The sequence below is a fragment of the Cenococcum geophilum genome (genome assembly GCF_001692895.1).
Source record: "Cenococcum geophilum 1.58 unplaced genomic scaffold K441scaffold_75, whole genome shotgun sequence".
In the NCBI taxonomy this organism is placed as follows: Eukaryota; Fungi; Ascomycota; class Dothideomycetes; order Gloniales; family Gloniaceae; genus Cenococcum; species Cenococcum geophilum.
The window spans coordinates 342,524-414,612 of NW_027137633.1; positions in this window are offsets into that span (position 1 = coordinate 342,524).

Below are 72,089 nucleotides of genomic sequence, written 5' to 3' on the forward strand. Positions count from 1 at the left end.
TAGTGTTCCCTATCCCTTTTACTTTGCTAGGCCTATTAGTAGTAATACTTAAAAGCCTAGTAGCTACTAGAAATTCCTTCTCTTTTACTTTAAATATGGCTACTAAATATTTTAATAAAGCATATTGCTTACCTAGTGCTCTTAATAGCAAGTTTTTTTCTATAGATTAATAACTGTTAGAGTTCTTATAGATACTAATATAATATTTTTTTTATAGAACTTAATAATAACTTACTTAATAATATCTTACCTAATAATATCTCGCTTAATAGGGAGTTAGGTCTTAATAAGGTTAATAATAGCGACTTTAATAGGGACTTAGATAATAAGGATGGCCTATATAATAGAAGAATATCTATAAATAATAAATAAGACCTTAAAAATGTTAGCTTTAGGGATAATAAGTAGGTAGATATAATATCTAAATTATATTCCTAGAAGGTTAATTATATAAAGGGCGAGTATAAGCTTAAAGGTATAGACCCTTTTAAAGTATAAGGATAGAGAGCTAAGAAATTATAGTATAGGATCTAATTAAGATAATAAACTCTTCCTATTTTAATGGGGGTCAAGTAATTAAGATACAATAGCTGCTCTATATAATTAACTATAGAAGTAGAAAGGCCGGATTAAAGGCCGTAGTAGTAGGCAATAAATACTACCCTACCTTTTTCCTTAATCTATTGATAATTATTAGTTAACTACTTAAACCTATTACGCAGTTAAGCGACTAGCTTTTTAATAACGTTACTATAACTTTTAAGAACTAGCGGGCCTTATATAGTAGTAAGTATATATATAGTCTACTATTTAACCTATAGTACTATACCTTTTAACTGGCTATAGCAGTAATAAGGGAGGTATAGTATATTATAATATATCTAACTATATCTATAATAACTAATTTGCCTTCCTTAAGGCAGGAGCGTCCAAAGCGCCTTAAGAAGTTATCTTAGTCTAGTATATTATAGCTTTACTATACTTATTTTCTTACTAAATATATTAAGCGGGTCTTCCTAATTAGTAAGCTTCTTAAAGAGGGGGTTAAGCCTTTATAGACGCTTAATGGACTATATTTAGCGAATATTACGTTTAATAAATAGACCGCTTTCTAAAATAGGTTTATAGAGGAATAGAATAGTTTCGTATAAGAATACTTATACAATAATTTTTAGATAGAGAACTAGCTAGTATTTTACGCTTATAACTACGGCACGAATATAGAGATTAAATTAAATAAGTAGCTTTAATCCCTACCTAAAGAAACCCGTCTTTACTAAAACAATAAAGAGTCTAAGTTAGAGGAGGAGGATACTAGTATATTAGAGGATGGCACTTAGTTAATATCTAGCCGTAGCAATAAAAGAGAAGTGTTAGAAGAGATTAATTACTAAAGCTTATATACTAAGAACCTCTATAAGCTTTAAACCGAATTAAAACGGAAGTATATACTAAATAATATTAGTAGTATATTATATGCTTTAGCGGTTAATATTAGCTATACGGATGTAAATTCCCCTAACCCTAATAATAAGCTTAAATACTATCTCTTAGCTAACCGGAATAAGGTCTTAGGAGAGTTTTAGGGGCCGCGGGACTTTATGTTCTATCCGTTAGCCTTCTACCTAGTATATAGTAACTTCTTATTACCTCGGCTACCTTCCTTTTTAATAGATAACATTTTTATAGTTATAAAAGATAATATAAGCTACTAAAACAACGGCGCTAATACGCTTAGCTGTAGGTATTTCTAGGTATACTCTAATATTAAGCGTTGCATCCGTTACGGACCGGATAATCTTTTTACTACTAAGGGTATTGTAATAGGGGCGCTTGCCCTTCCTAAAACTAAAGCTAATACCTCCACTTATATAAGAGCAAAATATTAATAGCTTTTACGGCGCCTATAAGGGCAGCTTATACTAGAGGACCCTAATTTATCTAAGCTATTTATATATAAGCGATAGCGTATTAAATAGGCAATTATAGGAGGCGGATTTAACTTTTAAATAGAGTAAGTACTAACCTTCTAAGTGTCTAGGCTAATAGATAGTCGCCGTAATTTTTTAACGGTCCTTAATCTAATCTTTTAGCTAATCCATTTCTACCTTAAGGAGTCTTATCGCTATATATATTTGCTCTAGTCCTTCCTACCCTTAGTCTTCCCTAGTATACTTAGGTCTTTCGCTAGAATATTTAGGCTTGCGATTAATAAAATATATACTAGGTTTAAGGCTAGGGGCTTAAAAGGGCTAGGCGTTGCTTTAGTAGAAGGCGTATCTGTACTTAACCGCTTAGGGAGTTACTACTTTACTAGGTTCCCTAAATCCCTTATAGGTTTAGTCCTCGGCCCTCTAGGAATAATAGACGGTATATAGTAAGAAGCGTAGCTATATATTAACCCTTAAATATTAGACCTCTAAGATACTAGAGGCAGCCTTTACCTTACTCGGTGGCCGTAAGGTAAAAATAACTAACTATTGCTTATACACGTGGCTTCTATCGCCTTTTACTATAGTCTAAAGGTTATAGCAAGTTATTATAGTAACGTCTAGTTTAAAGAGCTTAGTGGTATATTAATTAGAGAACTAAATAGAGCGGCTAAATTCTTAAAAGACTTATTCTACGATTTATAAATACTGTAAACGGTCGTATTTGTTAATTATTAGTTTAATTATGCGCTAAGATATAGTAGTTAGGGTAAGGACTATAGCAGTAAGATAAAAGAGGAACTATAGCTGCTAGAGTATTAATAGATATTAATACGGCGATAGTTATAATTTAACTATCTATTTTCCTAGGCGTATATTAATAATCCGCAAGCTATTAAACCTAGTAGCTAACGTTTAGTATAGGGAATATAAACCTCTTACCTTATACTTTGTACTAAAAAACGTCCCGTCCTTAACCTTTATATTAACTAAGGTCCGCTAGGACTTCTCTCTTGAGCTCTATAATAGCTACGTTAAAAATAATAAGCTAGTAACTAAATTATTCTCCTTGCTATATACTATATAGGTCTTAGTACTTTATATAGCTATTAGGTATATAGTAAAAGGGTTAATAAATAAGGAATAGTAAATTAGAGTATTATTAGTGGCTATACTCTTAAACCGAATTAAATGCGTTCCTAGGATATATTAATCTAGGCTTAGCTATTAGAGGGTTATTAAGCTAGTCGACTATACGCTACTAGTGCTAGCGCTTATAGTAAGATCTGGCAGCCTAAAACGGGCAGCTATTAAGGCTAAAGATAGGATAAAGTAGCCGATAAAGAGGAGAAGGATTAACTTTAGCTGTGCTATCCCCTTTACTAATATCCCCAAGTTAGTTAAGGATGGTTTTAAGTAGTAAGAAAGGAATTTTTAAAATAGGGATTAGATAGTATTGGAGCACTATTAAGCTGCTCGGCTCTGCCTAGCGGGATATCTTAGCGACCTACTTTACAACGTAATGCTAATGCTGGCATTAACGCTTGCCTTATCCTCCGTAACACCTATAGTAGTACTAATAATATAGTATATTAGTATAGGGACCAGAAAAGACCCGGTATTATTTATAGCAAACTTAGTAACTAAAATACTATAGTTTCTTCGGCCCTAAGCATTTCTATAGAAAGTAGATGCTAGGTTAGTCCTATAAGTCCTAGAAATAATAAAGAAGATAGGTATATCTTAAGATAACCTATAGATAGAAGGGGCTAATAAACGTATAGAGTATAAAGGAGTAAATAACTGGTTACTGCGAAATATAGAATAGGTTAAAGTGGTAAATAGAAACTAAGACACCCCTTAAAATAGTAATATCGCTCTTTATAGTAGTGATAAATTACTATAAACTTATAAAGAGCTCCTATCTCTATAGAAAGATATAGTAGGATTTATTTATAAGGTATTCCGTAGTTATAATAGTGTTTAGGTAGATTAATATTTATAAATTATTATAGATAGAATATAAGTGACGGCCACGTCGCCTACTATATCCTGCTATATTCCGCCTACTACTATATTAGTAGCCCTCTTAAGATTATTTATTTATATTAGCTAACAATCTTCTTATAGAAGCTCCGCGTTTATATACTAATATCGTCCCATACTCGCCTCTATAGTCTAGGTATATTAATAAAAGATCTAACTGCCTTAAGTAAGGATATAAGCATCTGCGTAATAAGAGCTAGGTTAGTAGTATTCTAGGTCTTAATAATAAGTTCCTAATATGGTTAGTAGAATATAGTAGAATATTTAGTTTACCTAATTTCCTAATACGGCTGGCAGAATATAGTAGAAGGTTAAGTCTACCTAATTTCCTAATACGGTTGGCAGAATATAGTAGAAGATTTAGCCTACCCGATTTCCTAATACGTTTAGTAGAATATAGTAGAAAATTTAATTACTAAATTTTTTACTTAATATAGTTGGCAGAAGATAGTAGAAGATTTAGTTTACCTAATTTCCTAATACGGCCGGTAGAATATAGTAGAAGATTAAGTCTACTAGATTCCCTAATACTGTTAGCAGAATATAGCAGAAGATTAAGTCTATACGATTTTCTAATATAGTTGGCAGAATATAGTAAGAGATTAAGTCTACCCGATTTTCTAATACGGTTAGTAGAATATAGTAGAAGATTAAGTTTATATAATTTCCTAATACGGTTAGTAGAATATAGTAGGAGATTAAGTCTACCTAATTTCCTAATATAGTTAGTAGAATATAGCAGTAAACTGTCCGTCTTCGCATTTACTAGTAAACTTATTTATAACCTAGTTAAGTTATATAGTTTTCCTTTTATTTACCTAACTACTACTTCTAGCAATACTATAGATGGCAAGCTACCGTCTTTTAAAATTCTAACTTACTTCTATATAACCATTTTTAAATAGGTTATAAGCTCGTATCTATTATCTTATTACTTCTACCATCTTTAATATTACCCTTATTATTAAATAACTAATAATTATCTACTCTAGTATTAAGAAAGTTGCTTTTTATCGCGTTATCTATAGTAACGCTATAATAGGTTCGCTTATATAAACAACAAACTCTATACCCTCGCCTACTTCTAAATTAACGTCACTTTAGCCAGCCGTTCTATATATATAGTATATAGTTAGATATAATAAAATCCTATACCTTTCTAATATTCTTGTATTAGATAGCGCTAAAGAAATATTACGCTAGAACTATAAAGGACCGTAATACCGGATAGGATAGATAGTGTTAAAAAACCGTTGCCTATAACAATACTTTCTATTATAACCACCAAAACCAATTAATTAGCACTTTAAATCCTTACGTCGCCACGGAATATATACTACTAGTATCGCCGCTCCCTATATTACTGATAACGCCGCTTACTTCTGCCAATATAAGCCTATAAAAGATTAATACCTCTTATAACTCTACTCTATATAAAGCTAATCTAAAGAGCACCTTAGATAGTAACCTCCCTAATTAATATAAAGTCTTTTATACTAATCTTAAAGAGCTTACCCTTATAAAGATAGATTATAGAAAGAAAATTAATTCTCTCTTTAAAGAAATAGAAGGAGTAGTAGATATATAGAGAAACTTAGAGGAGATAAAATAATTATTACTTACTTTAGAGGCGTGGCAGAACTAGCTTAAAGAGATACGTAGCTCCTATAAATCTAATAAACCGATATAGTTATAGAGAAATTTTTACGAAATACTTACGGAAGCGTAATTAATACTCTCTAAGAATACTACCGCTAAGCCCTAGCGTTTCTAAGACCTCCTTTAAGAAAATATTAACTTTAAAGCTCCTTATAATAAACAAGAGAAGCGTAGAGCCCTTAGGCTAGATATTATTATTATAAGACCGGAATATCTAGCTTTAAGTCCTCCCCTATATAGACAATTTCACTATATTATAGAATATAAACGAGGGAAAGGAGCTTTATATAATAACGTAGCGATCTAGGATTTACTAATTCGAAGCCTATAAATATTTAACGACAATTTTTTCCGATAGTGCTTATATTCTATCTTTATAGCTAGAATAAAACTACGCCTTTTTTAGCTCTATTAAGGGGGTATAGTATATTTTACTAAAGACGTAGATATCTAAGACCATCCTAATATATTCTTAAAGTTTGTTGCTTAGCTATTATTTATATTACTAAAATAGCTAGGTTATAGGGAGCGTTTAGATAGCATTAATAGGATATAAGTTTAGTATAAGTAGGATAAGCTATCTAGACGCCCTAATGCGGAAGTTCTTAATTTATAAGGGATAACGGTATAGAATATTTAAGAACTAGAACCGGAACCTATAGAGCTTAATAAAAATTTCACTTAACTTAACTTAAATAACAAAACCCCTAGGATATTAAAGATATAATAGGTATATAAGACGCGAAAGACTACTAAAGCAGATTTCTTACGCGAAATTTCCAATATATATGGCGTACTAAAACTCTTTACCGAGTATATAGGTACCTTAACAAAGGACTTTAGCAGCCCCGACTTAGAAATTATATAAATTCCCCTAAGGTTAGCGTATAGACACCTAATATACCCTTCTAGTAGCACTTATAAACCTTTAGGAAGCGGCTCTAATAGTATTAGCGACAGAGCTACTACCTAAACCTCTATCTCTAAAAAATTACGCACCTTTCCTAGTATAGACAATAGCCTTTCCCGCTAACAGCGCTAGATTCTAATTTTATACTATAGTGCCTTAATTAATAATATAAGCGACCTAATAATACCTAGCAAGCCCTTTACTATAGTTAACCGTATCTATACCCTCTAATCTATTATTTATACTATCTACAACCTCTTCTGCTATAAGAGACGGATTATCTACTATAACCTTCTAGCGACTAATATTTATATCGCTCTACCTCCTATATCTAATTCCAAGCGTCTAATAAATTCTAAGGATTTAGCGGATAATAAGTAGCTAGTAGGTAACCTTATTAACTTTAATATAGCGAGCTACTAGGACGCCAAAAGTACTAGCTTAAAGGCATATACCGGCACGCCTATATATATGGTAGTGTAAATACTTATCTTAGAAATACTACTAGTATACTATCTACCCTAGTATAATATCGAGAGTATATTCTAGGTGCTGCTTATTAGCAAAGCTAAGCGGGTAGGTAAGAGCCTCTTTAAGTACTTAGCTAGGACAAGCTTAAAAATATTAGGAGCCTTAAAGACTAACTTACTTATAACTAAGTGGTTAAAGTTAATATAGGAAAGCTATATGTAGGGCCCTATTAGTAAGCTATTATACTAGATATAGGGGTTTCTATTTAACTATTATTGGGAACCAATACGGGAGTAGGATAGTTATATTATGTTAGATGTAGCGTATAAGGCGGAGAGGTTTAAAATATAAGGGTGGGAGGATTTAGAGTAGGGTGTAGATAATATTGCAAATGCTTTAAAGGAAGGCGTAAAGAGGATTAATACTTAGTTTAAGGAGTATATTAATAAGCTTCGAGCCGAATAAACCACTCTAGTAATAGTATAGCCCCTATAAATATATAGATATTATAATAAGCTTATATAAATGCCTCTAAGATAAAGCTTATAGATTGCTACTATATAAAGATACTAAGCTAAGAAAAAGGAAAAGGGGTTACTAGGACTAATATAAACAAATATAAAGAGCTAACTGCTAAGGTACTAGCGGTAGGCGAGCTAATTGTAGGGTGTAGCAGAATATAGCAGTAGTATAGCAGAATTTGGCAGGTAAATACCCCGGTACCGTTACACCCTATTCCTAATACAGTTGGTAGAATATAGTAGAAATTTTAATTACTAAATTTTTTACTTAATATAGCTAGTAGAAGATAGTAGAAGATTTAGTCTACCTAATGCGGCTAGTAGAATATAGTAGTAAACTATCCATCTTTATATTTACTAGTAGACTTATTTATTAGCTAGTTAAGCTATATAGTTTTCTTTCTTTTTACCTAACTACTTCTTCTAGCAATACTATAGATAGCGAGCTACTATCTCTTAAAATTCTAACTTACTTCTATATAACTATTTCCAAATAGGTTATAAGCTCGCATCTATTATCTTATTACTTCTACCCTTATTATTAAGCTACGAGGTAGTAATACGTATTACTTTAGCCGTGGTGGATAATAAGTAAATAGCCGCGACAATTTCACTTTACCTAAGCTTCTTTAACCTACTCTTATAAATAACCTTCTAGTTTATAATCTAGTATAATTAAGAAATTTATATATAGAGTTAATTTGGTAATTAATATTAAGTATAGAGCAAACGAATTAGACGAATTATGCTATTATATACCTTTACTTTAGGCTTTACCTAGGTAACTAATAATAAAAATATTATTATTAAAAATGCGCTTACTATTTGCAGAACTGCCCTAGCTTTAGGTATATCCTTACCTAAGCTAAATAGCTTTTACAATATTAAATTCTAAGACGAGACTTTAGCTATAAAAAAGTGGTTAGTTACTTATAAGGGTAACTTTAGTTAACTAAATAAACTACAAGTTAATATAACTTAGAAATTAATAATCTACCTTATTTATAAACCCGACTATATCTTAACCGCGTAAATAAATGCCGGTCTACTATTTGTAATGCCGTAGAGAGTTACTATAAACCTTCCACCTGTATACTATAATACTGCAATTGCGATTATTAGGACTATAAACGAAGATCTAAAACTACTGGATACTAAATATAACTACCCTACTCTAGCCGACTGCTACTTAGCTAGGTAATTACTTTATAACTAGTTTAACGTTTTTAAACTACTTAATATATTCTACTTTTATTTTACCTACCTAATTAGAAATAAATAGGCTAAGTTACTAGCTAGCAACTTATAGGTTCTTTAATGGTCGAATAAACTAGATAGAACTTATAGAAACTTAAATACGAGGATTAAAAAAGGGGGTTGGCTTATATATAAGTTATAAGTAGTATTAGCAATATAGATAGCGGGGAGCTATATAGTCCTACTATTAGCTGTTAGGGTTCTTAGAGATATAATCTCTTTAGTTACTAGCTATCTTTTATCTATACTTCTATATTAGACAGTAGTATCTATTAGTCTTAGTAATATAAATATACTACCCTAGGTACTAATTAGTACTACGTCCGTATACTAAGACGTTATAGGTATATATTTAAATAATAGACGGGTTCTAAGGATAGATAAACTTATATACTACTATCTAATTAAGTTTATATAAGAGTATGCGTTTATTATAGATCCTTGCTTCCTACTTATAGCTATAACCGCTCGCTTATATAGGATGAAGTTATATTAGTTACTAGTTAGTATTTAAGATAACCGCATTTAAAACTCTTCTATAGACGCGCTAATATACTAGCGGTATCTATTATAGGGTATATAGCTACTTAGAGTTCTAGTTAGGGGCGGTAACTTTAGCAGTTAGCTAACGTTAGGTTGCCTTTACTTAATTAATTACGTAATATAGATTAATAATAGCTATTTACGTTATCTTCTTTAAGTAATAGTACTACTACTACTACCACTACTGCTACTGCTACTGCTACTACTACTGCTGTATCTTCTGCTCCTGCTCCTACTACCGCTACTACTCCTACTACTGCTACTCCTGCTTCTACTCTACTACTACTACTACTACTACCGCTACCGCTGCTACTATACCTGCGCCCGGCTGCCATTACTCCTCTACACCCCCCCCTATGTAGGGCTGCGCTACCTCTATATAGGACTTCGGTCCTAGTAAATAAGCGTACTAGTAAGTATTAGTACTATAAAGAGAACCGTAAGAATATACTAACCTATAAATAGCTGCTGCTGCTACTACTACTGCTACTACTGCCACTGCCGCCGCGACTCTCCCCGCTCCTACTACCGCCGCTACTACTACTGCAGCCGCTGCTCTTACTATGCTTGGTTCGGCCGGCTTTACGGCCATTAATTAAGCCACCGCCCTCCCTCCCGCCATAGAATCCCCCGTCTACCGCTCGCCGCCGGCGCCAAAGCCGGCGCCACTAATACCGTTATAATACGGGCGCTATATCCCCTACCGCGCGTCTAGGGTTTATCTCTATGGTGGGCCGCTAGCTTAGGTAGAGCTCCTAGGGTCTACCTAGGGATTCGCCTTAGGGTTAGGGCCCTAAATACGGAGGTGGCCCTAGCGCAGAGCTGGGGTATAGTAGCCTTACGGCCGTGTCCGTCGTACGTATAGGGCGGCGGCCTATTTACGGAGTGTATGCTAGTCGCGGGCTAGCTACGCGGTAGTTATACTAACTACTATTACGGTAGTAAAGGGGCGCGCTGCTCCTTCTAGCCCTATAAGTTAGTAAGCTAAACTATAAAAAGTATAACTAATAGAGATAATAGCGTCTACTACCGCCGCAGCCTCCGCCGTAGAGACTACTCTAGTAGTCCGTAGTGCTAGTACCCGCTCCCACGCCGCTATCGCTAATAAAGCAGAAAAGATTAAAGGTAAGAACGACTTACTAGGAAGCTATTATTTGGGCTATACCTCCTAAACTTAATAGTGCGTATAAACTCCTTAACGTAGTGCGGTAAACATTATATTTTTAACCAATGCCTGTACGCGCTAAAGCTATAAATATATATTCGTACTTATATCCGCTAGCTCGATTACTAGCTCTAAGGAATGTAGTAGAGCGTACTATAGGCGTTTTTAAGAATTGTTTTTAGTACTTTAAGGTTAGTAGACGTAGTCTCCCTTTAAGTACGCAGGTAAATATAGTATACGCTTTAACTATAGCGTATAACTTTATAAATATAAATAATCCGGATAATCTAGGTTACTTTCTAGAAGTGTAGGATAAGGTTATAGATAAGGAAGACGTAAGGCTTATAGAGGTAGAAAGCGATATAGCTATAAACTAAAGATATAATAAGATTACGGAGCTTATATAGTAGAGTTACTACGTTTAATAGAGTTAAGAGCTAACTCTAACTTAAAGGCTTTATCTACTTCCTCCTAGTCCTCGTTCTTATATTTCTTATCTATTAAGCTTAACGCCTATAAGACTACCTTTAGGAAGGTTTAGGAAGGTAGGCAGTATATTACAAAACTTCTTAGTAATAGGATTGGCTTTAAAGTAGGCCTTTATAACTTCCTTACTAGTAATAGGTATACCTTTATCTTTATCCTACCCCTACTAGAGAGGCTATAGAGCTCCTTCTATAGCTTCTAATCCTTCTTATAGTTATTATACTTACTTTTAATTTACTTAATAGTAATAGGGTACTAGGTAATAGCAAGCGTACAATTAAGGGTAATTTTCTAGCCGTTAGCTTTATAAGAGATATCTACACCTCCTCTATCTTGTCTATCTATCTTATATATATATCCCTATGCCCTACAGGCGTTACGGGCGTTACTATAACTCTACTACGGCTTATATAGGAGGAGGTAAAGATATAGGAAACGTTAATTATAGAGAGGGCGTTAGCTAAGGAGGAGGCTCTATTACTATACTAAAGTAGGAGTCGCAATAGAGGCCTAGTAGTAGAGGGGGGTTTATTCGGATCGCTTACTAACGTTAATTATATATTATGCGAAGTTAAATCTAGAGCCTTATCTAAGCCTTACTAAATAATTGACTTAATTATATAGTAATAGCCGCTACTAATTATAAAACGGGCGACACTAAAAGGCGTACGGACTAAATGGATTGGAGGTAATTTATAACCGAATACGGTTGGCAGAATATAGTAGAATATTTAGTCTACCTAATTTCCTAGCACGGCTAGTAGAATATAGTAGAGGATTTAGTCTACCTAATTTCCTAATACGGCTAGCAGAATATAGTAGAAGACTTAGTCTACCTAACGCGGTTAGCAGAATATAGTAGAAGATTTAGTCTACCCGTTTCCTAATATAGCTAGTAGAACTTAGTCTACCTAATACAACTGGCAGAATATAGTAGAAGTTTTAGTTTACCTAATTTCCTAATATAGCTAGTAGAATATAATAGAAGACTTAGTCTACCTAACGCAGTTAGCAGAATATAGCAGAAGATTTAGTCTACCCGTTTCCTAATACGGCTGGTAGAACTTAGTCTACCTAATATAACCGGCAGAAGAGTAGAAGTTTTAGTCTACCCGATTTTCTAATACGGTTAGTAGAATATAGCCGAAGATTTAGTCTACCCGATTTCCTTATACGGTTGGCAAAATATATAAATTGCCATATATACTTAATCTTTACAATCTTTAAGAACAATAACCCCTTTAAGGTGCCCAACGATTACCCGGCGGCCGTACTACGACTAACCTCCGGCATTTATAGCGTATATCCTTACTTTATATAATAGCGTTAAGTAGGGCCGTAGGCTTAAACAGATTTGGTTATAACTTCTTATATATTAGTGGTATACGTTGTCCTATCCTATTAGTTCTACGGGGTAGTATAAAATATTATTTATAGAGTGTCTGACTAGCCTCTTTTAGCTATAATCTTATAGAGGGCGAGTTAACTACTTAAAGAGTGCCTGCCGAAGGTCCTTCCGAAACTACTTATATATATTATAATAACTATTAGAGGAGCGGTAGGAGGAGAGTAGTGTTAAATTAAGGTTATAAGGCTAAAACTCTATATATTGCTTATCTTCTATATAGGTGGTTAAAGAGATTTTAAGGAACTTCGACTGCATAGTTAAAGTTGTCTAATTAGTTAGATTCCTACTAAAAGGTTTCTCCTATAAGTTTTATTACGTAATATTGTTATAGGCTTATTTTCTAATAAGTAGGAAGTAATTAATAATATTAATATTAATAATAAAGTGCTATAAAGGCTTCTAAGTCTTTATATAGGCCCGCTAAGTATTATAATAGGATTGTTATTTAGGCTCCGCTTAAATAGGAAACCCCCTTAACGCTTATAGAATTGTTTCTATCTTTAATATAAGAGATTTGCGTAATAGTCTAGGTCCAACTAACGGTCCTACTCCCCTAGCTAGGAATTTAAATAGCGCTAGTTACTATATAACTTACTAGTATCCGGACCGGCAACGATAGTCCTTAGGTCTATTATGCGTGGGTATAGTTTTATAGTTTAAATGCGTTTATAAAGGTCGAAATTGGCAGATCTTTAACGACGGCGTTTTTGAACACCTGGCGCGTTTATTTAATAGAGCTAGTAGTAAGAGTAGGATACTACTGGGGGGTAATAATAGATACCTGCCCTAATCGCGATATATAATGTTAGTAGGAAAAGTAATTAAGGAGTAAGGCGGATTTCTTACTATTATTAACTGTACTTCTAAAGGACGACTTAGACGTCTTTCTAAGTAAATTCTATTACCTTTAAGTTCTTTAAGGTAGATCCGTATAATATGCCTTACGGTAGTTAAGCCGTATAGTAGAGCTTAAGGTAAGAGAGTCTCTTATTAATCTATTCCGTAGGAATCTTTTTCCTACCTCCTCCGGCGTTAATTAAGATATCGCCTTTAGAGTTACTTAATTCTTCGCGCTTTATTTTAGTTGTTTAGGTTATTAAGCTAAATGACGTAACGCCTAGGAGGGTAGAGAGGCTTATTTATATCTAAGTCGCGCTAAGTAGTAGATTAAGTATAACTGCCTGTATATTTAAAAAGCCTTCCTCCTTAGTAAATATAGTATTAGGATCTACTGGGCCCTTTTTATTACCTTTGGCGTGCTATAGCCGGTTAAGAACGTAGCCCTTATTAGCTAACACCCAAATCTTAAAGCCTTTAGGTGTTGGCTTTAATAAAATATTAATAATTTGGGGGTGCGTCTTATAAAGCGTTAGATTGTCTTATTAGCTATAAGGTAAGTTCTAAGGGTATAGAGCTTATAATAGCTTAATCGGAGGTGTTTAGAAAGGACGTCAACTCTATTAAATATAGTTCGTAGAGTAGAATCTTTCTACTTGCGGGTAAACTAAGCCTCTTCCTCTAAAGGATAAAGCTCTATATATTTATTTATCCACTCCGGAAGCTTTTCTATAATCTTATTAGTAAAGAATAGCCTAAATATAGCTAAGGGGTCCTATAGATTGAGGTTTAGAGGAAGATTTAGGGTACTATAGTTGTTAAAATTCGCGATATGCAAAAGGCTTAAAGGAGGGCCTGTGGGGGGGGGGGGGGTTCTTTTACCTTCTAAGTTAGTAGAATTAAATATTAAGTTAGTGGAATAAAGTCTATATTATTAGAAGTACGATTAGAAGGCATAGTTAATTAATGTATAATATTTAAATCTATGTAGGTAATACGCGTACTTTTAGTGTTTTAGTGTTCTACGCACGGTCGAATAATTAGACACTACTTAGTCTATATTCTACCTAGCTATACTACGACTTTTTCTATAGATCTCCCCCTTAACCGCTTATTTTATGCCTATTATTATTATACTAGGTCTATTTCTAAATACCCCTTTAATTCTAATAGCCTCCGCCTTACTATATATATATACTACTAGTATAAGCGGAAGGAGAAGAGGCAGGCCTAACGGCAGTCTCCGTAGTAGCCTCTGCAGCAGGCTCTATAGTAGCCTTATTAGCAGCCTCCTTAGTACGCAGCTCCTATAAAGTAATAGATATAGTGCTGTTAGTTAGAATTAATTAGTAGAAAAGCGGTTAGTAAGGAAAGAAGGTATATTAAAGAAGCTATTAGTCCAAGTTATTAAAGACTCTAGGCTATAGGCCAATCTATATAACTATAGAAGGCCTATACTTTCTTAACCTATACCTAATCTAGATATTAAATCTAGGGGGCCAAATTATACTACTATAGTATATAATAGAATAGGGTAGTAGGTAATAGAAATAGGGTAGTAGGTACCAAAGATAAATCTAATTTTAGTTAATAGCTCTCCTAGGCCTATTAGTAATAGACTATATTTATAATGTTAAAGTAGCACTATATAAATCTTTAAGCTAGTAGACGGTCTTCTCCTTCCGTATATAAGAGTCCTAGTGGCTATATATATTAGCGGATCTATAGGTAAGATACTACGGACCTATAGGGTTAACGAACCAAGATATAAGCCTAAGCGATCTCGTAGATCTCGTAATTGTTATAATCTCTATTACTCTTCTGTCTCTTAGGCTTCCTCTTCTCTTACGCTAATAGCTCTACTATTTCCTCCTCTAAGAGAGGCTTAACTACCTTTATAATAAACTTGCGCATTTTAAGCTTATTAATAATTATCTTCTTAGTCTAGACGGTAGACGAAACGAGCCTATCTATAGTAACTTTGCGTGTTTAGCCGATACGGTAGATACGCTTTATACCTTAGAGCTCCTAGGTTAGAACATGCTATAGCTCGAATATTATTAACCGTTATGCGTAGTAGAGAGTTAGACTAGTGCTAAGGACGCTAATAGTACTAACGAGGATATCTAGATGGTACTGTTCCTTATAGACTAACCTACCCTTATTATCTATTATCTAAACCTCCTAAAACCTATATATAATCGCCTATTAATACTTTAGTAGACTATAAGAGCTATAGAGCGCTACCTTTAGATGCTTATTATTGCGATATAGCCACTTCTATATAATTAATATATTTATAGGAAACGCGGTTAGGATAATAAGCTTCTCTTTCTTAGGGGGGTTGCCTTCCTTATTAAAACCATCCTCAAATGCTTTAATCTGCATCTTATATATATCCTTAATTACACTATTAATATATTTAAGTTTTATACTAGAGTTACGGAGGCGTTAGATATTATTCTTAATCAGTAAGTCCTAGGAAGCCTTATTAAACTACCTACTATATTTTAGTTTATCTAGGTTCTAACTATTAGGGAAGTGCCCTTTATCTTTAAGTCGGCTAAGGTTAGGAAATAAGTATACCGATTAGGCCTAGTATTAGAGTTATTTAAATATATACTTAGGCCATACTAGTTCCGGGCCTCTACTATAATTGTTCTCCTATTAAGCTTTTGCTTTGGCGAATCCTAAATATAGCTTTATTTATATATTGTCGAGATAATTATTAAGGTACTCTTAGTTAACTACGGATATCGGCGGTTTAATACGCTTATTTTATATTATACTTAGTAGTAGTACTAGTGTCTTTCCGTCTAGACCGTGCGAATCTGCTATGCGGCGGATTATAATATAGTATAACTATGCCTTAAACCTAGCGATAGCGTTATCTAGATCCCGCTTATCCTAACTATTAAGATCTATATCTTAATTGGACTTAGCGGCTCTTAGTGTCTTCCTCTAAAGAATATTAAATTATTCCTATATAGCCTTAAGGCTATTGACAGAACTGAGCTTATAGGCTTTATATACGTCTTTAGTTAGTCCTGCTTGGTCTAATTTACCCTACTATATTTTAAGGAGGCGGATATAGGAGATTATATCTCTAGGCCCGCTTTTAAACGATATGCCTAATATTAGCTATATCTAGGGGTTGCTATATATCTTGTTTTTTATAATAGAAGAGTAGAAATAGCTTGCTTTACTTTTATAGAGATATAACTTATTAATAAATAGGAATAACTAGCTATAGTAGATACCTGGTATTAGTTTAGGCTTTTAGACTATTTAGTTATTCTTTCCTTTAACTAAAGTATAACGTACTTATATAACCCTACTAAAGACTTAGGATTTGAATAAACTGGGTGTTATTAGTATAATTATCCATGTTTAACTAGGGAGAGGTCTATTAGTATATTTATCCGTTTAGAGCTTCGCGAGGTTTTCTGGACGTAACGGTCTTATAATACTGGGTGTGGCGCTATGTCCGATTATAAGTTCTATAGGATTTTTAGCCTTTAGGTTAAAAGTTTTTATAAACTTGTCGCGCTAATTATCTAGTACTATTAGGGGTACGATAATTAGATTTGGTCTAGATTAATATCTAAACTCTATAGTAGGACTTCTAGGTTTATATAAGTAAGTAAACAACTATTTTAATGCGGATGGATATATCCTAGTTCCTCTAAGAGGGAGATATAAATGGTTTCCTGCGGTATAAGCTGCGGCTACATCTTAATAGTTAAGTTCTAGTATAGAATTGGTCTAGTAGAGTATAAATGATTTAAATGTCTTTCTAAGGCCCTACTTATCTCTAATAATACCGCTATAGAAGTATTTATACTGGCTAAGGCACTAGGTAACTAATAGGGCCTAGTAAATATATATGGTGCGAAGCAGACCTAGTAGTTTAATTGGTAAAGCGAGGTCTTTTTTATTGCGCTTAAAGAATTTATTTATAAGGCGCCAATTATCCTCCGTTAAGTGCTCTATCTCTATATATTTATCCTTAAGTATATTAAAAGCCGCTTCTAGTTCCCCTAAGTAATCTTGCTCTATATTAATATTAAGATCCTAGTTAACTATACTAGAAAAATTAGATTTAGAAGTATTATACTTAGCTTTATTAGTGCCTTCTATATTATTATTTATAGTTGCGGCTATATCTATTAAGCGGGATAAGTTATAGATATCTATAATATCGTTATTCCTAACGGCTATTTCTGCTAATCTCTAAATAATGGGCTAGATAGAGTTATCCTTCTTGCCTAGATCGCCACGTAAACCGGGGTTAAGGGGAGAATTCTTATTCTACTCTATACTGGCAGCCTTTACTAAGTTAGGTTTATTAGTATTTATAGCTTCCTCCTTATCTACCGCTATATCTTTAGTTAGCCTAACCTCCTCTTACCTGCTAGTAATAGTATTATCTATTAAGTAAACTCTGTTAAAGCACTAAGCCTCCTCTTCATTATTCTTATTATTATTATTATCTTTGCGTTAAGCACCTTCCTTATTATTATTCTTATTACTATTATCCTAGTACTTAGTATTAATATTGTTATAAATACTAACGGGCAAGTAATAGTATATAATAAGTGGCTAGTCCTTGTTACTAGAGTATAGAGGTACTACTAAGGAATAGCAACGCTTTAGTAGGTTAGTTAGGAGAGACGGAATAATATTAAAGATAATAGGATTGTAGCGCTCGTTATATACTATCGTTATTAGTAGAACCAGCCTAACTATATTATTAACGTGCGAGCTATCTATAATATATCCTAGTAGGGATATAGCCAATTTATCTATATTACTATTAAAATGCCTAGAGCCGATAAGGGATACTAAGACTATATTAGTGTTAATTTGCGTTAATATTGCGGGGCCAGTATACCCTTGTATCTGGATTTCGGAAATATACTAGATATATACTTTTTCGCCGTCCTTGCGAATTACAAGTACTATAAGTTCTTAAGGGTATTATACTCTATTTAGCTGCGCTAGATAACTTAGGTACGATTATGTTATAAATAGGATAGGTATTTGTTCCTAAGAGTAAGGATATTAATATACACTAGTTGGAGTTCGCTGGAACTGGCTTTAAAGTCTTTTTAAGTAAGTAGGTGTTTATTTAGGTAGGTAGGCTATTTGGGTTAAAATAGGCAAGAGAGAAGGTATTAACTCTATTAAGCTAGCTTGTAAAGATAAGGGCTGCGAAGTTAGAACCTAATATAGTGAGTATAATTTTAGAGGCCCGCTTATAGTGCTTACCTTAGGTAATTTACTTTTACTAACTATTGGCTTTAGGATGTTATAGAGTATCGCGAAGAAGCCTTTATAGCTAATAGGAATATTAAAAGCTTTACTCTATTTTTCTATTACGGGCTAGAGCACTTTTCTACCAGCCGCCCTTATATACTTCCCCCTACTGGGTTTTAGCTATTTACTGTCTAGGAAGGTTTATATAAAAGATACTCCAATATTATTCTTTAGGCTATCTATCTATACTTTAGTAAAGAGGAGATTATCTTTAATTTTATAGGCACGGAACTCTACACCCTTCTTATAAGGCTTGTAGTCGTTATCCTATCTATTTCCTGCCTATATTCTATTTGGTTCCGGGTCTACTATTTAAAGTAGTAGGCCGGCTATAGCTTAAGATCTACGTTATAGATACGGAAAAGGTGGTAGTTAAGGTAGTTATATTCCTAGAGTAGAAATATAAGCTATTATTTAGCTATATACTTAAGGGTAGGTATAGTAACTAGCTAAGGCTAAACGTACTAACCGTAGAAATTAAATACGATAACAACTTACGGAGACTTCTGTGTGGAAAGTAGAAAATAGCAGAATAGAATATCTAACTCGTTATAGAAAGTGGGCTTAGAGCGATTAAAGCGAGTAAGAGAGTAAGAGTATATAAGAGAGAGAGATAGAGCGAGAGTAAGAGAGTATAAGTGAGTATATATATAAGAGAGAGCGAGGGAGAGATTATATATAAGAGAATTAAACTTCTTAATGCTAGAACCGCGTGGCTTTATAAATTAATAATTCTTTTAATATATTTAAAATAGTTTATTTAGTTAAGGACTGGGGGCTTACCGGTTAGGGTAGTGCCGTAATATAAAGAAAGGTTTATAAATCTATTTTTTAAACTAGTAAATTCTATATATAGGGTGAATTATAGATAGTAAAGCTTAATAGTAAGAGGCTAGGAGTATAGGTAGAATATAGCAGAATATAGCAGAATATAGTAGAACGCCTTTATTGTAACGGGTAGAGTTATAGAAGTTAGTAGGAGCATAATATAAATTAGTAACTTTCGTGCGTAGAAGTGAATTGTAGATAGTAAAGCTTAGTAGTAAAAGACTAGAAGTATAGGTAGAATATAGCAGAATATAGTAGAATATATTAAGATATATATAGAGTTACGGTTTAAAATAAGTAAAAACTACGGTAGTAGTAAAATATAACGGAAATGGCTAATAGGCTTGTGAATTAATTAATTTAATTTAATTAATGCCTTAAATAGATTAAATTAAAAGCTTTATAAGTAGAGGGTTTAGTTAATTAGATTAATTAAATTAATATTATAATAGTTATAATTGGATTTAACTAGTATAGTAGTTAGTAATTATTACTAGTCTTAGTAAGGTGTTAATACTAGGGGGCCTATCTAGCGACGCCTAGATTGTTTTCTACTGTTATTCCTTTTACTCCTACCCTTAATATAGGCCTATCGCGAGTCTTAGTATAGTATTAAGTTACCTTTCTACTATATATATCCTATTCCTTCTATAGGCGCTTAACTGCCTATCTACTATATTAATTTCGCCTTCCTTATCCTATAATCCTACCGCTATTAAAATTCTAGATATATTAGGTTGTAGTTATACGCGATTAGTAGTAAGGAGTAAGCCTATAAGGCTAAATATACGTTCTAGGGTCTAATAATATTAGTAGAATTGTTATTAAATTGAGAGCTATACTAGCGAGTTATTAATATTAAGTTCCTTTTCCTCTAGCTTGCTAATAAGTAATCGGATTAATATAGTAAATGTCCTCTAGGTAACGTATTAGAAGCTATAGTATTATGGACGCTTTAAGTACGATATTACGACTACTAAGAGAGGAGTCGGAAGAAGCTAGTTAGTTAATATAGGCACGGTCTATAATGGAACCCGTGGAACCATGTGACGAAGAGTGGTAAGTAAGTCACATAATGTTATACGCAGTATACGCAGTGTACGCAGTGTACGCCACGTATATTATGTATAACACGTATATTATATATAAGGAGGATTTCTTAGGAGTACGGTTGTGTATTTAAAGGACTACAGTCCCTACTTAGGTAGTTCTCTCCTTATAGTAAATTTTAGAATATAATTGGAGTTAATCTATTAGGCAACTACTCTATATCTAGTTAATTGTTTACTTGTTTTATCTATACCTATATACCTAGCCTAATAACAGGACCCACCGTAGTATTTTCTACAAGGTTCCGTTATATATTTACTACCTTGGTTACGGTAGTAGAGAACCAGTTAACACGATGCTACTAAAGGCCCTAGTTACCACACATTCGACGGCGGTAACTACCTTAGGTACTAGCGGGGATATTAGTATAAGGAGTACTAGCATATAATATATCACCACAGATTAACTGCAAGAGATGGTTAATAGGTTGATGGAAAATAATATAATACTTGAAAACAGATTTAACGGCATGGGTATAGCAAAGGTTAAGTTACCTTTAATTAAGCGATTCTTAGGTAAGAAGTTGAAACTTAAGGGATTCCTAACCTAGATGCATTTTAAGGTTATGTAAGAAGGAGCGAAACTAGCAACTATAATAGATTAGATAGCCTACGCAGGACTATTTCTGATAGAAAAAGCGTTAGAATGGTTTAAACCTTACCTTATGGAGATACAGGCAAATAGGATAAGCACTAATAACCCGGACGTATGGTATATTTTCTCTAGTTAGGACGGATTCGCGATATAATTAATATAGATGTTCGGCGATCTAGAGGCAATAACTATAGCAGAAAGGAAGTTATAGAACTTAACGCAACGATTATCGGCAATTGACTATACGGCGCAGTTTTAAACGCTAGCTATATAGGTTGAATGGAACGATAAGGTATTTATAGTATAGTATAAACAAGGACTAAAAGCAAGAGTTTAGGACTTAATTATCCTAATAGAAGATGCGGAAATATTAAGGGATTTAATTAATTAAGTAGTTAAGATTAATAACCGGATCTATTAGAGAGAGTAGGCTAAGAAGGGTTAAGATTAAGCACCACAGTCGTATAAGACGCAAGATATAAAACAATAAAATTAGAATTAGAAACTATGGTACGGCGTAAAGCTAATAGACCTTAGCAGAACGTAAAAGTTAAAAAAGAAATTATGGAAACCTAGAGGATAAGGATTAAGTAATTAAAGGTCTAAGGAGTAGAGGCTAAACTAGGGATCTTAGTAGCAGAAGACGTTTAGGCGAACTCTATAGAAAGAAAAGTGGTATAGAGAAGGAGCTTATATAAATTGCGGAAAATAAGGTTACTTCGCTAGGGATTATAAGGACGGTTAGAGTTATTAAGGTTACGCAGTAAAGGGAACTGGACTAGTAAATAGCACATATATATATAGGAACGATAGTGCGCTGTAAGGAATAAAAAGTTATTTAATAAAGAGTTTTGCGTTCTGTTATAACGACGCATACTAAATTTATAAGGACGCTAAGTACGGCGCAAGCTATTAGCTATAAGAGCCCAAGTTAAAAGGACTTAGGGGCATAAAAGAGTTAGACAAAGAACTTAATAGGCTCTATAAATTGGATAAGGATGAAGACGGTATAGCTAGCTAGCAGTTAGCGGAGAAGATACTTGCGTACTAATTCTACTAAGCGGTAGAATCTAAGGATTGAGATAATTGGACTATTAGCAGCGACGATAAGGCGATAAAGGTAGCTTACTGGGAGTATATAGACCTTGAGGACGTAATAACTAAGGCAGAGGTTAAATTAGTAACTAAGACTGATATAATAATAGGGATTAAGACTCTATTAGATACGGCGTCTATCGCTTTACGAGACGGGAAAAGAGGAATGTTTGAAGACAAACTATATAGATAATTATTTGACATTGCGACCTTACTACTTAATAAAGGCAAAAGGCCACAGGCTTAAGATTCTTAAGATGAGATAAGAGAAGATTAGGACTTGTAAGATGCGATAAGGATAGCTTAAGGACCTATAATAGATAAAAACCGATGGTTAAGAGCAAGGGCTTAGTTTAGTAATATATAAATAAGTAAGGGACAAAGGTTCCTAGATACCTAAGACTCTTAAGATAAGATGAGGAAGGTTTAAGATTTTAAAAAGGGGATAAGAACGCGAGCTATTTATCCACTAAGTAGGGAATGGACTTAAAATTCTATAGATGGAATAAGTGCTATAGATAAGTATATAGTATATAAATAAGCAAGGTTTATAGGCACCGATAGAGACTTAGAACGAGAGTTTTAAAGAAAAAGGAGTAGTTACGAATTCGGAGAACAAATTGAGACTCCTATAATAGGTGATCGCAGTGATTAGCCTAAGGGTCAAAAAGTTGACGCTAAAATTATAAAGTTTAAGGACTAAGAGGATCCTAATACTAGACATAAACTAGGAGAAGACTAAAATGGATTTAAGGATTAAATTATAGCGTGGTAGGAACAAAAAGGTTACCTAGGAACTAGACTACTAGGTAGACTATATACACCTATAAGACGGGTAATAATAGACCTAAAGTAGGTATACTATAAGTATAGTAGCTAAACAAACTGGAATAAGAAGAGGATTTAGGGATTCTAACTAGGTTTAAAGAACGATATACTAAAGGTTGCTATAACGCGGTAATAATAAGATACTTCCTTACGGATAAACCGTATATACTTAACTAGCTATACTAAAAGTGGTATATATAAAGGAAAGGAGATAAGTAGGAAGATTTTTATATATGGCTGGACGAAAAAGTAGTCTAAGATTAGGCGATTATAGAGAAACGCATAAGTTATATTAAAGGAGCCTTAATAATGATATTAAGAGACTTAGAAGGTAGATTAGAGGACTAGAGATATAATAGATAGATCTTAGTACCAGCGAACGAGAAACTAACGTTTAGATTACCAGGTAAGAGGTTTAAACTTAAAGAGGACGATAAGCTAAGAGTTGACCCACGCAACCTAGTATATTATATATTGGTATAGATTGTATATATAGATAACTAGTGTGAAATATATAAAATACTAAAGATGAAAAATAGGAAATATCCTATACGCATAGATTAGACGCTAGAAGAGTATAAATACTAGAATGCTAGATATATATATAGATAGCATCTAGCTGAAAAACAGGAGCTTAACAAGTTAACGCTTTAACTAGGAAGATTCTTGACGGAAGAATGCCTAGAGGGATAATAGTAGTGGAAATGCCTAGAGAACACTTATCTATAGCACGTTGAAGATAAAAAGAAAACTAGGTATTGGCCCAAGAGTAAGCTAAGTATAGTAGAATTAAGCCAGCAGTTAGGAAAAGGGGAGGCCTACGGAACTAGAGGGAACTAGTAGTAGAGCCTTAGACCCTTAAAGGACTATATAGAAGACACTTAAATTTACGTATTAAGTAGTAAGATTAGCAATTTAAAGCACTAATAGATAGTAGAGCTACGCAGAACTATATATTACTAGCTATAGTAAAAAGGATGGGATTACCGCATAAACAGAAATAGAATCCGTATCCGCTAGTTATAATTTTAGGAGATCTAATAGCCTATAGAGGAGGCATTATTAACCTTAAAATAGGACCTATTTAGATAGTTGTTGAAGGGAGATATATAGAGATGTCATTCGATATCCTATTATTAGGACGGGATGAGGCAGTTCTAGGAATGCCTTAGCTATAAGAATACAATCCAAAAATTGATTGGGTTATAGGTTAGGTCGATATTATAGATACTTAACGATATAGAATGCGATAGTAAACTAAGTTGGTATAGTACTAGGCCGGAACGGCATATAAGGAGGCCAAGTCAGACTTAGGTTACGTACCAGAGAAATACCATAAGTATAGTAAAAAACTATAGTTACCGGAAAGCGAGAAGCTAGTAGATTATGTAGCTTAGGACTATAAGATAGAGTTAGAACTAGGAATAAGTCTAAGGTTCTTTTTAATATATAAGCTTACTAAAACAGAGTTAGTAGCGCTTAAAGAGTTTATTTAAGAGAACTTATGGAAGGGATATATTAGACTATTATAGTTATTAGCAGGTTATCTAGTGTTGTTTATACCCAAGAAAAATGGAAAACTTAGGATATATATCGACTATAGGCAGTTAAATAGCATTATTAGGAAGGATAGGTATCCTTTACCCTTAATTAGCAAAATTTAAAACAGGATAGGTAACGCGAAGATCTTTACGAAGATAGATCTGAGATGGGCATACTATTAGATTAGGATTAAGGAAGGTGATAAATAGAAAGCAGCTTTTAGATTAAAAGAAGGACTATATAAGCTATTAGTTATGCAATTCGGACTTATAAACGCACTAGCAACATTCTAAAAGCGAATTAATAGTGTGTTAGGAGAATACCTAGACGAATTTATTATAGTATACCTTGATAATATTATTATCTACTTAATAAGCGAGGAAGAATATGGAGAATACGTTGAATAGGTTTTAAAGAAACTACAAGAAGAATAAATACTAGTAGTAATTAAGAAATGCAAGTTCTTTATAAGGAAGACCGATTTTGTCAGATTTATTATTAAACTAGGATATATTAGTATGGACCCGGAAAAAGTTAAGGCTATAGTAGATTAGCAAGAACTGGAGAACGTTATATAGTTAAGATCGTTTCTAGGGTTTTGCAATTACTATAGGAGGTTTATAGCACAGTAGTTAAAGAGTATTAAGCCATTTACTAGGCTTATAAAGAAAGAAGAATAGTAGATTTGGGGTAATAAATAAAGGAAGTTGTTTAAGAAACTTAAAGAGTTATTTACTAAGGAACTAATCCTTAAGATCTATTAACCTAAGCTAGACACGGTTGTAGAAACAGACGTATTAGACTTTACACTAGGAGTATGCTTACTATAGAGGTACGAGAAGATATAGCATCTAGTAGTATACTATAGTTAAAAGATAACACCACTAGAGTTAAACTATAATATCTACAATAAGGAGTTATTAGGTATAGTTGCAGTATTAAAGGAATAGAGAGCATTCTTACAAGGTATAGAGAAACTATTTATAGTTAAAATGGATTATAAGAACTTGACAGGATTCCTAATAACTAAGGAACTAAACTAAAGATAAGTTAGATGGGCAGAAATGCTTACGGAATACCATTTTAAAATTCAGTATACTAAGGGTAGTGATAATATAAGAGCTAATGCGCTAAGTAGGAAAGCTAAACTATAGAATAATAAAAAGCTATTAGGGGCTTTATTGCGCAAAGATATAGATAGATTAATCAGATATAATTACCTAAAGCTTACGGTAATATACAAAGCACTAATATCAGATTAGGAAACTAGGATTTAGGAAGCATAGCTTAAAGATCCAGACTTAGAATAGTACAAGTAGAGAAAGGCTACGTACATACTAAAGGGTATATTAGAAGAGTTTATTAAAGATTTCTATAGGGGAATAACCTAAGGACATAATAGAGTATAAGGATTAGTATTAAGACTCTAGGAGGAATATATTATTTAAGGAATCTAGGGACTAGCGAGACAAGTTATAAAGGAATATCCAAATTGCTAAAGAAATAAACTAACAAGATATAAGCTATATAGAGAGCTATAGCTAGTTAAGATACCAGAACAACCATGGGAGGTTATATTATAGGACTTTATTATAAAGTTGCCAAAATTAAGAGATCCTATTACCGGATAAGATTATAACGCAATCTTAGTAATAGTGGATAAGCTTATAAAGTGGGGGTACTTTATAGCATATACAGAAGAAATATTAGTAGAAGATATGGCTAGAATCTATATTAAAGAAGTGTTTATAAAATATAGAGCACTAGATAAAATTATATTGGATAGAGACCCGAGATTCGTAGCAGTATTCTAGGAGGTATTCTTAGCGGAACAAAAAGTAAGAGCAGTAACTTCCACCGCATATTATCCGTAGACGGACGGATAAATAGAGAGATTAAACTAGACACTAGAGCAGTATCTAAGGCACTATATTAATTACACATAAAATAATTAGGTATTACTGTTACTAGTTATATAGTTCGTATACAACGCAACACTATAAGAGGGAATAGGTACGTTACTATTTAAGGCGAATTATGGTTATAAACTAAGGACCTTATTATCGCTATAATAAGCAAAAAGAACCAGTGTTATAGCTAGAGAAAGGGTAGAAACATTAATAAATCTAGATAAATACCTTACATAAACAGCTAAATTAGTATAAGACAAAATAAAAAGGTACTATAACGCTAGGAGATCTAAGGGACTAGATCTTAAGGAGGGAGATAAGGTATAGCTTATATATAAAAATTTCAAAAGTAGATAACTAAGTAAGAAGTTGGACCATGTTAGACTAGGACTATTTAAAATCGCAGCAAAGATTTTAGAAGTTATATACAGACTTAACTTACCAGCGAAAATAAAGATTTACCCTATATAACACATTTTGATGCTTAAACTAGTATATAGAGATATTAAACTACTAGTCTACAAAGCAGACACGTATAGAGGGCAAGAAGAAGACGAATAGTAGGTTTTAAGGATTATTAGTTATAAGGACATCGATAATAAAATATAGTATAAAGTAAAGTGGATAGGCTACGATAAGACTACCTAGGAACTACTAGAGAATTTAAAGAACGCTATAGGAAAGGTACAGGAGTATTAGAAGAGAAAAGGTTAGGTAATATTAATAAAGGGGAATCGCTAAAGAACGAGTCACCTAAGGGGGACATAGGAAGAGCGACTGCCGAACTACTTAGAGTTGTTTCCTGCACTACAAGAGGAGAGCCAGCTCTCTTATTACCTAGTTCCTGAAGACCTTATTCTATAAGCTTCCACTCCTTAAAACGGACCTTCTTATGGACCTTCTTAAGACGAAGTAATTAAGTAAACGCCGCGATGCGAGTATCTAGGGCTTTCTGTTCCATATTATAAGAACGTTCTAACTTAATAAGGGCTTAAGACAGTTTACTATCTAGCCGCGCAGCAGTAGATTAAACACGAGACCCTAAGATAAATTAATTAGGGAACTAAACGACTATTAAGAGTAATAGGTCGCGCATATTTAGCATTAGAGGTAGAGTAAACATCGTAGGATAAACGGATATTTGCTTTAGTACACTCCGAACAAGAGGAAGGTTGCCGAGATAAAGGACTCGCTAACGCAATATAGACTAACCCCTCTTTCGAACAACGAGAATACAGAGATAGTATTATTTTACTAAGCGACAATATTACAGCAATAGTGTGGGCACGACGTTGCGCTTATAAAGAAGAAGAGGCTTTAGGTATTATAAGTAACGATATTAACTAAATTAATTAGACAGATATTACACCTCTAGTAAACGACTTAGAGATATTTCGAATCTTTAAGGACGAAGATAAAGAGGAGGGAGATAGTGTTACGGACGCTTTAAGTACGATGTTATAACTACTNAGAGAGGAGTCGGAAGAAGCTAGTTAGTTAATATAGGCACGGTCTATAATGGAACCCGTGGAACTATATAACGAAGAGTAGTAAGTAAGTTATATGATATTATACGTAGTATACGCTACGTATATTACGTATAATACGTATATTACGTACAAGGAGGATTTCTTAGGAGTACGGTTATGTATTTAAAGGACTACAGTCCCTACTTAGGTAGTTCTCTCCTTATAGTAAATTTTAGAATACAATTAGAGTTAATCTGTTAGGCAACCACTCTATATCTAGTTAATTGTTTACTTATTTTATCTATACCTATATACCTAGCCCAATAACAGGACCCACCGTAGTATTTTCTACAAGGTTCCGTTATATATAGTAATAATAGAATTAATATTATTAATAGGCGAATCTAGTACTAAAACTCTATACTAAGACTTTGGCGGTGATATAAAAATAGGTAATACTTGGATAATCTTTTTAGTAAGGAATACTAAGAATAAATAAGGTTTAGGGCATTACTATATATAAACTTTAGTATATTCTCTATATACCAACCTATCTAAAAGTCGCATTCGCCTTACCTTTCTACTGTGTAATTGCCTTTTACTAATAAGTAATATAACTAACCCTAGAATTCTAAGACTTTATTATTATTACTAGCGCCATTTAATTTAACCTAAAGGAGAGTTATTTATAGGGTGGTTGTTATGGTTAGAGCTTGGAATATTACCAACGGTCTGCTTAGTACCCTTATATCCTACATTAGAGACCGCTAAGGTATCCCTATTATTGGGGACTTAATTACTAATAATAGTCTCTTAGTTAGTATTGCTATCCTAATCTAGATTGTTCTCTCCCTTACTATTATCTATACCAACGTCCTTATCTCTAGAGTTATCCGTACTAACGTCCTTATCTCTAGAGTTATCCGCACTAACGTCCTTATCTTTAGAGTTATCTATACTAGCGTCCCTATCTTTAGAGTTATCCGTATTAACGTACTTATCTTTAGAGTTATCCGCACTAACGTCCTTATCCTTAGAGTTATCTATACTAGCGTCTCTATCTTTAGAGTTATCCGTATTAACGTACTTATCTTTAAAGTTATCCGCATTAATATACTTATCTTTAGAGTTATCCGCATTAATATCTTTATCTTTAGAGTTATCCGTACTAGCGTCCTTATCTTTAGATTTATCTATACTAATATCCTTATCTTTAGAATTACCGCCGGCTATATAGTATAGCTCTTTACGCGTTAAGGCTAAGATACTATAATAGGCACTAGTATCTATACGGTTATTAATGGTATTATACTTATTTAGTTTATAATATATAATAATCTTTATAAGCGCGGAGGTACGGAGATTCTTATTATCTTTATACGTGTCTACTTAGCTAATAATATATAAAGCGTCGCGCGTACAAGATAATGCGACGTTAAGGCAGTTAGGCTAAGTAAGAAACCTAGGGTATATATTAATAATAAGATTAGTAATAATAATAGAACGCTCTCTACCTTAAAAACTATTAAATTTCTATACTAATAGTTCAAATAGCTGCTATTCTAGGTAGCGGTGCTATAAATAGTTAATCGCCTTTTTATATAGGCTGTATTAGGCTTAATACGGGTAGAGGATTCCAATAGTCTTAGGATTGAATTTTACGCGAATAAGGTCTTTAACTAGATATATTATAATTACTAAGTCACTTAGAGTTACTATTAATAGCACTAATAAAAATAATAGAGGAACGGATCCTAAAACGCTTATAGTTAAAGCTATATAGGGTAAGCCTAGTAGGACAGGCGTTATAGGGTTAGTAAGCTTTAAGACGATTATAGTAGAAAACTGAACTAATTAGCGTATTAATTTTACTATTAAAGCGATACTAAGTCCTAAGGAGCATAGCATTAAGACTACTAGTCTCTAAACAAGTAAAAAGAGCTTAGCCAATAATACTGTTAAAGCAATTCCCCTAGTCTCCCGCGAGGGTAATCGGCTATAGTTAATAACTATCGCCTACTAGAATAATGCCGCGGGCGTATAGATATCTAATTAAAAGGGACTAGCTATCCGCTTTAATAGCCTTTCTAACCTCGTTATAGAAGATTAAAATTAGCTGGAATGCAGAATATAACTTAAAGTTAGCTATATTTAATAGGGTAGTAATAACTATATTAGTAATAGAGAACGTATATATACGGAGCTCCTTAAGGAGGCTACTAAAGCTAAATCTATCCTCGTTCGTCAAATCTATAGTATACCCTTTATTATACTCTCTAATTATATAGAGAGTATTATAGAAGAGCTAAGGATTAGTATATTAGTAAGGCTTACTTAGATAATAGCTATCAATACGGAGTATCTAATATCCGTAAGACTCCCGGAGAAGCTATACCCGCTTATCGTTTACGCTATAGTAAGGATATCTATTAGCCGCTTAGATATATTTAATTAACTCCTTTATAAAATGGATGTCCTATATATTAACTAGTGCCATTTTATATAGGGTATACATAGCGTTTAGTTTTAAGGTATTAGTAAAGCCGCGTTAAATTACTAATCGCTTACTACCCTAAGAGTAGTAGCGGATAACTATTAACTCGCGATTCTTTAGTAGTACCTACTTCCTATATTTATAAAGCTCGTTAGCAATATTATCTACTATAGTATTAAGAGGCGTTATAATAAGAATTTAATACTTCTTAGAAGCGGGCGGTATCTATTATAGCTTTAGTGGCTTTAGCATATAATAATAAGGACGGCACTTACGGGGACTATTCTTTTTAACCTTACCTTCCTCTTCTAAGAAATTAGAGTTAATCTACTATTCTTTCTAAGTAAGGGGCTATATAGGTTTATCGTTAGCACCTAAGTTATTAAACTTAAAGGGCACTAAGTCTTCCGTATTAGTATTAGTATCTAAATCACTTAAAGGGGCTATAGAGACTTCTAGATTTCCCTTCCACCCCTAAGCGTTTTCTTAATTTCCCTAGTTCTCTTTAACTAGCGCCTCGTTATTAGCTTTATTTCCCTCCCAGTCTTAAGCGTCTTCTTAATTTCCCTAGTTCTCCTCCTTAATTAGCGCTTTATTATTAGCTTTATTCCTATCTAATAGGGTCTATTCCGCTAGAGGAAGGTTAGTAGTTATATCTTACTCTCCTAAATCTTAATACGGGCGGAGTTCCTAGATAGATGTTATAGGATTAGAAAGTATAAATATTATGGATATACAAGTAATAATATATGTTTTACCTATACCTAGAGGGCTAATAATAAGACCTAACCTACTAGGTAGATTCTTAAGTAAATTAATAACTTAATATTAATCTGTGTTAAATTAAGAATAAATACGGTTAATAAGCTCTGTTATACAATTACTAAGCGTCTTAAAGGCGTTATATCGCTGTAGTAAATCAAATTAGTTAGCCTATAGAAGCTAATAAATCTTATCTAGAGTATATTTCTATAGCTCGCGTAAGGAGCTAAGCTGCCGCTTAGTAACCGTGTCTAAAGAGTTAACTTAGATCTCGGCTTTCCTAGGTTAAGCATTTATAATAGTATAGCGAGCTTTAGCAGAAGTCTTAAAGTCACCTATAAAGACACGCTTGCTAAGATTAAAATCTAAGTATTTACCTATTTCTTTATCAAAAGGGCAAGTAAGGATAAGAGTGGTATTATTAAGGCTAGTATAGACGAACGGTTCTATTACCCGAGCATGGAAATCTTAATCGCGAATCCTTATAAATCTAACTTAGAGCTAAGTATCTAGTTAAAAACGGGCGATCTTATTAATGTCCGTCATAAATGCTAGGTAGATAGTATTATTATTTACATGCAATTATATAATACAAAAGTCGTAATAAATAGCTGGGCTATCTATTATATTGTTAAATTTATACTCTTAAATAATGCCGTAACCCTATAGCGTATAGTACTCTTAAAATAACTGGTATAATAAGATACGACCTAGCTTATACGAAGGCCGATCTATAGGCTTCTTTAGCTGTCTAAGCTAGATATACTATACCCTATTATTATAGAAATTGTCTAGTAGATAAAGCGCACGCTTAGTTATAAAGCGGTTATTTAGTAACTAAATCTTCCTTTATAGACCTACCGTAGCGATAAGTATAATAAACTCTTATATAGTATCTAAGGTAAGATAGGCACAGATCACGTCTAGTTTGTTATTAATTAGTTAACCGTATTAAACAGCGTTAAAAAGATTTGACGTATATAGATGGCCAGGTTTATAGCGGAGGACTAGACGCTAGTACTAATATTCTAAAGTATTAAGCTAATAGAAGAGCTCGTCTATAGAAACGTAAGGAAATATTAGCTAAAGCTATTAAATATCTACTAGAGTACAGTTAATAATCTTAGTAATTTATATTTTACCGTCTAGATTACTAGGCACAAATTAGTAGTAGCTAGAGGCCGTTCGCTAATTCTCTTACTTATTAGTTTAATGGACTGTAATAGCCAACTTAAGGTATAAATAGTGCTAATTATAAACGAATGGACGCAGTTTAATCTATAGTAGCTCTTTATATTAAGGAATGTTAGGATCCTTTAGTAAGCGACTAATAAAGAGATTATTACTACCTATAGTAGAATATAGGATAGCGCGAAGGGGTATAGCGGATTTCTTATTAGCTACCGCTATTATTTTATATATAAAAAGACCTAGAGTACTAGATCTTAAGTAGGATAGTATATTAGAGGTAGGCCTATAACTAGAGCTAAAAGGTTATATAAGAGTAGGTTAAGGAAGCTTAGGTAATAAAACTGTCATAGCTATTTACTTATTACCCGCCACGGATAAAGTAATACATATTACTGCCTCGTAGCTTAACAATAATAGTAATATTAAAAATAGTGGAAGTAATAAGATAATAGATGCGAGCTTATAACCTGTTTGAAAATGGTTATATAGAAGTGAGTTAGAATTTTAAGAGACGGTGGCTCGCCGTCTATAGTGTTACTAGAAGTAGTAGTTAGGTAAATAAAAAGAAAACTATATGGCTTAACTAGTTAATAAATAAGTTTATTAGTAAATATAAAGGCGGATAATTTACTACTATTTTCTGCTAACCTATATAGTACGCTAATAGAGATTAGTAGAAAGGATTAAGAGCTTAATAGGCTAGGGGCTATAATTAAGATACTATATAAGGAATAAGTTAGATAATAATAGACTATATAAGACTAATGCGTCTAATATTTATAGAACTATATAGAACGCTTATATACTATAGGGTAATAGGAGTTATAGAATATAATTCTAGTAAAAGTAGGTAGAAGTTAGTAGATAGGAGTAGAGTACTATAGGAGTCGCTCTAATATAAATATAAATAGTGTAGATATTAGAGCGGCTATTAGATAGTAGAAGTTAGTAGAAAGTACTATAGGAGTTACTCTAATATAAATATAAATAGTGTAATATTAGCGCGACTCTTAGTTAGCAGAAGTTGGCAGAAATTAGTAGAAAGGAGTAAGCGCCGTAGGAGTTACTCTAATATAAATATGTATAGCGCAGATATTGGCGCGACTCTTAGTTAATAGAAGTTAGTAGAAATTAGTAGAAAGGAGTGGAGCGTTATAGGAGTTATTCTAATATAAAATGTAAGTAGTATAGATATTAGCGCGACTGTTAGATAGTAGAAGTTAGTAGAAGTTAGTATAAGTTAGTAGAAAGGAGTGGAGTACTATAGGAGTCACTCTAATATAAAATAATATAGATATTAGCGCGACTCTTAGTTAGTAGAAGTTAGTAGAAATTGGTAGAAATTAGTAGAAAGGAATAATAGAGTACCGCCAACTAGTAAAAACCTACGTACGGTAAGTAATAAAATTTAAAATATTATAGGCGTTGAAATATTTTAAAATATTACACTATTCCTTTTTATTAACATTTCTATTAATACTACTATATACCTTATAAATATAGTAGAACCTATTATAATTAAATATAGTAAGTGCTATATATTTAAGCCGCGCCTTAATTTTATTAAGACGGCGAAGCTTTTAAAGCTATGCTAAGTTAAAGGCGCGTTTTCCCTATATATTATTCTACTTCTTTTTACTCTTCTAGGCCTCTAAATATAATTTAAATAAGCGGAAGGCTTAGGCGGAGCTAGGTCCTACTATAAGACTTATCCTATAAAGCGCTAGTAAAACGCTCTACCTAAAACTAATACTAATAACGCCTTCTTACCTCGCGGCTAGAATAGTTAAGATACGCCTAAAATAGCTCGGCGGCAGAAGGCAATTAGGGCAATATAACGGGAGTACCGTATTCTTAATTAGCGGGGTAAAGCTTACTTACCGACTCCGCTATATATAATAGATAAGGCTCTATACGGTAGAAGGGGTATTTAAGAGAGCTTAAATACGTCCTTGCCGAAACTAGCTCTAATACCTACTCTAGCACTTATATCTCCTCTAACACTAATACCGCCTTTTTCGCGGTAGGCTCCGGCTCTAGCTATACTATACTATATTTTAGCTATTAATTAGGAGCGAATTAAGAAGTTTAGGAGTGTGGTATAGGCTAAATATATAGAGACGTGCAGTTATTATAAGGAGTAGTAGTTTTAAATAGGCCTAGCTATGGAGGGTAATAATAGAGGTGTATACGGACCCGGCGCTTTCCTCTCTACTTAGTAAAGTAACGAGCTTAATCCGGGGCCTATTCCTAGCTTCTTACCTATACTTACCGCGGTTGAGGAGCTCCTTATTACGCGCGTATATATTTATCTATAAGTTATGCGTATACGCGGCTAGTAATATTGCTATATATCTACTACCTTGGCTAGAATATACTAAAGACTTAAAAATAGCTACCGCGGCTGCCTGCTAAACTCTATTAGATTAGCTTCCCCATATTAATAACTTAGAGTAGTTAATTACGCTCCACGTAATAAAATTTTTAATTATTATAAACCGAAATCTTAATTATTAGAAATTTAAGGCGTCTCTACTACTATAGGAGCTACCGGAATATCGCGTTAGGTAATAACGTTAGGGAACGCGAATTAATACCAACACTTATACCCACGCTACTACTAAATATTTTAGATCTTGTACTTAGAGCTACTTATAATTAATACTCCTAAAAGGTCTACTAATTTAAATCTTTAAAATTAAACGTTATTAACATTTTATATAGGGGCGGTTGATTTAGCTCCTAAGATAGGATTTTTAAACTTAATACTACGCGAGTATTACTACTTTCTCGTAACGGTTAAGCAATCCTAAAGTCCTCCCCTTCCTCTCCTCCCTTACAATACTTGGTGCCGAGCCTTATTATATTAAGCTACTGTATTATTACTAAGCTATTGCGTTGTTACTAAGCTATTATATTATCGCTAAGCTATTATATTATTGCCGAGCTATCACGTCGTTGCCAAGGCTCCTAATCGTTATCCTTACCTAGATTAACTACTCCATTCTTAAAGCTTTAAAAAATTATAGCTCTACAATAGCGTTTCATACAACGTCCGTTTTTATATTAAAAATCGTTTCTAATTAAGCTCTATAATATTAAAAAAAGTCAATTTTTGGTTCCTATATAATTTATACGCGTTAGCCTTTATATCGTCTAAGTTAGGTAGTTAACGGCGTAGCTAAAACAACGCGTAAGAAGTCGTAACTAGGTCCGTACCTCCTCCCCCTAGGACCTCCCTTAGGGCACCCCTAAAGGGGAGAAAGGGAGGCCTCAGCATCTATATGTTCTTATTATATACGTGTATCGTATTAAATTTAGGTAAGATACTTACTTTAATTCCGCTACCTTTAATTCCACTACGCTATATAGGAATTTGTTATATAATTAAAAATATTTAATATATAATGCCTTACGTTAGAATTATAATTAACTACTTTATTAGATCTTAAGTAGAGGGCTATATATTAAAGCTCTGTAGTCTAAAATACTGCTACTACTACTACTACCGCTGCCGCTAATACTACTGCTACTGCTCCTATTTCTACTCCTACTTCTACTCCTACTCCTACTCCTACCCCTACTCCTACTATTACTACTACTACTACTATTATCGCCACTACCACTACTATTACCGCTATTACCGCTACTACCGTTACCGCTATATCCTCGCCTAGCCGCCGCTTCTCGTCCGTACCGCCCCCGTCTTAGGCCGCGCTACCTATATATAGGACTTCGGTCCTAGTAGATAATCGTACTAGTAAGCATTAGTAGCATAAAAGGACTTAAAAAGGTACTAGCCTATAAATAGCTACTGCCGCTGCCGCTACTGCCGCTACCGCTACTCCCCCCCCCCCCCTTCTAGGGCCTCCGCTACTGCTACTGCCGCCGCTGCTCCCGCTGTGCCACGTTCGCTAGGCTTTACGGCCACCAACCCGCCTACCGCGCTATCCGCCCCACTATAGAACCGGTCGCCTGCCGCCCTTACTACAGCCGTAGAAGCCGCCACCGCCAATACCGCCACTATACGGGCGCTATATCCCCTACCGCGTATTTAGGGTTTATTTCTATAGTAGGTTACTAGCTTAGGTAGAGCTCCTAGAGTCTACTAGGGGGTCCGGCTTAACGCTAGGGCCCTAAATACGGAGGCGGCCGTAGCGTAAAGGCGGGGAACGGTAGCCCCGCGGGCGTGTATATCGTATATACAGGGCGGTGGCCCGTTTACGGAGTATGCGCTAGTTATAGGCTAGCTGCGCAGTAGCTATATTAACTGGGGCAATAAATAACTAATATTTATAACTAAGCGGACGTAATAGTTTATTTAACTAATACCTCTACTAACGGAGACCTAAAATAAGCTAAAAAGCTATATATAATATATAATAAAGCAGTATCTAAAGTGTGTTCTAGATATAGGAGTATTTAATATTATTTAAATCGTATTAGAAGGTAGACTGGCTAGTTTACAAGCTATTATATAAGAGGTTTACAATATTAGGTAAACGGCTAAATCTTCTTATAAAGCGTGCAATCTAGTTCCCGGTTTTTAAGAATAAGCCCTAGTATTATAGAGTAAGTATAAGCAGTATAATATATAATAAAGTAGATATTATTAAGCCATATATATAAACTGTATTATAAAGCTAAGACGTTATATAAGAAAAGAAAGTAGAAAATAGGAGAAAGGGGTATATATTATTTACTTAGTTGCTAGGTTAATAAATAACGTACTATATATAGGGTAGGATAGGATTTAGGTAGCGGTCCTAGTAGAACTTAATAGGACTAGTAGAATTCAGTAGGCTTAGTAAAATTCGGTAGACTTAGCAGAATTTAGTAGAAGTTATAGACATTGCGGATATTATAGATATTTTAGTGGAAATAGGTCGGTAGAATATAGTAGAATACGGCAGATTACGGTCTTTATAACCGCTCTTAATTACTAAGTATTACGGGACACCCCCATAGCACCTTATATATATCTACCTATTTCTACTAACTTAGTAATTAGAGACCGACCACAAGACCGCAATTTGCCGTATTCTACTATATTCTGCTAAGTCTACTAAATCCTATTAAGTTCTGCTAGGACCGCTACCTAAATCCTATTCTACCTAGTGTGCGTATTAATTAAGTAACTAAGTTAATAAAATATACCCTTTCTTCCTATTTCCTTACCTTCTTTCCTTATATAACCTTTTAACTTTATTATATATTATTACTACTTATACTTCCTAAGTCTATAGAAATAGGTAGGTATATATAAGGTATTATAAAGGTGTTTTATAACACTAGTAGATCTAGCTTCTATATATAGAAAATAAGGATAATAGAGATATGCCTGGATTTAGGATAAAGAAATTACTTTTAACTATTTTTAGTTTATTAAGCACTATAGGATATTTTAAAAATATTTAAAATATAAATTAGTTATTGTATAATTACAGCACCTGCTATACTAACCGCGTGCTTACGCGGTTCGATACACCAAGTACGCGTTTACGCGTTCGGTTCGCTTACGCGTCTAGTACACTCCTAAAACACTAGCTTAGGGGGGAGGTACATTAGTATATAGACCACGTAGCCCACCTCAATAGAATCAACAGTCACTACCGTCTAAATAAGCATACGATACTATACGTATTTCGTGCCCCTAGACACAACTCACTTATACCATTAAATTGGTACCAACACTAATTAGTAAGCGCGCACAGATTAGAAGATACGTACTTACTTAAAAAACGTCTAACGCTCCACCTTATAAGCCCCTATTTCAGTTAAAGAGAATTAAAGTACTCTAGATTTGGAAGATGTCTGACGCTCCACCTTACCTAGAATTACCTTAAATCTACCCTAGTTTTGGAAGACGTTTACACTCCACCTTAATTAGAGATATTAACCACTGTACCAGTAGTTAACGCAACCACATTAAGAACGCGATCACACCAAGAACGCGACCACCCCAACTACCTCAATACCCCGGCCTCCTCTCTGACCCCTTACGGAGACCTTTCACCCTCCTACGAACCGTTACGGGCCCGTTAACCAATTTTACGGACCCTCACAAGACCTCTCCCACCCGCTACGCACCAGAATATATTATATAATATAGCAGACATCAACAAGCAAGTCAGCAAAGGTTAAAAGAAGTGGAGACAAGGAGTCAACCTTACGTCTACGGATAACGTTAACGACTATATTTAATTTAAAACCCTTAAGTACAAATACTTTAAGTTTATAAACGACGACCTATAGGAACAGTACCAGGAAGACTTCGCGGACTTTACGGAAGCTATTTTTAAGGCCTGCAACCCTACTACTATCCGCAACCTACGAACCCTTTTACGTTATTAAGGCGTATAGGTTAAAAGGGACAAACAAGTTACTATAGCACAGTCTCTATATAATACAATATATAAGGAGGACCAAACAGAATAGACTAAGGAAGAAATCCTAGACCAGTTTAACACTATTAAGGAACTCTTTACTTCTTCTAAACTTAATATAATCGCTAGCCTTATACCTAACCCTCTTAACCAAATTCGTCCTATAAACCTAAGCAGTTTTAGAATTAATCTTATAGGCCAAAGCACACCTAGTACTTAAGTTACGGACCGTAATACCCCTATAACCCAAATTACGGACCGTAATACCCCTATAACCCAAATTACGGACCATAATACCCCCGCAAACTAAAACACAAACTAAAACCCTTCCGTTATTTAAGCTACAGATCCGCAAGCTATATATCCGCAAGCTATAAATCTATAAGCTACAGATCCGCAAACCACCTAAGTAAAGACCTACGGCAAGGAGCTAGCCAATCTAGCTAAGCTCTATACCGACGAATCCAAGTATAGCGGTAAAAACGACAATTTTGACTTTAAACTAACCATTTTTACGAACCTCTGTTAGAAGGCTAATATCCCTAAATAGGAGTTCAGCCAAGCCTACTCTACCATACTGCGCGGCCTAGCACTTAACTACTACTACACTAACCTCAAGAGCAACCCCCTTGGCGTTCCCTTTAATAAGCTATATAAGGCTACATATAACTACTTTAAAGGGCCGGAATATAGGCGTGATATCCTTACCCAATAGAATGCGACCAAGTTATGGACCGTAATAGACAAGAATACTAAAAAATCAACTATAGAGTGCCTACAAATCCTTATTAAAGACCTCCGCCACCTACAGCACGGTCTTAATATTAAGCTTTAAACGGACAACTTCTTACACAACAAACTAATTACGGCCTACTAGGAAATGGAACCCTGCAAATACGCCTATTACAAGCCCGCAGACACCGTAGCTAGCCTTATTAACGATTTACGGTCCTCTATTATAACGTACAAAGCCTTAAACCCACCAGGCAGTACTTAAGCCTTCGTTACGGACCTATAAGATCCGCAAACTAACTTAGATACCTACTTTACGGACCGCCGCTACCGCTAGCAGCACCCGCATTAACTAGGTTCTACCCGCAACCTCCACAGCAACTCCTATACAAAAGTATACCCCCGCAGACAAACCAATTAGAAGTGCTTTATATACGGCAAGGAAGGATATTGGTCTATAAGGCATACTTAAGAAGAACGTAATAGGTCTAAGAAGAAATTTAATAAACGGATTAACCAGTTTATCTTAGAATACGAAGAAGAGGAAGTAAAAGAGTCTCTTAACGAGTTAATGGAAGCCCTTATAATTAATTTTAACTTAGACGCTTAGGAACAGGAGACCTTAGAGACGTTCTTAACTACTTTCGGACCTTTTACGGACAGTTAAGCCTTTAACACTATGACCATATTAGCCAACCGTTCCTTTATACACTTAATTGCACCCAAAAACTGGCCCGTAAGCATACCTATTAAACCCGTTATGGATATTACGGACCGTAAACAGGACCCATTTACATATGTCACTATAGAACGCTATACCCCTAAAGAATTCTATGGCGTTATAATTGATATAGGTATCTCTAAGAAGTCTACTATAGGTTACGGATAATACCTTACATATAAGACCACCGTAAATAATAATACGGACATTAATACTATACAATCTAGGGCCATAAACGTCTAATTCGGCATCGGCTCAACCATATCAATTGGATTAGTTGCAGTTAAGACCCTAATTAGCCTAGTTAACTTCCACGTAGTAAAAGCGGACACCCCTTTTCTACTCTGCCTTATAGATATAGATAGGTTATAGGTCTACTATAACAACGTTACGGACACCGTAATTAGCCCTATAACTGCCCTAGGAAGCAAACATATTACCCTACCAATTGTATAACGTTTTAGACACCCGTTCCTTATATAGGGAGAGACTTTACGGACCTATATTTAGGAATCTTTTAACTATAACCCGTACTACCTCACTAGTACGGAGATCCACCGCCTACACCGCCGCTTCGGCCACCCGTTAGCTAAAAAGCTATATAGAGTCCTTAAACGTTCTGGACATAATAACGTTAATAGGAAGGCAATCGACTACCTAACTAAATACTGCTCTTTCTGCCAGAAATACGGACGTTCCCTAGGCAGATTTAAGTTCACCCTTCATAAGGACCTTGATTTCAACCACTTAGTGTATATAGATATTATATATATTAACGGCAGTCTAGTATTACATATAATTAACGAGGCAACCCGCTATTAAGCCGCCCGTTGGTTGCAAAATATATCCACAAAATATACTTAGGACATTTTACGGACCTGCTAGATTAACACATACCTTAGGCCTCCTAAGTATATCACCCACGACGCTAGTAGGAACTTCATTAGCAAGGAATTCTAGCAGTATGCTACGGCCATGGCTATATTAACAAAAGCCGTTCCAGTTAAGGCGCACTAGTCCGTTAGGCTTATTAAGCGAGCTTACCTAACTTTATAGAGAGCTTACCAGATCATTATGGACGAGTGTAAAAATATTTAAAAGGAACTGGCTTTACAGATAGCCGTAAAAGCCGTTAATAACACCGCTGGCCCTAATAGACTGGTACCTACCCTCTTGGTCTACAGAGCCTACCCAAGGATAAGTAACCTAGACCCCCCTACTCCGTCTATTACGGAACGAGCAGCTATAATACGGAAGGCAATAACCAAGATAGTTAAACTACGGGCCAAATAAGCTATTAATAACGCCCTACACCACCATAACGGACCTAATACGACCCCAGTACACAACCTCCCGCTTAACTCTAAAGTCCTTATATGGCGAGAAAGCGGCAATTGGACTGGACCTTACCGTCTACTAGCCGTAGAAGACGAGACCTGCTATATATAGCTCCCTAGCGGACCGACAAGCTTTAGAAGCACGTCCGTAAAACCCTATTTTCGGCCCGAAAGCACCTATAACGTTAAGCCAGACGAACTAGAAGCACCTGCCAAGCCAGATAAACCAGAAGCACCTACCAAATTAGATAAACTAGAAGCACCCGCCGAACCAGACAAACTAGAAGCACCCTTACCTACCAAAGAAGTCTCCTAGAAACCTACTGAGCCTGCAAAACCTACTGTAAAGCGTGGCCGAGGGCGCCCCTAAAAGTACCCCGCAACTAAGAACCCCGTAATAAAGAATTACCTAACCTCCGTAGACACCTCCGCAGGTACATCCGTAAAACAATCTCCGCCTACAGATATATTAGTTCTAGTATAGGAAACCCCCTTTACGGACTCACGACGCAAAGAGATTAACGGACTACTTAAGAAGGGCGTCTTTGCGGTTATAACGGAGAGAGACGTTCCGCAAGGCGTCCGTATATTTAACTCGCGCTTTATTAACAAAATTAAGCACCCTAGTACTAATAAAGCCTTTAAAAAGTCAAGGCTTATTATACAAGCTTATAACGACTAGAGAAAGGACCTCGTCCTTACGCAATCGCCTATAATTTAACAGGTTAGTTAATGGATTATACTTGCGCTTATACTAGGTCTACAGAAAACCAAACCCATAGCTCTTTACTTACGGGACATCTTATAAGCCTACGTGCAGTCTAATATCTACCTAAGTAGGGATATCTTTATACGGCCACCGCTCGAGCTTAATCTACAACTAGGAATAATTTTATGGGTTATAAAACCACTTTACGAAGTACCAGAAGCTGGAAACCACTGGTTTAAGACGTACTACCAACACCACGTTAGTAAACTTAAGATGGAGCAGTTGACCTATAACCCTTGCCTCCTATATACCCTATTAAACGGCCTTAGCATCGTTAGACTCCAAATAGATAATACCCTCTTTTTAGCGGACCAAACTTTTGCGGATACGGAAGAGACCGAACTATAAGAGGCTAAGTTCCTAGTAAAGCTATAGGAGTAGTTAACTAAGTAGACTCTAATTAAGTTTAACGGAGGCTTAATTATATAAAAGGGCAACTTAATCCAGCTAACTTAGGAACGCCAAGCTTAAAACCTAAAGCCTGTTACGGCAAAGCCTACGGACCTTACTAGTTCCCACAAAGAGACCCATAAAACCGTAAATACGAAGGACTAATACGCTACACAGCGTATAAGAGGTGCCTATATTGCTATAGTCTGTTAACCCAAATCTGCCTATGACTTATCCTTTACGGCCCAGGCAGTAGATCTACAAGAAGAAAATATCAAGCAGCTTAATAAGCGCATTCAATAGCAGATTGACAACGCGATAAGAGGACTTACTTTTATACCGCTAGACCTAAATTCTATTAGCGTAATGGTATTTACGGACGCCTCCTTCGCCAATAATAGGGACCTATTATCGCAAATTGGCTTTATAATTGTACTTACGGACCATAATTAAGACGCAAATATACTATATTAGTCTTTAATTAAATATAAGCGAGTAACCCGCAGTGTACTAGCTTCTAAACTATATGCACTAGCCCATGGCTTTAATATAGCAGCCGTAATCAAATCAACGATTTAGAAGATCCTATAACTGGAGCAGCTACCCCTGGTTTTATACACCGATTTAAAGTCCCTCTACGACTGCCTAGTCAAACTAGGTACGACATAAGAGAAGAGGCTCATGGTCGACCTAATGTGCCTACATTAGGCCTATAAACGACGCGAGATTACGGAGGTCAAATGGATTAGTAGCGGAGACAACCTAGCAGACGCTATAACGAAGGCAAAGCCGTGTTAAGCTCTTAAAACCCTAATTAACAATAAGCTCAACCTAAAGGTTATAAAATGGGTAGAGCGAGACTAACGGAGTATTTATGGTTCAGTTACGGCCCGTTCGGAAGGCCGTACGGTGCATTTACGGCCCGTTAAAGGGCGTATAGTTCATTTTACGGACCGTAAGCAGGACTTACGGCCAGCTTAGAGCACCGTTTAGAAGGCAACCCAAAAGGCACCTCGGGAGGGATTTCCTATGTATTTTCTTACGTCTTTTATAGTTCTATTGAGGCAATTACGGAGGCTATACGTAAGTGGTTCCATTTTCCAAGTACCGCTAGTGTATAATTATAGCACCTGCTGTACTAACCGCGTGCTTACGCGGTTCGATATACCAAGTACGCGTTTACGCGTTCGGTTCGCTTACGCGTCTAGTGCACTCCTAAAACACTAGCTTAGGGGGGAGGTGCGTTAGTATATAGACCACGTAGCCTACCTCAATAGAATCGACAGTCACCACCGTCTAAATGAGCATACGATACTATACGTATTTCGTGCCCCTAGACACGACTCACTTATACCATTAAATTGGTACTAACAGTTATAAGTTCTAGTAGCTTTATATAACCTTTTACCTAACTATAGTATTTTTATAACTATATAGGGTCTTATACTAATTCTATAAAGAGGTTTAGTAATTATTTAAAATAAATTAAGAGTATCTAAAGATCTAGGTTAGTTAGTAAATATTAATATAACTAATTTTAGATATATTATAAAGTAGTTCTTAGTATATAAGTATATAATTTACCTTTTTAAATACTTCTATATAATAAATAATCCGTTAGGTAGGATTAAAAGTATCTAATAATAATTTATTGCTTAACGTCCAATTTAGATCCCTATTGGGCCCACGCGGACTACTCCTTATATATATATAGGGAGAAAACTCTATTTAAGAAAACCCTATAATCCATCTCCCTACCTTTTAGGACTCGCCTATAAGGCGCCTACAAGTCGCCTGTAGTGCTCCTACTACCTTACTTTTTAACCTCCTTAGGAACTACTACTGCCATAATAAGCCTACGGACGCGCTAGTATTATAAACTTTACTCTACTACTATAGAGTTATCAGGGGGCACCCGTTACTCGCCCCTCTGCCCTCCGTTACCATTTCCTTTATAACCCAGAACTGGTTTAGTATATTTTAGCTAATAAGCCACTAAGTAACCGCCTTAAGGCCTTTTTATATTAAGAGCAGTATATTATAGTTCTCTATACCAGCTACTAAGAGCATTACCTCTTAGTTAGTACGTAAGGGGCATAACAGTATTACATGTTTTGGTGTCTGTCTTAGCCAGCCGCGTTCACACCTTAGGCTACCTACTAGGACGCCCACCCAGTAAAGCCAGTCTTTTAGTCCTATTATTCCTATTCTTAAGAGTATTACTATTATATTTTCTGCCTTTATTAGGCCTTCTTAGAGCCCTAGAGTATTTACCCCCTATAGCGTTAACCATACTACGGCTTAGGTTCCTCTTGCCTTAGATAGCCTCTATACCTTCGACTCCTATATACCTCTCCAGCATTAGTCCAGCTAGTATTATATTACGGTAGATAGTTTCCTAGCGTTTTTTTATACTCTACTTTAGCCCCTTTCTCTTTCTTACTATTATCTTTACTGGCCTCTTACGCGTCTCCCTTCCTCCTCTATATAGGCCTAGGCCCTAGCGCGGCACCATTTTACTTCTACTTTCTCTACCTGTTTCTCTAATATATCTTCCCTACTTTAGGGTTTTTGGTTTCCTCTCCTATAGGGTACCCTAGGGTCCCTCTATAGTTTATTTAGGCGTGTCTTAATATACTTTATAACATTAGAGTTACGCTTCTTTTATACCCTTTACATTACAGTAGCTTTAATATATAATTATAGGGGGGGGATATTAGCTTCCTTCTCAAGTAGTGCTGTAGCCGTTCGCTTATACCCGCCTATAATGCTCTAGAGGTAGGCTAATTAGACCTTTTAGAGTGGTTTAAGGAGTGATTTAGGGGGGCCTTTCTCGGTTTCTCCTATAGCCTAGATACTAGATCTATACGTTATAGTTAGCCGGACAACTACTATATATAGTAGGCGTGACCTCTAGAAGCATAGACCCTATATAGAATTGACGATCCTAGACATTACAGCATACTATACTTAACCCTTACGGGCCGCTTATAACGCATATACGCTCCACTAGAGTTTACTATCTACCTATACTCCTAATACCCTTAGGCCTTAAACTAGTTAGCCCCTAAAGCCTTAAATGTAGATTATATACTGGAGATCTACAGATTAGTTACGTTTTCTTATAAAATAGATTAGCTAGTATTTCTCTAGTAAGAATTAGACTCTATATCGTCTTGCCTATTCTATATAGGTATTATAGGCTTTCTCTAGTATTCTACAGTTCTCTACGGCTAATAGCCTATATATAATTAGGTTTGTGTTATTAACAAAGCCTATCCCCTAGGTCGCCCCTTCTTTAAAGGAGTTAAGAAGGTTGCTTATAAAGAAGAGGAAGAGTATAGGCGAGAGGGGTAATCCTTATAGTATTTCTGTTACAACTATAATAGGGGGGCTCTAGTATCCGCTAAAGACCAGTAATATTTCTTTCTGGCCTATAAACCCTTAAACAAATTATATAATCNATTCTAGGAAGCCCTTTGCCCTAAGAATATATAGGAGGCGCTTATAGGGTACGTTATTATAGGCACTACTAATATCTAGGCTAAGCATTAATACTACAAAGTCCCTTCGCATCGCCCATACAGATTTAATAGTAGTGGCGAGTAACGTAAGAGCTAATAGTATTAAGCGGTTCTTTCTTACCCCTATTTAACTTTATAGTAGTAGGGCGTATTCCTCAACCGTATCTAGATTAAATGTATCTATATTAAAGGTAGCCTTTATATAGTAAAGTATAATACTTTAAATATTAACGTTTATTTATCTTACTAAGCTATCCTCTATTTATATTATAAAACACCTTTATAATATTTTATATATACCTATATATTTCTATTAACTTAGTAATTAGAGACTAACTATTATAAAATAAGTATAATATTAGTGACTTAGTCAATTAAGGTATAAGTATAGTCTAAAGGACGTATACAAGCCTATATAATTAGATTGTCTATAAATAAGGATCTAAGCTAGAGAAAGGAAAGGAGAAGAATAGCAGCGCCGGTCGAAGTAGGGTTCTTTTATACGGTCCTCTAGTTATATAACTACAAGTTCTACTAAGTTCTACTAGCCAAGTTCTACTATTTTCTACTAGTGCCGTAATATATAAGCGATAATAATATATAATAAAGTGGTTATTATTAAGCTATATATATAAACTATATAATAAATTAAAGACATTATATAAGGAAAGAAGGTAAGGAAATAGAAAGAAAGGGTATATTTTATTAACTTAGTTACTTAGTTAATATATATATAGAGTAGAATAGAATTTAGGTAACGGTCTTAGTAGAACTTAGTAGAATATAGTAGAATGTGGCAGAATACGGTAGATTGCAGTAAATTGCGGTCTTATAACTAGTCTTTAATTACTATATATAGAGTAGAATAGAATTTAGTAGAAAATAGTAAACAATAGTCCTATAGTTAGTGTTATAGAATACCCCTATAATGCCTTATATACGCCTACCTATTTCTATTAACTTAGTAATTAGAGACTAATTATAGGATCGCAACCTATAGTAATCTATAGCAATCTATTATTCTTTATTACAATCTACTATTTCTATTAAATTTTACTAAGTCTACTAAATTCTACTAAATTCTACTAAGTTCTACTATAACTACTATCTAAACTCTATCCTACTATATAATATAATATCTATTAACTTAGTAACTAAGTAAACTATTATAGGATACCCCTATAATACCTTATATATATCTACCTATTTCTACTAACTTAGTATAGCACCTATTAACCTATTAACTATATAAATAATATATACTTCTTTCTTCTATTTCCTACTTTTTTTCCTTATATAACTTCTTAACTTTCTTATATTATCGTTGCCTATACTTACTTTATAATAATTTATAAATCTAACTATCTTTTCTATATCTCCTATTATTAGTTATTCTAGACTTAATATAATAATTTTAAAAGTCTTATTCTATAAGGCAGTTAAAGTTACTTTAAAAGTAGATATATTAACTATATACCTATATTTTATTATTATAAGAGTATAAAAAGGTTCTATAGTAGATTTAAAAAAATTATATAGATTCTAAATTTAAAATTATAACTTTTACTAAAAATAATAATAATAATAATTTATTACTTAACGTCCGATTTAGATCCCTATTAGGCCCACGCGGACTACTCCTTATTTATATATAGGGAGAAAACTCTATTTAAGAAAACCCCGTAATCTATCTCCCCGCCTTTTAGGACTCGCCTACTTAGCGCCTATAAGTCACCTATAGTGCTCTACTACCTTACTTTTTAACCTCCTTAGGAACCACTGCTGCCGTAACAAGCCTACGGACGCGCTAGTATCGCAAACTTCACTCTACTACTGTAGAGTTATTAGGGGGCGCCTGTTCCTCGCCCCTTTACCTTTTATTACTATTTCCTTTATAACCCGAGACTAGTTTAGTATATTTTAGCTAATAAGCCACTAGGTAACCGCTTTAAGACCTTTTTATATTAAGAGCAGTATATTATAGTTCTCTGTGCCAGCTACTAAAAGCATTACTTCTTAGTTAGTACGTAAAGGGCATAGCAGTATTACGTGTTTTAGTGTCTGTCTTAGCTAGCTATATTTACATCTTAGGCTACCTACTAGGACACCTACCTAGTAGAGCCAATCTTTTAGTCCTATTATTCCTATTCTTAAAAGTATTACTATTATATTTTCTACCTTTATTAGGCCTTCTTAGAGCCCTTAGGTATTTACCCCCCATAGCGTTAACCATACTATAGCTTAGGTTCCACTTGCTTAAGTCTGCCTCTATACCTTTAACTTCCATTTACCTCTCTAGTATTAGTCTAACCAGTATTATATAGCGGTAGATAGTTTCCTAATACTTTTTTATGCTTTACTTTAGCTCTTTTCTCTCTCTTGCTATTATCTTTACTAGTCTCTTACGCGTCTCCCTTCCTCCTCTATATAGGCCTAGGCCCTTATACAGCACCATTCTTCTTCTACTTTCTCCACCTATTTCTCTAATATATCTTCCCTACTTTAGGGTTTTTAGTTTACTCTCCTATAGGGCACCCTAGGGTCCCTCTATAGTTTATTAAGGCGTGTCTTAATATACTTTATAATATTAGAGTTACGCTCCTTTTACACCCTTTATATTATAGCAGCTATAATATATAATTATAGGGGGGGGATATTAGCTTCCTTCTCAAGCAGTGCTATAGCTATTCGCTTATACCCGCCTATAATACTCTAGAGGTAGGCTAATTAGACCTTCTGGAGTGGCTTAAGAAGTAATTTAGGGGGGCCTTTCTCGGTTTCTTCTATAGCCCAGATACTAGATCTATACGTTATAGTTAGCCGGACAACTGCTATATATAGTAGGCGTAACCTCTAGAAGTATAGGCCCTATATAGAATTGACGATCCTAGATATTATAGCGTACTATACTTAGCCCTTACAAGCCGCTTATAACGCATATACGCTCCACCAGAGCTTACTATCTACCTATACTCCTAATACCCTTAGGCCTTAAACTAGTTAGCCCCCAAAGCCTTAAATATAGATTATATACTAGAGATCTATAGATTAGTTGCGTTTTCTTATAAAATAGATTAGCTAGTATTTCTCTAGTAAGAATTAGACTCTATATCGTCTTACCTATTCTATATAGGTATTATAGGCTTTCTCTAGTGTTCTATAGTTCTCTATGGCTATTGGCCTATATATAATTAGGTTTATATTATTAACAAAGCCTATCCCCTAGGTCGCCCCTTTCTTAAAGGAGTTAAAAAGGTTACTTATAAAGAAGAGAAAGAGTATAGGCAAGAGGGGTAATCCTTATAGTATTCCTATTGCAACTATAATAGGGGGGCTCTGGTATCCGCTAAAGACTAATAATATTTCTTTCTAGCCTATAAACCCTTAAATAAATTATATAATCTATTCTAGGAAGCCCTTTACCCTAAGGATATATAGNAGNCGCTTATAGNGTANGTTATNGTANGCACNACTANTATCTANGCTAAGCATTAATACTATAAAGTCCCTTCGCATCGCCTATATAGATTTAATAGTGGCGGCGAGTAACGTAAGTACTAATAGTGTTAAGCGGTTCTTTCTTACCCCCATTTAACTTTATAGTAGAAGGGCGTATTCCTCGGCCGTATCTACTATATAGTCCGCTATTACCCTTTCTAGGATCTTACTAAGGGTGTTTTCTAGGGCAATAGGGCGGTAGCTTCCTAGGATTAAGTAATCTACTTTACCTTCTTTTTATAGGATAACCGTCATTATAGATCTTCTAAGTCGCGGGTAGTAGCCTATAGTAAAGTATACTCTAGCTACATCTATAAGCCAAGGTGCTATAAGTGGTCCATAGGTCTTTAGGGCCTTATTTAGTATCCTATCTAGTCCTAGTACTATATTATTTAATAGGCGGCTAATAGTTCTAGCTATTTCCTCTGTTATTATATCGCTGTTGACCCGTAGGCGGGTCACCGGTATTTTACCCATAATATTACTAAGGTCTGCTAGAGCCGGATAGGGGAAGAACCTTTCTATAAGGATCTTTACCTTCTCATCATTGTTGCTAGTAGCCTATACCTCCCCTACTCTTCGTAGGGGTAGTAGGTATAGGTCTTCTACTAGGCGCCCTACCTTTTTCTTTACCCACCTCGCTATAGCCTAAAGGCCCTTATTATGGGGGAGGCTTGAGTTAAAAGTATGCTCGTTTATAAACCGTCTCCAGTTATTCCTTACTTCTTTTTTTAGGGTATTCTTTAACTAGTTTCTCATGTCTTTATATTGTCTCTTATCTTTAGGGTCGTAGCTACTTGTCAGGTAGCCATATAACCTAATAGTTAATAGTAAGGTTCGCATGCCTACTTATCTAGGCCCTCACCCTAGTTTACGCCTATAACGATACAACTCTTAGGGTGGACCAGACCCCTCACGCCTAGGTGACTCCTATTTGCTCCTTAAGTATATCTTACTAGCATACCGCCCTAGAGGCAAACGGTTCCGTCTATTAATATACTAATACGCGCATCCGTTCTCTCAAGCCACGTAGCAGTCTCTCCAGCCAGGACGTAATCCTGCCTGCCTACTAGGTGTACTAAGGGTCAGAGCCTAGCTAAGGGGTAAGATCCTTAGAGCCAGCAGTAGCTGCTACATACTACGCCCCGTGGGAGGCTAGTAGTAGTATAGGGGCGCAACACCCTATACTACTGCCAGTTCCCGTTTCGCGTTACCTATAAGAGTCTCCTTATAACAGGCCGACCGTGTCTTATAGGAGGGGGCCATAAAGACAGGTCCCGTGCCAGGCAACCTGCTCCCCCCTCTCCTACTAACTAAGCTTATATCCCCCCTCCCTATAAGCTAGCCTATATTTCTAACTATCAAGTCCTCGTCCAACTGGCCTATATTTCCCCTACAGCCTCCCCTATATATATACATCAGGTTGCGTATACCACGCCTATTAAGACCCTCCCGTAAGTCGTCTTATACATATATATTAGGTTGCGTGCACCACGCCTATTAAGACCCTCCTATAAGTCACCTTTTGACGCCATAGGGCCGTCGAAGCTGGCCTGTATTTCCGCTGCCTAGGGCTTTACCTATATTTCCACCTCGTTAAGCCGTCTGGTCACCGTCGCGTCGCCGTCGCGTCGCTATCGCGTCGCTGTCGCTATCGCGTCACTATCGCTATTAACCAGGTCGCGCGCACCACGCCTATTAAGACCCTCTTCTAAGTTACCTAGGTATACCAAATACCAAATAGGCCCTTATAGAGGGGCCTTAACGAGTTCCCTAGGTAGGGCCTTAATAAGTTCTTCGCGGTGGCCTTAGGGCCTTAACAAGTTTCGTACAAAGTATCTGCAACGCGTTAACCTTAACAAGTTCTTATAAAAAGAGGATCCCTACGCCCTTATCGCGCACACTTTACGATCTCAGAGCTAGTGCAAGCCCAAGGGTGTCCTATTATACGCCTAGGACGCGTCCACGTTAACTAGCTAGATAAGGCCAGTTTCGGGCCTAGCTACAAGCCAGGTAGTCATATATCGGGCGGTTTTCGTATCCTAGTTTCCCTTAATAGGCCTCCCTAGATAGTAGAACAGGAGCTCCAAGCGGAGGCAGTAAGGCTCCTAGTATTGTTGAGGGCAATATACGCGTCGCGTGCTCATCACCACAGAGTCAAACGACAGCGCTGCACGCGCTGCGACGGCTCTCTACTATCGCCTCTGCACTTAGCCATCAAAAGGAACGGATTCTAGATAATGTTTCCACCCGCAGCGACGTGGACGCATACAGTAGGGCTTTACGGGCTTTACTAAGAATAAGATATTATATAAAAAAGGGGAAAATAAAATAAAATAAAGTTCTTAGTAAAAGACGCGTAGGCATATATATATAGTCTTTAACGGGCTTTAGTTATAACGGGCTTATATAAATACTTCTAAACCAAAGCTTATAGATTGCTACTATATAAGAATACTAAGCTAAGGGGGAGAAGAAGACTATTAGAGACTGGTAAGATATAAAGGGGTCGCTAAGGCGCTAGTAGTAAGCGAGCTAATAGTAATTTTCTATCCTAGGGATAGAAAATCCTAATTAGTTAGCTTTATAAGTAGTGCTAGTAGAATATAGTAGAATTTAACAGACTACTTAGAAAATAGTAAAGTAGTAGGTAATGCACTCTAGTACTATTATATTAGTAAAATTTAATTAAGTTAATAGAACTTAACGTAGTTAGTAAGCCTATAGGCTATATAAAAACCCCACTAAAAATTAGAAAATTTATACCTTAATATCTTAATAGCTACTTAATAATAAATTCTAATAATTTAGATTTAGACTTTTATATATACTCTACAGCTTCTATTAAAGTTATATAGAAAATAGTTTAGTAGTTTTTAAGATATAGTAAGATATAGTAATATGGCCTTATTTCGGCCCCTAAATTTTAATATCTTAAAAACTACTAAACTATTTTCTATATAACTTTAATAAAAGCTATAGAGTATATATAAAAATCTAAATCTAAATCATTAGGATTTATTATTAAGTGGTTGTTAAGATATTAAAACAATTTTCAGTAGGGTTTTAATGTGGCCTATAGGCTTATATAGCCTATAGGCTTACTAACTATATTAGTAGAACTTAGTTAAGTTAGTAAAATTTAGTAAAATTTAATTAAAGCGTTAGATTTTATTTATTAAGTATTTTATTAAAATATTTTTACTATTTCTTAGTATAATAGGACTCTATAAAAAGGTAGTATATATATAAATACTAAAATTAAAAGTACACGTATAGTTATAACGTAATCTATAAGCCAGTGGTACTAACAAGCGAGTGGTACCACTCCAAAAACTCACCAAAAACCCCAAAAATCGTTCTTTTAATATCTTAATAACGGCTTAATAATAAATTATAAAAATTTAAAATGAGACTCTTCTACCTATTTTAAGACCTCTATTAAAGTTTTAAAGTAATTTAGTAAGTAATTCTTAAGATATAATAATTAGGCTTAAATTTAAAAGCTAAATCTTAATATACTAATAATGGCGAAACTAATTACTTTAAAACTTTAATAGAGGTCTTAAAATAGGTAGAAGAGTCTCATTTTAAATTTTTATAATTTATTATTAAGCCGTTGTTAAGATATTAAAAGAACGATTTTTGGGGTTTTTGGGGAGTTTTTGGAGTAATACCACTTGCTTGTTGGTACCACTGGCTTATAGATTACGTTAGAGCTTTAATTCTATTAATTCTATTAGCTAGCTCTTATTAATAACTATAGAGCCTATTTTATTATACTTATTATAAAGTAGATATAAGCGATAATAATATATAGCGAAGTAGATATTATTAAGCTATATATACCTAAATCCTATTCTACTCTATATATAATATAATACCTATTAATTTAGTAAGTAAGTAAATAATATATACTAATTACGGAGTAGATACGAACTAGAATATAATATACTAAATAGAGTAGTAATTAAGAGGGCTATATATACGTAACTATATATAGTTAATATAAAGACTTTTAGATAAAGAAGAACGACTTTATATACTAGGTGTAACGGGCTTATATAAATGCCTCTAAGACGAAGCTTATAGATTGCTACTATATAAAGATATTAAGCTAAGGAGGAGAAGAAGACTATTAGAGACTAATAAGATATAAAGGGGTCGTTAAGGCGCTAGTAGTAAGCGAGCTAATAGCGATTTTTTATCTTAGGGATAGAAAATCCTAATTAGTTAGCTCTATAACTAATGCTAGCAGAATATAGTACAATATAGTAGATTGCCTAGAAAAACGGCAAAGTAGTATATAACGCGCCCTAGTACTATTATACTAGGTATAAGGTATAAATCGGAATTATAGAGAAATATATATAGATATTATAAGATAAATATAAGTATAGAATAAAAACGTTAGAATAGGTTAGAGATATAAGAATAGATAAGTCCCGTAATAACACCCCTTTCTTCTATTTTCTACTTTCTTTCCTTATATAATATTTCAACTTTATTATATAGTTTATATAATAGCGCTAGGTATATTATTTACTAAATTCTACTATAATACTGGTATATTTTACTAATTCTATAATTAGTTTACTTATTACTAGCGCCTTAACAACTAGTCTATATATTTATTTATATTAGCATTAGAAAACCCCTTTTCCTTCTCCTTAGCTTAGTATCTTTATAATATAGTATTTGTTTAAGCTTTAGTTTAGAGGTATTTATTTAATTTATAATATTAGGTAGCAGTTCTAGTAGAACTTAGTAGAATTTAATAGAAATACTAGATTATAGTTCTATAATTAGTCTTTCATTATTAGATTAATAGTATAAAAGGGCAAGGCCTATATTATAGAATACCCCCTAAAATAGGACTGCGATTATAATTACTACGCGGTATATATAGCTAGTTTCCTTTTCTTATTTTAGTACTATTTAGTAGATAGTTTATCTGCCCTAACACCTCTATATAGATTTAGCCGCAGCTATATCCCTATTAAACTCTCTAGCAATCCTCTTAAGTATTATAATAGTTATATATAGCTATTAATTCTTTAAATCTAATACCTATTTATCTAGCGTTTATATATAATATATTATTATTATAATACCCCTATAACACCTTATATCTATCTATCTATTTATACTAACTTAGTAATTAGAGACCGATTACAAAACCATAATCTACTATATTCTACTAAGTTCTACTAAAACTGCTACCTAACTTCTATTCTACCCTATATATATATTAACTAAGTAGCTAAGTTAATAATATATACCTTTTCCTTCTATTTCCTTACTTTCTTTCCTTATATAATATCTTGGCTTTATTATATAGTTTATATATATAGCTTAATAATATCTACTTTATTATATATTATCATCGCTTATAGTATCTTATAATAGCCTAATACTACAAGATAATACTTAATTAAGTATTATAAATAGGAATAAAATAATATAAGTTATACTAGAGAAGTTATAGAATAAGTAGAGAGTAGAAGATAATTATATTAAGTTAAGGTATAGGGGTTAGGCTAAAACCTAAGCTCCTTCTATAATATATATAACTCTAACCCTTATATATATAATAAGAAAACCTACTAAAATAACTAAGGGATATTTAATACTTATATCACGGAGTAAGTATAAGCGACAATAATATATAGCGAAGTAAATACTATTAAGCTATATATATAAACTATATAATAAGATTAAAACGTTATATAAGGAAAGAAAGTAGGAAAATGGGAAGAAAGGATATATATTATTAGCTTAGTTACTTAGTTAATATGTATACGGAGTAGAATAGGATTTAGGTAGCGGTCCTAGCAGAACTTAGTAGGATTTAGTAAACTTAGTAGAATATAGTAGAATGCCGCAGATTGCCGTTAGATTGCTATTAGATTGCCATTTCGCGGTCAGTCTCTAGTTACTAAGTTAGTAGAAACTAGTAAATATATATAAGGTGTTATAGAGGTATCCTATAACAACTTACTATATTACCTCCCCTACCTAAAATATTATCCTTTAATATTTCCTTATATCTTCTTTAGTAGGTAATAAATACCCTAAAATAAGAAGATATCCTAATGTCTAATACTCCTCTAACGTATCTAAGGCTATCTATACTTTCCTCCTTAATTATTACCTCCGCTTTATCTATATCCTTAATATCTACTATACCTTCTACCTTAAACTCTATACTTATATTATCGATTTAGAGTTTTAAAGGCACCTTTATATAGACTATATCTATTTCTACCTATATCCTCTTCCATATAAGAGATAGGAGAATATTTAAATAAATTCCTCACTCTCCTAAAGTAGCACCTAGGTTGCTTTAAAAGTTAATATAATCTTTAGCTATCCTTTTATCTATAAGGTAACTAATTAGATTTAGAGGGTACTTCTAAAGTAACTTTTAAAATTAGTAAAGGTATTAGACTACTTAATACTACTAGTTCTTTAATATTTCTTAAAGTATTAGTAAATACTAGTAAATATTTAGAAGTAGCACTTTAGAAGCCATCTCCTTATAATTTACTTATATCCTTTAGCTCCTAGTTAACTTCTATAGGTATTACTTTATTATTAAAGATATTAAGACTATAGTTTAGAGTAGTAGTCCTAGTGTCCTATAGTATAATAGCTCTACCTTTACTTTTAGAGTAGCCTTTAAAACTATAATTAGTTAGTAGAGAAGTACTAGAAGTTATTTTAACTAGGTAGCTTTTATATTCTAAATTTAAAACTAAGTCTTTAGGATATTCTAGATTATCTATAGGACGTCTATATTATAGAGTAAGTATAAGCAACGATAATATATAGTAGGGTAGATATTATTAAGCTATATATATAAACTATATAATAAAGTCAAGACATTATATAAGGAAAGAAGGTAAGGAGATAGGAAGAAAGGGTATATATTGTTAACTTAGTTACTTAGTCAATATATATATAGGGTAGAATAGGATTTAGGTAGCAGTCTTAATAGAACTTACTAGGGTTTAGTAGACTTAGCAGAATATAGTAGATCTTATAGATATTATAGATATTATAGATATTATAGATATTATAGATATTATAGATATTATAGATATTGCAGATATTATAGATATTGCAGATATTATAGATATTGCAGATATTATAGATATTACAGATATTATAGATATTGCAGATATTATAGATATTGCAGATATTGTAGATATTAAATAGTCTTTATAGTAGAAATAGGTAGTTATATATAAGGTATTACAGGGTAGTCCTATAATAGTACTCCCTTTCTAAACTTAAGCTTCTATAAGATAGGGCTATAGTAGTTCTAGGTAGAGTTTATAAAAGTCTTCCGCGGCTTATATAAGTCCTATAGAGTTAACGGGTTCCTATAAAGGTTTAGTAAAGCCTCTCCATTTTATAAGGTATATATATTTTTATTTTTATTTATTATACTTAATATTATTAATTCTTTTAATAAAGTACTTATCCTTACTATCTACTTTAACTAGTAGTAGAGGGTCCTAAATCTATTTAGGTAGGGCATCTAATATAGAGGTAGTAGGGCAGAGGACTAACGTATAGAACTATTACGGGACCACCCCATAATACCTTGCACACGACTACCTATTTCCACCGCAATAACCACAATATCCACAATATCTGCAATATCTGCAATATCTATAATATCTACAATATCTATAATATCTATAATATCTACTATATTCTACTATACTCTACTAAGTCTACTAATCCTGCTAAATTCTGCTAGGACCGCTACCTAAATCCTATTCTACCCCGTATATATATTAACTAAGTAACCAAGTCAATAATATATACCCTTTCTCCCTATCTCCTTACCTTCTTTCCTTATACAACGTCTTAACTTTATTACATAGTTTATATACGTAGCTTAATAATATCTACTTTGCTATATATTACCATCGCTTATACTTACTCCGTAATAAGAATACGGGGTAGATTTTAACCGTATTAGGGAGCTTTAGTCAGTAGGCATAAGGAGAGATAACTTTTTCAACCTTATAAGGGCTAGCGTTCTTCTAATTAAGTTTCTTAGTAGATTATTTTATATTTAGATTTCTTATATCTAGCTAGATAAAGTTACTAATTTAGTAGACTAGTGCTAGGGTTCGGTTCTTATTACTACGGCCTTATAGATAAATTAAGCCTATATTATCTTATTAGTAAGGAACTATTATTATTGGTCACATAGGGTGACTCACCAATAACGACTACTTGAGTAGGGTTACAGTAATATTGGTTAATAAAGCTTATTAATTAGAATGAGGGAGGGCGAGGAACCTAAGGCTCTTTGCTACGCTAGTACCGCGGCGACACGTAATAGCAACTTGCTATTACGTGACGGCAGTTTACCGTACATGGCGGCAACTTGCCTCATTCCCAACACTAGCAACTCTTCTTTTATAGTTGCCATCTATATATAAATACTGCTTAACTATTATAACAAATATAAACCCTCCTCGCTTACTATTGCTATTATAGTATAAGTCTCGCTGTCCCAAAATTTACCTCTTAGCACGCGGTGCTTTCTTGCTAAAGAGTCGTAGGTAGATATCATATTAGGGCCGTCAGGGCCGCCAAGGCGCTAGCTATAAGCGAGCCAATAGCGATTTTCTATCCCGGGGATAGAAAATCCTAATTAGCTAGTTTAAGTCAGGGTCTGCAGAATCTGACTAATTAGATAACTTTAACCGCCGGTTGAAGTTCCTAGACATTTTAAGGCCTTATATAACTAAGACATTTCTAGGGACTCCCTTTTTACCCAACCTTTAACTTATATACGTAGAGTATTTATATTAACAAACGTCTCTAGTGCCTTATTTAGGTTCGCCTTTATTATTATATCTACTAGGTTATCTTAGCCATTAATCTATTAAATCTTAAAGAGTTCTTAACATTTATAGGATTAATAAAGTGCTATAATATCGATTATAAGGCGCTTCTCCTTTATAGTACTAAGCTTAACTAAACACTTATAGAGGGAGTATAAGTCGGTATATACAATTATAGGGATAACAAGAAGTTTAAGTTGATCTGTAATTATCTTTAGGGTAGTTCCAATTACAATTACTATATTAACTCCGCTAACTATTCTATATATCTCTAACGCCAGAACGCTTTAAATAACGCGCTTACTCTTAGTTAAGCTCTAATAGATAAGGTTACTATAGATCGTAAAGTTGTTTTCTCTAGTAGATTCGTTCGCGATAATAATCTTATATCCCAACTAGGAGCTAAAATCTTTATTATTTATAAACGATCTATTAACAAATATAAAGAGCTTAGCGGTAGGAAGACTAATAGGTATATAGAGTAGTCCCCAATTAAGATGGTTTATTTACCAGGAAAGACGTTTATTTAGGGTAAGAACGTCGTCCTTAGTTAGTTCTTAGTATTAGGCGGCAACAGAGAGATCGAATAAAGCCTTAGGTTAATAGATAGAAGTAATATAAGCTCCGCAAGCGCGTTGCTCCACATATCCTTGCTTTAGGGAATTAACGTTAATAACGTCGATCTTCTTACCTTAACCCTTTTGGCGTAAAGTAATAACATCCTTATTTAGGGAGAGGATGCATCTATTAAAAAGTAATAGTGTTATTAAATTAAGCTTTTCCTTTAGCTTTNCTATAAGATTTNCCNTTACTAGCTTATCNTCTTTAAGNGCTNAGAATNNGTCGTCTCCTAAGATAATTATATTATTAGTTTATATACCGACGATTCCGAATAGGGTTCCCATAGTTATAATAAGGAAGTATAAATTAAATATAAAAGTAGTTATTAAAAGTTTCTCTTTATAGTACTTACTATAGGTAGCCCACTAATAGGTTCCTACCTTTGCGATTCTATATAATGGCTTAAGTACAACCATAATCATATCCTTGGGATATTAGTGGCGAATTTACTCTAGAAGGTATACTAATATTAAGCACTAAAGGTGCGTCTCTAATTAGGTATAGGCCTAAGTAATATCTTATAAATAAACCGCCATTCTATTCTTTATTAAGGAGGGAGCTAGCGCAATAATAACTCGCTAACTAGCTCGTTAAATTATAGGAGATTGCGTAAGGATTACCTCTTTACTATTATTGTTATAGCCTTAGATAACAAGCCTTAATTTCTTAAATAGGGCGTTAGTAGCTTTACCCTTAATCTCGTTAACCATTCTTAACTTAAAGATGCGAACTCCATCGAACTTAGTATAGTCATACTTTTTAAATTTAAAGACTCCTCTCGCAATAAGACCATCAATCTCCTACTTATTAAATACTTAGAAAGGAGCTCCTAGAGTTATAATATGACCTTCCTTTTAGAGCTATTTTATAAGCTCAAAGTTAGCCTTCTCCTTAGTTATTATAAAGGCCATTAATAGCTTAATTCCGTTCTTAATAGCGGCAATAAATTGCTCTTTAAAATTAATAAGATGTTGGCGGTTTTATAATCCCTTTAGGCGACCTCTACCGCGTCATAGTTATGGCGTATCTACTACAATTGTATTAGAATCGTTGTCGCCTTCTAAAACACGTTAATTATAGCTCTCCTCTAGGGCATTTTCTATAGCATCCTACAAAGGCTTAGAACTGTTATCTTTATAGTAAGGCTTAATAACAGTTAAACGGAATTAAGTAGGTCCGTAAGGTATCTAAATAGTATAAGTCTAACTATTAATTGTAATAAGTTAATATAGGCCTAACTATCCTCCCTTTTTACGCTATACGCGTACCTTAGACTAGAGTAGCAGGTTAAGCGTAGTTAAGGTATTTAGGCCATTTCTCATTCCTAGTGCATCGTTAACCTAGCGTATAGCGTAGAGACGTTATACCTCCTTTATTACCTTATAAATAGCCTTAGCTTATTATACAATAGAGGGAGATAGTAGAGAATTATTAGTTATTTAAGGGTAGGCGCCAAAGACTAGCAACGTGGGTACAAGTCCATCTAGGCCAGTGGAATCGTTAATGGCTTTAACAGCCATTTATAAAGTAAGTTCTTCGCTAGCATCCTTTAGTTCTAAAGAGATAATCTTATATACGCGGCGTAATAGCGCGTAATATCGTTCTACTTTTCTAATACTATTATGTGCCTTAATAGGGACTTCCTTAACCTCAATTACCATTACCTTTATTTATTATTAAAACTCCGTAAATTAGAAGTTCTTTCCTACGTTATAGACGATTTAATTAGGGGGTCCTAGGTAGACATTAATCTAGTATAGTTAAAGGGTATCCTATACATTCCTAGCTGATATATCCTTTAAAAAACGTGCGGCTTAGAAGGAGGTTAAGAAGTTAATAACTTGGAGTACTGGCTTACCACTAAGATATATAACATTAACGATAATACAGAAGTTAAAGTCGTAGTTATCTTTAAGGGTAAACTTAAATCGGCTAGGGGACTTCTAGTTTATTTAGCAGTTATAGTAATACTTTATAAGGTACTTAATTACCTTAACCTTAACTTTATAGCCTACTTACTAAAGAACCCTAAGCAATTAATAAACAGATAGGTAACCAAAACAATAGTATAGTTAACGTAACTCTGACTTAGTTAGGTGGCTTTAAGCAACACTCTTTTCTAGTTAATAAAGGAGTAACTAGGGGTAACCCTACTTGCGTATAACGGGCACCCGATTATCTCCCTAAATAAGTATATTCTTAAGGTTATTAAGCTTAATACCTAATTTATCTATATCTTTAATGCAAAATAAAAACGGGGTATTTATAGGGATAATATAAAAAGTAATATACCCTAGGGGGGTTTAGACCCTAATTATGCTAAGAGAGATTATAGTACCCTTACTAAAACGAATTATATATTAGCCTGCCGTTAAATAGTTAATCTAGACAGAGCTATTAAGCTGCTAAAGGGCTTAAACTTAAGGTTTTCCTACTATAGATATTCCTGCGGCTCTAGTATCTGGTATAATACCATAGAAGACGTTTGCCGAGTATCTATTATTAAAGGAGAACGCGGAACTCTTCCTTAGCTTATTAAAGATATCTAACTTCGTAATAAAATGGAGCGTAGATTAGTTATTAAGAATAGTGACGGTTTATATACTATTTACCTTACCATACTTAGTGAAGTATTAGTTAGGAAAGTAGTTCTTAATTTCTATATCTATAAGGAGCTATTCGGCCTTATTAACCTTACCTTTAAAATCTTCTACGCCTTCGTATTAAACTAGGAAGCTTTAAAAGTAAGCCATAGTAGCCTTACAATTTTTAACGTTTTTTATACTCTAGCGAAACTTATTATATACCTTCTTTCGCTTATTAAGAGAATGCCTAGTTAACTAGTAATTCGGTTTCTTATAAATATAGCACTTTTTCTAGCAATTACTTTAAAATAAACCTCTATAAGGACCTCCACCTTTACCTTATAATTGTTAATTATACCCTCTACCGTATTGCCCACTATGGCTACTATATATTTAATTAGTCCAATTATAATTATATTGGCCGGGCGGGTCGATTAAAGTAGGTTAGAATTAGGCGTTAAATTGTTATACTTCTTAAGAGCGTAGAGCGGTGCTAACGGAAGATCTTAATTAAGCATATACTCCTTTATAAGTATTTACAGGATTAAAGAGAGCAAGGTTACATTCTTTAACGCCTTAGTATACGCTAATAACTTAATTATATAGGCTAAAATCCTCTTAATATAATTCGGATAAACTACGCTAAATCGTCTAAAGTTAATTAAAGAGCTTTTAAAGATAATTAAGCCAAGGGACACCTGGGTTTGTAGCAATAATCCTTAAAAAGGTAGTCTCTCTCCATTCTAACATATACTACTACTTATTCTCTTCTATTTCAAAGTAGTATCTTAACATATATATTATACGGTTAAAATTATATCCTTTTCCTACTAAACGATTATAATAGAAGGTACTAGCTCGGCCCTTAAGCATAACGGAATAGGCGTTATAGTATTAATTAGACTCTATTCCTACCTTCTAGTAATAGTTATAGAAGATACGTAGTTTTGAATTAAGAATATTATATAATTCCCTACCAAACTTCTTCTCCTAATCCGAGTAGAGCTTCGCAAGCTCTATAAGCAATTTTAAACTACCTCCAATTTAAGATTAAGGTAGAGGAGGTAAGAGTTACATTATAGGCTATAGTGGGGACATAGGTCTAGTCGGTGGAGTCCAAAGGTTATTAAATCGCGAAGTAATAGGATCCTGTACCTGCTCTTGTTAGGGTATAGTATCTAACATCAAGGTTATAGGTTGAATTGGATATAGAGGAGTTAAAGGTAGAGGTAGGTATATCTCTAAAGGTATATTGCTTAGGTTCTATCGTAAGTTAAGCTTCCTTATAGTGCGTAGTTAGTGCTTAATCTCTTATAAAGTCCATTCGTGCTCTTCTTTTACGTTAATAACCTGTTCCTAAATGTTATCTCTAATAGTACCCCCGTCCTTAGGGACAAATACTTTATTCTCCTAAAGGAAGTTACGGAAGTCTTATACAATATCCTTATTTATAGGGGCCTATGTTTCCTTTATCTATTTAACAAAGTCCTCCTTTATACATTCCCATAGCGCGGTATTATTATATTTACTGTCCTTGTAATATACTATACGGTATAATAAAAATCTATTTAAGTCTTGTTCATTAGCGTTTACAAGGTCAATTATAGCTTTATTTTATATCTTTAGGTTAATATCTTCCTTATACTTCTTCGGGTAGGTTAACGCTATAGTAGGTATAAAATTGACGGGGTGTCGTACATCAAAGGTAGGTAGGATTTTCGGTTTTATAGGATCTCGTAGGTTTGCTATTAAGAGGTAGGCAATTCAAGATATTGTTTAACGCGTTTTAGACGTCATTTAACGTGTTTCAGACGTTAAGTTAGGACCCTAGGTTTAGTAACACTTCTAACCTAAAGTACTTAACCAAATCTTCGTAAACGCGGTTATTCTATATAATAGACGCAACTTGGTATCTCCTAGTACTTAGTAACACTTCTATTACTAGTTTTCCGCAAGTCTAAGGTAGTATAGTATCGCCAGGATCCATTCCATATAAGCGCATATAGCACCCCTATATAAGACTGTCTCTTCTATTCGAAAACCTAGCTGCTCTATAGTTAACTATATATTTAACCACTGATCAGTATTAGTCACACAGGGTAACTCACCAATAACGACTACTCGAGTAGGGTTACAGTGATGTTAGTTAATAAAGCTTATTAATTAGAATAAGGGAGGGCGAGGAACCTAAGGCTCCTCACCACGCTAGTACCGCGGCGACACGTAATAGCAACTTGCCATTACGTGACGGCAGTTTGCTGTACATAGCGGCAACTTACCTCATTCCCAACAATTATAGTTTCTCTATCTTCTTTACGGGGTTATTTACTTCTATAACTTATAAGACGTAGTAGACGGAGCGAGGAATATTACTAAAGGGTTTAAAACCCATTTATAGATGCTAGCTGTAGTTGGCTAGGAATAGGGAGACCTTTATAGTTTCTAAGATAGAGTTATTTATAGTAAACTTAGTAAATACAAGCTAGTCTATCTAGTTATCCTATAGATATAACGTATATATTTAAATATATTATTCCTATAACGGCGCTAGGGCGCGTTACCTACTAAATTCTACCTATATTCTGCTATATTCTGCTAACTAATTAGAATTTTCTATACCCGGCATAGAAAATGGCCATTAGCTCGCTTACTACTAGCGCCTTGGCGACCCTTTTATATCTTACTAGTCTCTAGTAGTTTTCTTCTTCTCTTTAGCTTAGTATTCTTATATAGTAACAATCTATAAGCTTTGGTTTAGAAGTATTTATATAAGTTTATTACAATTCCATTATAGTATTTATACGTTCCGTTTAACTATCCGTTTCTGGGTAGTATACTATAAATAATAGTATTTTAATATAGAATTAGGTAGTTAGTTCTTTCTAAAATATAGAGATAAACTAGCTACCTATAAGGGATCTTTTAGAGGCTACCAAGGCTAGCCTTCGGCTAGCCCTTAATACCTCCTTATAAGTCCCTTAGGTTTATAGCCCTTTTCTCCTTATTAGTTTATCTCTCTTATTAAGCTATTACCTACCCTTATTACTATATCGTCCTCTTTTATTAACTCTTTTATAACTTATACTTAGCTTACCTACTCCCTACTATTATAGAGTAAGTACGAGCGACGATAATATATAACGAAGTAGATTATTAGCGACTCAGTCAATCGAGGCATAAGCACGGCAAGGAGGACGCGCAAGCCTATATAATTAGATTATCTATAAACAAGGATTTAAAGCTAGAGAAAGGAAAGGAAAAGAATAGAAGCACCGCTTAAGGTTATATACAATCCTCTAGTCACATAATAGCAACTTACCATCACGTAACAGCAACTTACTATCACGTAACGGCAAGTTACGGCAATCTACCGTATTCTACCATATTCTGCCATATTCTACTAGCGCCGTAATATAGATATTATTAAACTACGTACATAAACTATATAATAAAGTCAAAACATTATATAAGGAAAGACGGTTAGGAATACGGGGAGAAAGGGCATATATTATTAGTTTAGTTACTTAATTAACACATACACGGAGCAGAATAAGATTTAAGTAGCGGTCCTAGTAGAACTTAGCAGGATTTAGTAGACTTAGTAAAATATAGTAGAATGCGGCAGATTGCTATTAGATTGCTGTAGATTGCCGTCTTATAGTCGGTCTTTTCTTATTACGTTAGTAGAAATAGGTAGATATATATAAGGTATTATAAAGGTATCCTATAACACCTACTATATACCTAGGCAAATATTCCTTATACTACCTCTATTAGAGATAATCGTTTTAGGAAGTCTATAGAGTTTCTATATATAATCTAGAAATAATTAGGTAATAGTAGGTATTAATATATTAGGATAGGCAATTAAGTATCTTATTTTAGATAGTCGGTCTATAACTACTATAATATTTATATAGACTTTACTTATAGGGAGATTAATAATAAAATTAATTAAGATATTCTTCTATCTTTAGTCTAGAATAGTAGTGGCTTTAGAAGGCCATTATACGTCTTATATAAAGCTTTAGCTTATTAGCAGGTATAGTAGCTAGAGACGTACCTTCGTGTTATATTATATATATTTAGTTAATAGTATTTTTATTAGAGCAGTTCTAGGGGTTTTCCTCGGCCTAGGTAGCCGGCTACTAGTAGATTATATACGTGTTTAAGGAGCTTAAGCTTAAGTTCGTCGTAGTTAGATATAACTAGGCGGTTCTAGTAATATAAGCGATCTCTATAAGCTTTATATTTACTTAAAGAGATCCTTTTAAAGCGTCTTATACTATCTTAAATTAACTTAAGTTTTCTTAGATAAACTCGTTATTTGGGTATTCGTTAATTATAATTTATTTAATTAATCAATTAGTTATTTTAAGGACATATACTATAAGATCTTTAGTAGGAGGGTTATATAGTTTAGGGCGAAGTAGGGTCTAATTTTAGTAAGAGCGCGTTTCTTCTAGTACTAGTATATCTTATAAGCGTTAGATTAGAGTATTAGGCTTCTACCCTTAAACGCCTAGGCGGTATATAATTAAGAATTAAAATTAAGATAGGTATTCTAACTAGCGGGCCTAACGGTAGCTTAGCTACTTTATAGTTATAAAGTACTATAGGTTTTTATAGTCGCTAAGGACCTTAATTAGGAATCTAGCGCCTTCTAATTTAGGTTACTATTATTTAAAATATCTAATAATAGCTAACAATTCCTTATTATAGATTTTATAGTTATATTTAGCTAGACTTAGTTATTTTAAGAAGTATACTATAGGGTATAATACTTCTTTCTTATTATATTAAGATAGAATACCTCTAGTAATATAGTTAGATAAGTTAGCTTCTATAATACTTATTTAGTTTAAATTAAAGTATTAAAGTATAGATACAGTAGTAAATATAACTTTTAGGTAAGTAATGGCTTTTTTATATTCTTTATTAAAGATAAAGGCTTTATCCTTTTAGGTTAGAGCTATAAGGGATAAAACTAGGGTAGAGAAATTATTAATAAACTATTAGTAGAAGTTAGTAAATCCTATAAAGGCTTTTACGTCCTTAATATTCTTAGGTTCTTACTAGTTTATAATTACTTTAACCTTCTTTAGGTCTTGTCGGGAATGAGGTAAGTTGCCGTCGCATAAAGCATATTGCCGTCACGTGTCGACGTGGCCCTAGCGTGGTGAGGAACCTTAAGTTCCTTACCCCTTTCCTCATTCCTATTAAAAAGAATCAACTAATATCACTATAACCCTACTCGAGTAGTCGTTATTGGTGAGTCACCCTGTGTTTCCAACACTAATTAGTAGTTAAATACACAGTTAACTATAGAGCAGCTAGGTTTTTAAATAGAAGAGACAGTCTTATATAGGGGTGCTATATACGCTTATATGGAATGGATCCCGGCGATACTGTGCTACCTTAGACTTACGGAAAACTAGTAACAGAAGTGTTACTAAGTACTAGGAGATACTAAGTTGCGTCTATTATATAGAATAACTACGTTTACGAAGATTTGGTTAAGTACTTTAGGTCAGAAGTATTACTAAACCTACGGTCCTAAAATCAACGTCTGAAACGCGTTAAACAACTATATATACGAAGATTTGGTCAAGTACTTTAGGTTAGAAGTATTACTAAACCTATGGTCCTAAAGTCAACGTCTAAAACACGTTAACAATATCTTAATTGCCTACCTTTTAATAGCAAACTTACGAGATTCTATAAAGCCAAAAAAAAAACCCTACCTACCTTCGATGTACAATACCCCGTTGATTCTATACCTACTATAGCGTCAACCTACCTAAAGAAGTACGAGAAAAGCATTAACCCGGAGACGTGGGATATAGATATCAACCCTATAAACGCTAAGGAATAGGACCTAAACGGATTCTTAGTATACCGTATGGTATACTATACAGATAGCAAATACAATAATATTAAGCTATAGTGTTATATAAAGGAGGACTTTATTAAATAGATAAAGGAAATATAGGCTCTTACGAAGAAGGATATTATATAAGACTTCCGTAACTTCCTTTGGGAGAATAGAGTATTTGTCTCTATAGATAGGGGTGCCATTAAAGATAATATCTAGAAGTAAGTTATTAACGCAAAAGAAGAGCATAAATGGACTCCATAAGAGGTTAAGTACTAACTACGCACTAAGAGGAAGCTTAACTTATAATAGAATCTAAATGATACGCTAATAGAGACGCGCTCTAATTCTATTACTCTAGGCACAAGTTCTTACGTTCCGTATCTATCGCTTTTACCTCTATCTCCAGCTCCCTAAGATCCACTAATTTAACCAATAACGTTAACTACTACCCCTTAAGAGCAAGCGCAAGATCCCCTTACTTCGCGATTTAATAACCTTTAAACTTTACTACAGGAAGATTAGGTACTACGCCATGTTCCACTAAGCCCTATATCTCTACTACAGCCTATAAAGTAATCCCTACCTTAATCTTCAATGTAATTTTAACGTAGTTTAATACCACTTAGAGGTACCTTAAAAATGCTTATAAAGCTTACGAAGCTCTATATAGACTAGGAGAAGAAGTTTAGCGGAGAACTGTATAACATCCTTAATTCAAAGCTGCGTATCTTCTACGACTGTTACTAGAAGGTTGGACTAAAACTTAACCAATATTACAACACCTATTCCGTTATGCTTAAGGGCCGCGCCAGTACCTTCTATTATAATCGTTTAGCAGGAAAAGGATATAATTTTAACTGAATAATATATAAGATAAGATGCCACTTTAAAATAAAAGAGAATAAGTAGCAATATATGTCGGAGTGGAGAGAGACTACCTTCCTAAGAATCATTGCTACGAACCTAGGTGTCTCTCAGCTTAATTATCTTCAAAAGCTCTTTAATTAACTTTAGATAATTTAGTATAGTTTATCTAAATTATATTAAGAGGACCTTAGCCTACACGATCAAGTTATTAGCGTATACTAAGGTATTAAAGAATACAATCTCGCTCTTTTTAACCCTATAAGTACTTACGAAGGAGTATATACTTAATTAAGATCCTCTATTAGCACCGCTTTACGCTCTTAAGAAGTATAGTAATTTAACGCCCAACTCTAACCTACCTTAATTAACCCGGCCGACTAATACGATTATAACTGGACTAATTAAATATATAGTGGACGTGGTAGGGGATACAGTAAAGGGTATAATTAACGTTAACTATAAGGCAATTATGGAGGTCCTTATAGAGGTTCACTTCGGAGCAATTATTAAAAGAAGTACTACGTTTATAAGAAGCTAAATTACTAGTTAACTAGACACCCTCTTAATAGACGAAAGGAGGTATATAATAGGTTTCGCTAAAGTACACAAAACGTCAGAAACTAAGAGGTTACTATAGCCTACTTCTAAAACTTCCTGGTTTAATATAAAGGCGAAGAAGATCTTAAGGGTAAGGTTAACGAGGCCGAACAGCTCCTTATAAATATAGAAATTAAGGACTACTCTCCTAACCAATACTTCACTAAGTATAGTAAGGTAAATGGCACACAAACCGTCGCTATCCTTAATAACCAATCTACGCTCCATTCTATTATAAAGTTAAATATCTTTAATGAGCCAAAGGAAAGTTCCGCGTTCTCCTTTAACAACAGATACTCGGTGAATATCTTCTATAGCATTATACCAGATACTAGAGCCGCAGGAGTATCTATAGCAGGAGAGCCTTAAGTTCGAGCTCTTTAGCAGCTTAATAGCTCTATTTAAATTAACTAATTAACAGTAGGCTAATATACAATTCGCTTTAGCAAGGGTACTGTGATCTCTCTTAGCATAATTAAGGTCTAAACCCCATTAGGATATATTACTTTCCACATTATCCCCATAAACACCCCGTTTCTATTCTATATCCAAAATATAGATAAATTAGGTGTTAAGCTTAATAACCTTAAGAATATGCTTGTCTAGGGAGATAATTAGGTACCCATTATACGCAAGTAGGGTTACCCTTAGTTGCTCCTTTAACAGCTAGAAAGGAGCATTACTTAGAGCCACTTAACTAAGTTAGAGTTACATTAACTACACCGTCGTTTTGGCCACCTATCTATTTACCAATTACTTAAGGTCCTTTAGTAAGCAGGTTATAAAGTTAAGGTTAAGGTAATTAAACATCTTATAAAGTACTGCTACCACTACTAAATAAACCAGAAGTCCCCTAGCCGATTTAAGTTTACTCTTAAAGACAACTATAACTTTAACTTCTACATTATTATAGATGTTATATATCTTAGCGGTAAGCCAGTACTCTAAGTTATTAACTTCTTAACCTCCTTCTAAGCCGCACGCTTTTTAAAAGATATATTAGCTAAAAATATATAGGATACTCTTTAATTATACTAGATTAATATCTACCTAGGACCCCCTAATCAAATCGTTTATAATATAGGAAAGAACTTCTTATCTACGGAGTTTTAATAATAGGTAAAGGCAATAACAATTAAGGTTAAGGAAGTCCCCGTTAAGGCATATAATAGTATTAGAAAAGTAGAACGATATTATACACCATTACGCCGCGTATATAAGATTATTTCTTCGGAACTAGAGGGTACTAGCGAAAAGCTTATCCTATAAATAGCTGTTAAGGCTATCAACGATACCGCTAGCCTAGATAGGCTCATACCTACGTTACTAGTCTTTGGCGCCTACCCTTAAATAACTAACAATTCTCTACTATCTCCCTCTATTGCGTAATAAGCTAAGGCTATTCGTAAGGCAATAAAGAAGGTACAATATCTCTACGCCACGCGCTAGGTTAATAACGCACTAGGAATAAGAAATGGCCTAAATACCTTAACTACGCTTAATCTGCCACTCTAATCGGAGGTACGCGTATGGCGTAAAAAGGGAGGATAGTTAGGCCTATATAAACTCATTATAATTAATAGTTAAACTTACACTTTTTAGATACCCTATAGACCCATTTAATTCCGCTTAACTATTATTAAGCCCTACTATAGGGATAATAGCTTTAAGCCTTTACAGGATGCCCTAGAGGATACCCTAGAGGAGAACTATAATTAACGTGCTCTAGAAGGCGAAGGCGATTCTAATATAATTATAGTAGACGTACCACAACTATAACGCGGTAGAGGTCGCCCAAAGGGATTATAAAATCGCTAACATCTTATTAATTTTGAAGAGCAATTCGTTACCACTATTAAGAATAGAGATAAACTATCGATGGCCTTTATAACAGCTAAAGAGAAGGCTAACTTTAAACTCGCAAAATAGCTCTAAAAGGAAGGCCGTATTATAACTCTAGGAGCTTCTTTCTAAGTATCTAACAAGTAGGAGATCGACGGTCTTATTATAAGAGAAGTCTTTAAATTTAAGAAATACGACCCTACTAAGTTCAATAGAGTCCGCATATTTAAGTTAAGAATGGTTAATAAGATTAAAGGTAAAGCTACTAATACCCTATTTAAGAAGTTAAGGCTAGTTATTTAAGGTTATAACGATAACGGTAAGGAAGTAATCCTTACGCAATCCTTTATAATTTAACGAGCTAGTTAACGAGTTATTGTTACGCTAGCTCCCTCCTTAATAAAGAATAGGATAGCGGTTTACCTATAAGATATTACTTAGGCCTACACCTAATTAGAGACGCGCCTTTAGCGCTTAATACTAGCATACCTTTTAGAGCAAATTCGCCACCAATATCCCGAGGATATAATTATGGTTATACTTAAGCTATTATATAGAATCGCAGAGGTAGGAACTTATTAGTGGGCTACCTACAGTAAGCACTATAAGGAGAAGCTTTTAATAACTACTTTTATATTTAATCCCTACTTCCTTATTATAACTACAGGAACTTTATTTGGAATTATTAGCATATAACGGATAATATAATTATCTTAGGAGATAACTAATTCTTAGCTCTTAAAGAAGATAAGCTAGTAAAGGTAAACCTTATAGCAAAGCCAAAGGAAAGACTTAACTTAGTAATACCATTACTCTTTAATGGATGTATCCTCTCCCTAAATAAGGGCTCCATTGCTCTACGCCAGAAGGGTTAAGGCAAGAAGATTAATGTTATTAACGTTAATTCTCTAAAGTAAGGATATATAGAGTAACGCGCTCGCGGAGCTTATATAGCTTCTATCTATCAACCTAAGGCTTCCTTTAATCTCTTTGTTGCCGCTTAACACCAGGAACTAACTAAGGATGACGTTCTTACCCTAAATAAGCGTCTTTTTTGGTAAATGAATCATCTTAATAGGGGACTACTCTACGT